Genomic DNA, 60948 nt, shown 5'->3' with positions numbered 1-60948 from the left:
CTATTAGCTATGTATTGACGCAAGAAAGAATAAAACTTATTCATTCCAAGAACTCATGATATAAATTTAGGAGTGAAATATTTTCTTTAACTGCACTATGTAGTTAGATAAAGCTGTCCATTAAGAAGTGTATTAACACAAGTATTTTCATCAATCTATGAAGTTTACCCTGGTTCTTAATTGAGGCCATTCACAACAGTAGGAAACCATTGATTTAACAATAATCTTGGGGTATCTCATGCAGAGAACAATTTTTGAAATGCACCATAATAATTTTGCCAAAAGACAAGTTGTTATCCTCTCCAAAGCTGATCATTTTTTGCATCATTTGCAGAGGCCAGGCAGATTCTCTCCCTGCTTTTTTCCCCTTCAACTTCCTACTCAAAAAAGATTATAATTCTTAACTCCTTCAGCACCAAGTTCCCTACTCCCTACAGCTATTCTAATTCAGATAGTAGCCTTTATATTATTTTTATGAACAATGTCTTTTGCTAAGACCTTTAAAAGTGATTTTCTGTGATTCACATATATTGAATTTTCAGTTCTATGCTTTTCACACCTGAAACTGATCAAAATGTTTCAGAAGATGCATACTCTTCTGCTATTCTAAATCTGGAGATGTCTGTATGTAATGAGACCATGTTTTTCTGTCTAGAGGTTTGTAGTAATGTATACGATTGCAAAATTATTTTGTCTTGAAAAATTTGAACTCTATTATGTTTTAGAAACCTAAAAACCATTTCCCAAAAGATCCAGTCCAGAAACTGCTTGCTGGACAGTCTCATGAGCTGGCAAGAGAGAGTTCAGTCTATGACAAGACACAAGTGCTTCCTTCAGAAACCGTTGCCTGAAAAATTGTGATTACTGGGGTGCATTCACTTGTCACACTACTTAGAGGTTGGAGCTTCCTGGTAGAAGGCATTATACATAGCTTTAAACTCTCTCTAGATCATTTATGCACATCTCATTTAGTGTAGGATTGAAACAAAATAATAATGTCAGCAACACTATGAAGCCTATCCAAAAACTAACACTTTTAGCTGCGTCCTTTGGATATCACTGTGAGCCCCATCTAAGCTACAGTTTTACTGGGAGGCAGTTTACTTGTGATATGAAAGCTGTTGATTTAAGCTTGTTGGAGTTGGAGGGAAAGACATAATGCTCTGCAAGATATTTGTATAGTGAGCTACATTCAAAGAGTAGCATCAGATGTGCCTTAAAAAAGTTGAGCCCTTCTTGATTGTTTATGTGTTTAGCCTAAGGGAAGAATTTAGCACCTGAATCCAAAATGCTTAGTGAAGTCTCTTTAGATTAAAAAAAAAAAAAAAAAAAAAGGGAAAGCTTCATACAAACTCTATTTCCCTCCAGGCCCTCATACTAAGAATGTGGACCCATAAATAGTTAAACCTTGACAAGTTTAGTGACTTTCTGTATCAGCAGTAACGTTGATCTGCATCTTCACCCCTGCAACAACCGGTGATACCTCATACTTGTAACAGCCAGGGAACTCTCTTCAGCTCTAAGGACAGCTGACACAGACTGGCCACTGCCACATCATATTCTTAGCCTTGGGCTGTGCCTGGGACAGCATCCTTGGATCCAAACATATAGTAATGAATTTTCATTTTCTTTATATGTCAGTTATTATGTTTGAAATAATGAAAGAATGTTGAAGCTCAGAATGTTGTTTTCAGAGCTTGTTACTGAGGGCATCTGTTACAGGTTCTGAGGAGTCATAGACTAGACAGGACTTGTGGGTGTATTCAAGGTGGAAGACTTGCTGGAACAGTGCTGGAGGTGATCATAAGTTAGCAGGGGATTGCAGGGTGGAGAGAGCTTGGGGTGGGGGGATGGCCCTTGGTTCTTGCAATGCCAAGCATTTTCCAGAAAGTAGGAAAGTACACGTGAAAACCATGCCAGAGAGTATGTAAATTATTAAGCAGAATGAATGGCTGGGTTCAGGGTTTGAGCTTGCTCTCCATTCCTACTTTATTCAGCAGTGTAGACATAGACAAATGAGATAAGGTTTTACTGCTGGGGTCATTTTCCCCTAATCCAAAAAATGTTCAAACGTGAGTAGGCAAGGAGATAGAAACAGATAACGTCAGGCTGGCTTCAATAACAGGGAGTGGGCAAAGGTTGCACAAAAGGCTTGTTTTTCCCCTTCACAGCTGAAGTAAACTATTCTTTTACCCTCTACTACACATACGTGTTTAGCAGATTTTTTTAAAATTGGAATGCTGCAGGGACACCAGAGGTGAAATGGAAATTAGAAGAGGAAACCAGACAATAGAGGTGCAAAGAAAGAACTATGAATGTTTTATAAACCCAGAACTACAGAAATGAGTAAAGAGAAGATTTAAACAGGACTTTCATAAATACAACAGATTGCAATGACATCTTCATCCTAGGCCCACAATAGATCTTTGGAAGGACTATTGATGTCACTCCTATGGTATCACATTTTTTCAAGGTATTTGTTTTAAATAGCAGTTCCAAGTAATAAATTAGTCTAGAGATATGTCAGTAAAACAGAACAGCTTCTTGAATTTTAAAGAGGAACTGATACAACTTTGGACAACCCTGGTATCCAAATCTGCTTCTCTTAAAAATTATTAAAGTTTCATCTTTTGAAACATTTTGAGACAGAATGTATATAAAATACAATATAATAAGAAATACACAGACACATTCAAAATATAAACATGGAAATATTGCCATTTATTTAATTCTTTAAAGATTTTTTATATTATCACTTAATTCTAAATGATAATTTTGTAGTTTTCAAATTTACTCACATTGCTACATTAGTATCATTTGTGAGTTTTTGGCTGAAAATTACTGTAGTCAATTTTTTAAGAGCAAAAGAAACAACAAGAAATTTTGCAGTTGGCAGGTTTCTGAAACTAATAATATGATACATAAAGAAAAATTCTAATTGTATTAATTTCAATTAATTGTAATTTTATTACAATTTAGTTGTAATAGTGTTTTTAAAATACAGAACAGTGTTGTTGCTTCTTGAAAAAAATCTCTTTAATTGTAATTTTCCTCACAAAACTCCACGCTGATGGTTTTGTGATGCATATATTTAAAGAAATGTTAAACCACTTTTTAAAACATTGTAGGTGGCCATCGCTTTACACACTTACACTATTTATTTCAATAAGACAAATTTAATGCTGTGACTACATCCTCAGCCAAGTGCATGGACTGCAGTAGAAATGTGGATCTGTAAAGGGCTGAACTGGCATTCTCCACACAGTGCTTTTACCTTTCAGTTTCAGTATGATTTTTGAGACTTAGAATGAGAGGTACTTCACAGAATAATGGCCTGAAGTGAAGAAGAGCTGAACAAGCCTTTTGTCATTGAAAAGTAAATCATCAGCCCGCTGGTTTTAGAATCTCATGGACATGGCTTTATAGCGTCTCTCTGAGAAATATTATTTCTAATTTTTCAAGGGGATAAGCAAATCTGTAAGAAATGTTTGCAGAGAAATCAAGATCCCAGGTTGGGAGGGAGGGATAAGCTATAACTGTAACACACTTGATTCCTTTGATGATCCCCCACTATAAGTCTCTCTTACTTCTGGCAGGAGCACTAACCTATTATTTTTTAGTGCATTGACAGCCATATAAAGCTGCAAAGGTACTGAATCAAGTACATTATTTACTAGCAAAGATGACAGTGAGAAAAGCTTGAATGACAGCTCTAAGCTCTGCGTTACCATCTAAAGATGAAGATCTGAGAACAAATCTGTCATAAGGGCTTTGTACCATAAGACTTCTCTTTCAGAACAAACCCCAAAGGGCTGCAATTACATAGTGATGAGAAAGCCACATCTCTTTCCTGACTAGGAGAAAAGATGCTCTAATGCACCTTCCAATGGCCACTTACGAGCACAAATCCCAATAAACTTGACTTAAGTAGACTGTGTATATTCTGTAATAAAAGGTTTTTAAAATGTCTTGCTTAAAAACATCTCTGATCTGCATAGATGATGATGATCAGCCTTAGCCACGCAGTCAAGTAATTTACTAAGAGTATGGATTTTGTCCAGATTCTGCTTGCTACTCTTATGTGAGTTGCTGTCTTGGAGACTCTAAATCCTGAGGAAACTAAATTAATTTTCTCAACTGTCTACAGTCCTCTACCTCATTCAACAGCCACAAATATCGACCCTATGTGCTATAAAACCATCTTTTTTAAATTTTATATTAAAGAAATCCATCGTGGAACTAAAAGCTTGCTGCCAGAGTTGGTTTTATTTTGTTTTTGTTTGGCTTACGTGGTATTTTCAGATAGCAAGAGATGATGCCCTGTACTGTAATCAGGCACTCCCTACAGGTGAGATTATTTGACAGTGAAACTGGGAAAATCTTTCTCTGTCCTTGCATCTTAAAGGCAGGGAACATGTTCAGATGAAGTATACAAATATGATTGTGGATGAAGCAAAATGCACTGATAAGGACTGGAAGGAGTTGCTGTAAGCTTTGGTGATGACATTTGCTTTGCATTAATTCTCTTCACCAAGGAAAGAACGCACCTTGTACAATAGATTGATTCAGGATGTTTGGGAGACTGTGAATCCCTCGTCAAGACAAGTGTGAATCATTTTTGTGAGAGAGGAATAAAAAGGAAAGGAACAGCTCAACATCAGAGAAATGTTTCTCTGAGAAGCAGAGAGCCACATTCAATGTTGTCCTCCTCTGTGTTATTTAGAGCAGAAATTAAAATGCTGGTCTCATTCTGCATTTAAGAGCAGAAATCTCATTTTGAGAAACAACAATGAAGTGAAATTGGCATTATGTATAATTGTGTAAATAAGCCTGGTTATGCAGTAGCTGTATTTTATTTAAGTAACTGCCATATTTCCAAGTTACTGGGAATGAATATCTGAATGCAGATATTTTCCATGATGACATAAATGTTTCATGCCTAATTTTCAAGTAGTTGTGGTAAAATAACTGGCATTTTTCCTGCTGGTGTGGCTGGATTCTTGTAGCATTCTTTTGTTAGCTGGTAAATCAGCTGAACGATCCATCACACATCACAGGTTTTTCCATAGTTTATGGTCATACCCAAGGAAAGCATTTTAATGGATGTCTATCAGTAAAAAAAGGAGTGGTCATTTGACTTCAGAAATGTAAAGCAAATCTTTTGTTTGTTTCTTCAGTAAGATAACTGCATTCTACAAATAGCCTTGATTCTTGTCTCAGAGAGAATAAATTTACCATTATCTTCTAGATCTTTCTTATTTTGTAATTTAAATTTGAATTTCATTTTTAAGGAAAAAGTGTACAGGATCAGTAACAGATGAACCCACATTTTTTGAATAAATTTTGAAAACTATAAAAACAGTAATTTATATCCAAGAAGTGCCTGATTTTTCTGATTAACAAGTAACAATATCAATTCGCAAGGTTGTAATTTTTATAACTATAAACTATATTAATGAAATAATTATATACTGTAAAACTGGTGAAAAAATTATGTAACGTTTCATATTAGGCTCTATATTTTATGGTATAGCTTTTTATCAGTATATTTTGTAATATGGTAATGGAGCTTGGTAATCACAAAAATGGCATTATGCCAGATGGGTAATTAAAGAAACAAACAAAACCAAACAAAAAGAAAAGACAAACCAAACAAACAAACAAAAATCAAACCAAGGGACAGGTGCTTGGATAGAAATATCTATGAAATGAATGTTTACATAGTATTGAATTTGAATAAACAATTCAAAACCATTTTTTAAAATTTTTGTTTGTGAAGTATTTCCACATAATAAAAGCTCACACTTGTAGGTGAATGAATGTTGAAAAACCGCAGATGAAATTCAAGACTGATAATAGCACAGAAATGCAGACAGAAAGAAAACCCAGTCTTAGCTATCAATACAATCGCGTGCATCAGTGTAATTGTTTCCACATGAAAAGAGGTCTAGGGAGGTTTCTGTGGTCAGTTCCTGATCTGAGTTTGGTATAGAGCAAAGCAGGGAACATAAATATACTAATGTGTAAAAGTGGTATGTGCAGATAGCAACTATTTTGTTAATTTCTGAAAATGCAAACACATAAATACAATACAAACACATAAAATCTCCAAAACTGTAAAAAGCGTGGAGAAGGGTGTATGGCATTGTTGCTTAGGACAAGTGGAAAATCAAATGAGAGATTTTTTGTGTTTCAAATTCTGATTGCTTTCCCTTCAGATATGTTATTTCTAGAGCATGTGCTTGTCATGTTTTTATCAAAAGGACAAATAAGTTTTATCAAAGGACAAAGAATTTATATTCTAGGATGCTCTTTAGGATCGTATGCATTTTTTCTAAAAAATTGTTTGAAAACTAGACACTAAATTTAGTCTTAGCTATCCACCTTAGCTATGCCATCTAATCAACAGGGAAAAATAGACGCTACAGAAAAGATTCAGTTCACCTTAACGTGGTGATCCAAAATTGCTCCAGTGAGTTGTCCTTGAGGTGTCTAGTATCATCCATCAGTTCTAAAGATGGTTTAGAGAGTGTCTAACTCAGCCACAGTAACGTGCTACTGGTATTTCTGCCATACCTGTTTCTGCAACCTCTTTGCCCTACAGCACTGTCCTGAAGAAATCCTCTATAATCCACTTCACTTCTGAGATAGCTAACTTGTCACAGTCTGTTGGCCAGTATTTTATCATGCAAGTCTTTAACTGAGGAGTAATCAACTAGTTAGCAGTTTATAAAAGAAAAGCCTGAAAAAGCCACATAACAATCAGCTGGGGCTACCGACTGAAAAAAGTTCTTCTAGTGTGAGCACTAACAAGGAGGGAGGAGAGCTGGCATGCTGTATCACTGCCTGCCTCCGGCAGCATACACTTATTGCAAAGCTCCTGCTGGTCCAAGAGTAGCTAGTAATTACAGAAGAAAACAAATTTTCAGTGGAGTGTGATGATTGAGTGGAATGGGAACACATGAAATACTAATACTATCTAATAGCTAATATCTAATAACAAGTCATGAGTTAGTGAAATAGATTTTAAATTTCCTTGCAGATCATGCTGCTTTTCCTACCCTTGAAAAAATCAGAATGCTTAAATCTGACGACAAGGAATTTTTTGTAAAGATGTAATTAAGGTTCAAAGCCAGTTGTAGCCAAAATATTGCAGTATATATGTTTATAGGAATTTTCTGCATGATTTTATCAGTTAAGGCTTTAGCATTTCCAGTTTTATTGTTACCTGAGAAATCCATTTCCAGTATAGTTTGCTCATGACAGTGCTCACCCATTGTAATCACATAAGATTTGTCCTTCAGACACTGCATAACCTTCCTGTCAGTTTTTGGGATGATTTAATAAAATCATTGCTGACTTTAGCATGCTTAATGGTCTGGAAAATTTTTGTATTAACAATTTGCATATTCCTAATGAAAACACTGTGAGGTATTTCACTGTCAGCTGTTTGCCAGTCAGAAATATCACCTTGCAACATTTGGACAGAAAAGTGTTTTTTTTTTCCATGTGCCCTTATTATATGGGTTTTTTCTTGCTATTTTTTGTTTAGCATTGAGGCTGATGTAAAATGAGGTGCATAAATAAGCCTTTTCTTGTGTGTTTTTGCATAAGGCAGTAAGGTGGCAAACTTGAACCTTCTATGTTTAGTAGTACAAGTCCAACTTAAAAATACAGGAGTTTGATGTGCTTCAGTGAAAGCATACTCATATATTAAAGGAGAAAAATAAATGTATCAGGATTAAGTGCAGATTTAGTTACAGAAGACTATTCAGAAGAGTTAATGAATATTATCCTTTTATTCTTAAGCACTGAATGTAAGAGTGTTTTTATTCCAGGCCATTATTATTGTCTGCGTCCAGCATGAACTGTGGAAAATGTACAGTGATGTGCTTTTTATAAAAGAAAAGTTAAGTTTGTGTTAGAATTAGAAATATGAAATATGTAGTAATTTCACTCTTGGAGTGTCCCTGTTGATATGGTAACTATTATATTTAGTTTTTATTAAGTAGGAAAGATTATCTTTCAACTTAACAAATGTCTTACACTTTACTTTCTAATGAGACAAAATGCCTTCCACAGTAAATTTGGTTGTAAGTTTTGTCAGTAGAATCCTGTCCTATTTAACATTGTTCTTTCTGGAACTTCTCTGTCTTGAGGTTATTACAGAATGCTATAGTTTTGGGCGGGGGGGAGATTTGTGACATTATTAGTACTGTGTCAGTACATATGACATCAACACTGGAGTTAGAGAAAGCAAAAAAAGAAAATAATTCTTTTTCTCTTCCAAGAAGCTAGAGCACTGTCATGAATTCAGAACTAAAATTTGGGCACTCAGCAGAACAGGATCATTCTGAGCAAACAGTTTATTACCAAGTTCAAATCAATCAAAATAATTTGAAATAACAAACAATCTAGATTTTTCCTTATGGAAATGTTTTTCTTTTCAAAGGTGAGACCTTTTCATGCTCTATTTACTAATATTTTTTTAATCTTATTGGCTCTTCTCTCAAATTAATACCCAAAACATGAGAAAACTCTACAAGCAGAAAAGGTCTGTCTTCACATTCCAGTTGCAATTAATTTTCCACATAGATATAGATAATAACTAAAGAAGAGAATTCACCTTCATTGTGGTTCTTCACAGGGGTGAGTTTTAGTTGCAGAGCACTTAATTTCCTTCTCTCTAGCAAGAATTTATATGTCATTTATATGAAGAGAAGCAACTACGTGGAGATATTGGTGTTTTAGACAATCACCCGGCATGTACAAAGGGCAGGTGAGTTCAGAAAAGTCTCCACATTATCAGTAAATATCAGACAGGTTCTTAAATCTAAGGATTCCTTTTCAGGCTGATTATCGAGAACCTCCCAATGTTCAGTATTTTGTCAACAGTCCACCATATGGCTGGGTGGCATAGCTTATGCTGAGTTTCTTCATCTTCTAAGTTCAGGATACTTAAAAATTTCCTGGGATCTTTATTTTCTTAACATTTTTAGGAGTTTTCTCTGGAAACCTGACAGTCCCACTTCTTTTTCAAGCATTTTTTTCAATACCCATATAACCTATGTATGGTCACCACTCTTCAACTTCCTATCATGCAAATGAGCCTAAAATACCCATTGAAAAACCAGACTGATCTAAATCAGTTTTCTCCCAGGTCCTATGTTAAACAAACAATTACCCTTACTTGAATTAAGCTACCATTAATTGAACTCTAATAATTTCCTTCTGTCCTTGACAGATTGCTCCATCTCTGCAGCATACTGAATACACGTGCTTCACAGCATGGCCATGAACAAAAGTTGGTTGGTAGGTGTTTTCTTCTCCTTCCAAGGAAAATGACAGGCAAGGAAGAAGCATAATTTGAAATGCCTTTCTTCAGAAGGAAGTTTCCAGCTCTAGTCTTGAGTTAAAGAGCTTGTTAAAAAGCTGAGACATGGAGTCTGCCAGCTGTCTTGGGGTGTGGGTGTAGGGGGTACGTGTACCTGTTACAAAAGAACAGTGCCTGCTTTGAAAACCTTTCGTTCTGTCACATATTTCCTAAACTGGGCACACAGTTTCAATAAGAAATAATAGCTGTCTTTAAAATATTCAGTTCCCTAGCTTTTGATAAACTACAATATCAATTTTTCCTCTGCTTTTCTGAAAATTATTATTAGCAAAACTGAAAGCGAAAAATGAGTCTGTGACAAATAAGGTCAGACTTGCTCCTAAATATAATTTGCTCTTAGCATGCTGGCATTACTGTTATGTCTATTATGACATTTCTATGAATAAACAGTTCATATTATAAAAAGATCTATTTCCATTCCAAATGATACATTTTCATTTTTTCCCTAGAAATATTCAACCAGAACATGATTTACAGGTATTACCTAGTTTTTATGTTGCAGGGTCTTTTTTTCTGTTATATATTTACATGCACACATTCATACATATATAAGCATACATATATTCATAAATACTTTTCTACAGTTTTGAATCTGCCAATTTGAATTATGAAATCATATGACTGCTGCAAACAGACCAAGCAATTATTGTTGCATCAAAAAAGACTCAATATACAAAGTTATGAAGATTATAAGAACATTTCTTTGCAGTGAAAAATTACTATTTCAAATATTAAGTTGCAGTGACAAGGTTCCCTTTGCAATGTAGCTTTAGGTACTTCTTTAATCTTTCATCATCTCACCATTCTATGAACCTGCTGTCAAAAAAAGAATGCAGTAAATTTTTAGGTAACTCTGGAATCACTATGTGTAGAGCTCAGAAGCAGACCAAAGGAGAGATACAGAAGTAAAAGAGAAAGGAAATCCTTATATTCCTTCCACATATGAGACTCTAGGAAGCATACGCTTGAATGAGTAAGAAAAATCATGCTGCAGTGATTAGACATCAGTGTTATTTTAGAGCAGCTACTGCAGATGAACAGAAGTTCTGTAAACAGCAAGACAGGCAAGCACTTCAAGCAGGCAGGTACAACCACAGAGGAAAAACTGTGCCTCACAGAATATTTAGCCTTTTGCCATCATGAAAGTCATTCTTCTCTTTTCCAGTTCTGGATGGTTAAAGGGCCATATTCTTATAGAGATTACATAGAACTGCAAAATTTCTAAGCAATTGAGTTTTGTGTCTACATGCTCTTATACAGAAATACATCCATTCTTCTAAAAAGGTTTGGTGGCTTTTTCTTTCATAGGAAAATATTGCATTTAACAGGATAAACATTACATGTTTATACAGGTGAATAAATATTTTACAGGGCAAATAATAAATAAGATTTCCATTGAGATGATCTGGAATAGTTGGAAGACATTTACATTTACATAGCATCCTCCCTCTTAGTGAGTGGGAGGGATTGTAATAGTGTCAATTTACTGCTGATAAAGCTGGATTCTTTGACAGAACTCCATATGCTCTATTAAGAGCATAAGTACAGAGAAAAAAGTCACTACAGAGAAACATGTTTTAGCATATGAAATTTTCTTTTGTGTTTTGTTTGTTTGTTTGTTTGGGGGTTTTTGGTGTGGGTTTTTGGTTTTTTGTTTTTTTTTTTTTAGTGGGTTGCTTGTTGGGGGTTTTTCCCTTACAGAAATTTCTTAGCAATAGGAAGAGTAACTCTGATGCTAATGAGGATTTCTATACTGGCAACAGAAAAGATAGTGGAGTCAGTGTCTGTTTCCATCATGAGTTTCCTAGGGGACCAGTATGAAATTAACCTAGTTAGCAGCCACAGCCACTGCATAGGAGGCTCCCCTAAAATTCCCTTTTCAACAAATGCAGCCTCATCTCTTGGCAATATCACCGGGTTCCATAGGAGATATGAAAGCCAAATGCACTGGGGATTTTGTTGTTGAAATAATTTTTATCAAAATATTGTTAGTGTTATTATTATTGTCTCTCATAAGTGAAGACTAGGCCATCTTTCAAGTAGCAAAGTATTGTAAACCATCTCACATTCTATGCATTTTCATGGTATAATTTAAAATTAAGAATTATATCAAGAGTTTCACCTAGAATAAATTTTTTAATTTCTTTTTTTGTTCTTAATTTCTGTCCTCAGGCAAAAGTAAATAATAGAGTTCAACACTGAGTTTCCCACTGGATTATTGCAGTATCCTTTTAAAGTATAAGAAGGATGTTAGAGCTCAGAAAGGCACCACAAATCTTTTCTATGTAGATATCATAGCGTAACATATTTTAATATATCAACTTATTTAAATTCCAGTTTGGGTAACCAGATTCAGAATAACAAATTTCCCTGTGTTTTGATGGAGAATTTCGAGGCTGTCTGTGAGGTGAAGTGTGGGTCTCCTGCTGACAGTACTGGAGACTACCAGGACTTCATTAAATACAGTATCTGTAGAAAAACAGGCACGTTTAGAGATGGTATCTACAAGAATGGCTCAACAGGGAAAGGTTTGAGTTACGCAATGATCAAGGCCATCAGGATTAGCAGGATAACAAGGTGCAAAGAGAAATGTGGTTTGCTGGGTTTTTTGAATTGAAGAATTCTTTCAAGAAACTCAAAGTATTGCAGTAAGTCATTCATAAATCAACATTTACAATCAACTGCCTAATCTGAGACAAAGGAGAAAATCAGAAAACAAGGCTGTCAAAATGTGGGTATCACAGTAATTGAAGGACATGACCAATTTGCTTTTTTGAACATCGTACTTTCAACTGAAATATGCTCCTTGACCCTGGGTAGTAGAACTTTAATTAATTAAAAAATATATTTGACTACTATTAATCCAATAGTAGTGAAATATTGATGGCGTCTGCCATTATAATCCAGCTTTATAAACTGAGGGGAAATGTCATTAAAGTTTTCAACTTGGCAGTTTCTAATTCACAGTTGAATATTCTGCTTGAAAAAATCTGGGGAATAAAAAAAGCTAAACTTGCAAGCTTTTGAAATGCATCTAAACATACACATGTTGCTTGGGGCTTCCATATAGAGATTTCTGTGTTAATCAGGAAAAAATGTGATTAATTTCCAGAAATAGTGTGAAAGTTGTTGCAATGGTCAGTTTGTGTGAACACAGTTTGCATTATTTACAAACTATGGCTTGGTCCAAGTTGAATTTCATCATTATGAAAAATAATGATGGATAAATTTTAGCCCAAGGTTTTGAAAATTCATCTCTTTTTTACTTGATAACACAGTTATTAGTAAAAAGATTAAAAACATCCTCAAAATAGTACAAGAGGCTAAGCTGAGAAGATACGAATGAAAGAGACTGGCCAAAGGTTGCATGTGGATTTGAGTGACAAGAGTAATAGAAGTTTCAGCATTTTGTCAGGTCAGAACCTTTGGCAGCATGAAGGCCACTTATCCCTTCAGTCTTGCACTAGCTGCAGCTTCTTAATCACTTACAGTTCCTGTACATCAGTGCTTTTCATACACCCCTCTGAAAAAAAAACAAAAAACGTGGTGGATAAAGAGAAGCATTATCAATAAAGCAAGGATATTTGACAAGCTTATTTTTATATTTTTCCCTGGGTTCCTTGCATCGTTTCGTGGCTAGAGGAATAATTCATCTGATATTTTATGAGAAATTTAGTATAATAATTTACTCTTTTTTTTTATTTTTCTGTTATTACATCTAAATGTGATTACACATGACTGATGATCTATTTTCTAGGACCATGGGAAATATGCCACAGAGCATCCAGAAAGAGACTTTCTCCCCTGAAGACATTTTGATAGATTCACGTGCCTGATGCAGTATCATGCAGGAATAACCAAGTGTGTTTTGAGAGACCCAGTTTGGTACCTGCTTATCTGAGCATTTTTTAACCCATACTAACATATCTTGTTGCTTAAGACCCTTGGACGTTCTCCTGCTTTGCACATCAAAGTACAAGGTTTCACATGTTATACTCAGTTGTATTTTGACAAAAAAATTCAGGTGGGGGCATTTTAGCACTGAGGTCCACAATTTAGGAAAATACTGTTTTACAAGGGTTTCAGGTAGTAGTTTTCTGACTATTTTTGCGGGTTTCAGTTTATGCAAAAAATGTGCTTGCAGTACTTTAAAAATTAAAAGCTGACCCCTGAAACAAACTGAAAAGAGCTGATTGTGAGACAGATGATCTAGACAAGACTGTAAAATACTTCCAAGGGTACTGCTCTAATGTCTGTATCAGAGACCCCTTGGCTTCAAGAAAAAAGAACATTTCACAAATGGGGTCTTTTCTTTTGGACAAACTGAAATCTCATGGCTTTTCTATCTGATATGCTTAGTACAAAAGATAGGTTACCACTGTCTGGGGATTTGGATAGAGTTTATGTATTATAAATTAATCCTTGTCCATATTTTCCCTGAAACTTTTAATTAACGATTATATAATCTATGACACGGGAATAAAGTTGATTTCTGTCACACATCCCTTCTGGTACTATCCAAATTTCCCATTACTGTACATCTGGATCTTTTAAGCATGCAGATGCAATAATAAGATGAGCATAAATCATTATGAAATTTATCAATAGTAGTATTGGGTAATGACTGAAATCGTCTGCTCATAGGTAAATTTGTGGTGAGATTTCCCAATGGAAAGATTTTTCTGAATGGTGGAAAGAATGCCAGCAGTTACCTAACCACATTCCTGTTGCAGATGGATTTACAGGATGGTGCAACTTTATTAAACAGGTGACAGGTTTGTCTTTTAAAAGGACAGTCAAGTCAACGCAGACATTCGCTGACAAAAGAAAGTTTTTCATTAAATTTGAGTTAAGTGTGCCCATGTATTTGTGCCCTATCTAAGAATTATGGTCAGTGAAATGTAACATTTTAAAATCAGAAAATTCCAAATCGTAGGACATGGAGTTGTTAATCCACCACCTTTGAGCAATGTCTTTAGAAGTGCACAGTAATACAGACTCACATGTAGTCTTAGCTAACAAGGTTGGTTTGAGAACATACAGAATGATATCTAATAATTTTTTTACCTTTTCAGAGGTAAAAGTGTGGCTAAATGAACCACAGTGGGATGAAGCTATCCCCAACAGCTGTATCAGTGGGCTACAACTAGGAAGTAACCCCAAATAAGCAATGCTTTACAATCCCTTTATAGATTTCCAAAAATTAAGTTGATTTTCTGCAGATTTTTTACTCTCACAGCACTGAAAGATCTATATCAAGAGATGGCTTGATTTTTTGCACTGATACTGGATTAAGACACACATACATATCTCTTTCCTTGAAGAAAGGCAGTACAGGCTCAGACCCAGATCTCCTTACACTGCCAAGCTTCTCCAACTAATCCCTTCACCATTCAATATCCCTGCACTTAGCACAGTGAATCCAGCTGAAATTCATGTGGATTTTTGCCAGCAAGGGAGGAAGAATACAGTCAAAATTTCACTCTCATATTTTAGCATTCTGTTTCTAGATATTCACAAATTTAAGTTGCATATGCATCAACTCCTTGTTTCCTGGCTTTCAGATATCTGAAAGTCACTGGATTAAACATTCTGGGAAGGAACACGACTGTATTGGTATTTTAGATCCTGGTAAAAGACATTTTTGTCAGACATTTGTTATGTACCACACGCTTCAGATCCAAACAAACACGATTTTACTGCATGCCAAGGTAAGTTGCCAAGAAATGTTTTACAGAGAGTGTGGAAAATAGGGAGGAGGGATTATGTAGCTGTTAGGAGCTGTTGTAAATTCTTGAGGTCATGAAAAAGTTTGTGGAATACAGCAAAGTAAAAAGAATGCACAGGACTCAGTAAGAAAAATAAGGTAAGGTCAGAAGATATTTTCTTGATTTAAAGCCCTGGAGTTGGGATCTGAAGTAGATAACAGACAAAAAGGGTTTCTCTGTAGTGCTTGCTGCTGGCAGTGATTATAGGTGTCCTGGGACTAAGCAGTAGGAAACAGAGACATTGTGAATACCAGAGGGAACAGGATCAAGAACAGAATCTGCAAGAATTTCAGCAGACAGTTTAGCCCAAAAGTAAAATATAGTTTAATGGATTTCTTTTGAACTGGGGGATGTCTGTGGCATTGTTTTGTATAGGAAAAATAACAGCTTTGTTCTCTGTTTGTCCTAGAAATCTGGGACTTGGATGAGAAAAATACTACCAAACCACCAGTCACCCAGCAAAATATGAAAAGAGACTATGGTAACTCATCAAGGATCCAGTAGGGCCCATGGAAGCAAAACCAGAATAATTGTTAGAGAAAATGCATCATTCATCTCTGGAGCAGCTACACTCATGCAATGACATTGTACAAGAGATGATTACTGATGAGGTGATAAAAGGCAGTAGGAAGCCATGAATAAATATATCCAAGGAAAGTCACAAACACATGATTCATCAAAAAGGAGTATCTTTAGAAACATTTCACTGTTCAAACTGTTATGCAAGGTTTCCTTTAGGAAAAAATTTCTAAGCATGAAATCAAATCAGTTCCTTGTTCCTTTCTCTTAACAAAATAATGCTCTGATTTTTACTTCGGAAGGAGACTCCGTTGTAAAAAACCCAAAAAACAAAAAACCAAAACTAAGCTTTTTTTTTAAAAAAAAAATCCAACTATGAATGTGCTTAAGTTTCAAAACTTTATAACATTATGAAAATGAAATGGCAGATTGCCACATAGTTTGGATCATAAGATACAAGGTAGGTATTTTCATGCTGCAGGATCATTACAAATAAATTTTCAGTTATCTACAGAGACAGCTACTGAAATTACACAACTATAATTAACAATAAGTAATAAATTATAAAGATAAATAGTTGAGAATGGCTCTAGCTGATAAAACTTTTGGCTGTAAGAAAGAGAGAAGAAAGGGAAAATAGAAAACAAAGCCCATAGATGTTTTAACATTAATTTGAGTTCAGACAAAATCTTCAGCGTTCTAGATCTCATCCAATAACCCTCTAAATAACATTTTGTCTCCACAGAGTTTTAGAAGTTCATGGTGGACAATAGTGTGAATCTGAAAAAGTAATAAAATCCACCAATATCAGATGTTTTAATACTGTCTTTTTTACTGTAGCACAGAGACTGCCTGTGAATACAATATTTCTACATCTGTAGTTAGGGGCCGACTGTAGAGCTAGATTGGTGTTGTGGGTGTTTAACTGTGTGATTGGAATAGTGGTGCTACACAGAAAAACTATTACCAACTTCTGGTGCCTGGGGGTACTCAGGATTTCTGGATTGTGACATAATTTCTGATCTGGGTAACGCTGTACTGTGTAACCACAGTATGAAGACCTCTGTCTCAGATGAACTCATGAAGTTTGCATCCTCAACAACTTATGTCTTCAAAATAAAGTTTTCACTACATAGTCTATGTGTTTATCCTTTCTTATGTAAAGTATCCTTCCCATACTATAATTCATTTTAGTAGGCCATTATTATCAGTATTTAAACGACAACTTCCTCACCTCACAAGAAAAGGATGTCAGATTATTCCTGGGATCTTTTATGTCTTAAAGAATGGCTACTCATCAAATGAACTTTACCCAAAATATATTTTAAAAAATCTATTTTTCTTGTTTGTAACATTATCTCTCATTTAAATTCTGAATGAAGCAAAAACACACTCAGAATAGTATGCACCCTCTAAAAACTCATGACTTTACAGTATCCATTGCTAATGTGAATGGATACTTTGTGCTTGTGCTTTGTGTTGCATGTCAAGCTTGAAGTTTTATTTGTTCTTTATTTTTTTTAAATCTGAGATAACTTCTTAATAGCATTTTTCAGTATTGACAATAAAGAAAAATATAGTCTATTTATTTTTAGATAACAGGGACTAGTCTAAAGTTTCCTATAAGAATAAATAATCTTTGAATTCATATTATCTTTAGTTATTGTTCTATTTAGAAAGTTTAGCTACTGCTTAAGCTTCAGTAAGTATTCAACAGATTTGACTTACTATAAAGTCATAAATAAATAATTTTCCTAACCATTAGCAAGTAGGAGCAGAAGGAAGTGGGTTTTGTCATCATACATTTTATGAAATATTTCTGTCATCGGTTCTAAATTATGTAAACAGCTGCTTAAAAATATGCATTTTCCCATTAAGATCTTTGTTTATTCTGTATCTATGTTACAATAGCACCTAAGGAATAAGAACATAATATTAAAACTAGGGAGTATCCTTAAACTCTGAAATAGTACATTTTATTACTTAAAACCAAAACCAAAATCAAAAACAAAAAAACCAAAGAAAACTCTGAACAATTAAACATTTATTGGTTGTAATTTCAAAATCTTTTAACAATGACAAGTATTATTTATTATTCATTTCAAAGAAAGAATCCTAAAGGTCTTAAATCATGGAAGAAAAAGCAGAAACTAAAACCCAGGCACCTACTGATCTTAGATTACTTTTCACAATTACCCACAGAGTACCAGTTTTCAGAATTGAGTGTATCTTCATGGACAATTGGGTGATAACAGCTGCTAAAATAAAATGGATTATGGTTGTATAGGGATTTGTAAATAATCAACAGTACTATAAAGAGAGTTAGTCTCAGCAAACTGAGACTCATTGCTGGCACCTCCAGGGAAAGCGTGAATGCCAAGAGAATGTGCAAGTTGCTCCTTTAAATTAGCTTTTCCCTGTGTAGTGTGGGAGTTATATCTAGAGGTTATCAAAGATTAGGTGATCCATTTGGTCTGGTTGTGCATCATGTGTGATCAGAATCAAATAACCAAAATAAAATGGAACCAGCAGTGCATTAAAGAGGGGAATAGAAAGCCCAGCCTATGTGGTGAATCTCATTTATCTGTTTTGAACAATGAAGGCTTTCTTCTGAAAAGCCCTTTCAGGAAATGAAGGACTTGACAAAGTCAGGGATCTATGTTTTAGCACTTATCTACATTAGAGCAAACTTTTAATCAAGATGTGCTACACCATAATGAAACTGAGCTTTCATACATTGTAGACTGTAGTTAGTCAGCCTCTTCATGCTGAGGAACTCAGCCTGTTCAGGCAACAGATGTATTAAAGGCAAAAGTCTTTTGGAAATATCATCTTGTCAGTAATCACTCATTGTCAGAATATTAACTATAATGAATATGAACTGGTCACACCTGTTTTCAAAGCAATACATAGGTTTTAAAATGTAATATATCTCAGCATCCCCCACTCTTACCCACTCTTTTCTCATATATGACAGCCACTATTTATCCTTTGGACAAGGAGCTGTAAGAAGAGAGAAGCATGGGCTCTACTGACTTTTCTTGCACACTGCTTTTTGTGCCCTGAAAGAAAATAAACCCAACATGTTCTAGATTCTAATTCCTTATCTACATAGCAGTTTGGGCATGTATATTAATTTAGGCAAGTTTTATAGCTGTTTCCAGCTATTCTAGCCTGGTGAGGGGTGCTATGGGTAAGTCATTCATAGAATCATGAAATAGCCATGGAATATCCACTAGTATCATTAAATTTGAACTCCTGGCCCTGCAGAGGACCACCCTAAGATTCACACCATGTGCCTGAGAGTGTTGTCTATCTGTTTCTTGAACTCTGGCAGCCTCAGTACTGTAACCTCTTCCCTGGGGAGCCTGTTTGAGTGCCAAACCACCGTCTGGGCAAAGAGCCTTTTTAAAATGTCTGATCTAACTGCCCCTTCCATCCCCACCCCTCTACCCAGTGCAGCTTCAAGCCATTCCCTTGGGTCCTATCCTGATCAGCAGAGAGAAGATTAGCAGTGTCTAATGCATTAGCAGTGCCTAATCCTCCTTGAGAGGGGTGTTCATGACTACAATGTAAATTAATCTCCAGGGGTCTGCTGAAGCAAATGTGGAATGCCAGAAGTGGAGATGCAAGAGAAGGTGTCAGAAACATAAGTGGAAGTGGAACAAAAACCAATACTTTGGCATGAAAATGAAAATAATTAGATAACTAAGTTTTTTCCAAAATTAACAATTAACATGTAAAGCTTTTTGACTCAATATCTCTGTCCACTCAGGGCAGCTTACTGTGCTTCTTTTCTCTGGAGTGCTCTTCAAGGTAACTTTACTTGAATTTTGACTAAATCAAATAAGTAACAGGCATCTTAAACATCTAAGACAGCCCACAATAATTTTATTTATCTTTTAGTGTTTTAAATATCATTTTTTTTCAAAATTCCTTGAAACATTCCAGCATGTCTACTCATTTATTACAGACTGACAATTACTGAAGAGAATGTTTTAAAGACTGCAAAACTGGCCACTCAAAAATTTGATGAATGTAATTTCTGTTTATCTGTTTAACCTTATTTAGATTACATGTGGATTTTGAGATAGTGTTTATGATAAAATTACTGTCCAGTTTTCTGCCTTTCCAATGAAAACAGCATGCTGTGCAAAGGCTCCAGTACATACTGATAAAGGAATAATAGTGATAAAGTGATAAAGTGATAAATAGTGATAAAACAATAATTTAAATTCCATATTAAGTAAAGGGAGGGAGAAATACATCTGCAGAAAAGGTCTAGTTTACTGAAGGTGGGGTCTAATATTGTAGATAAGCTTATTTAATTCCTGTTTTCTGATCTTAGACTGTATGTCCCATCTGCATCATGGTGCTGGCTTATTGGCTTTTTTGTTTGTTTTATTGATTGTTTTTTAACCTCAACTGTTCAAGGAATTAATGTGTGAGAAAGACTTTTACATTTATATGGGTTACATTACTTTTTTCCTACTATTTTTGTCATTGAATAGGGCCTCAAAAACTGCAGAGTTAGCAGAAGGCATGCAGCAGAACTGGGAGTTACACGCTGGAAGCTATGAAATCAGTTTTCCTTCAGACACACTTTGAATTTTCTTTTCTTTTTTTGTTTTTTTTTCTCTCTCAAACACAGAACATTTAGCCTTCCCAGAGAAGCGTCCAGTCTTAAACTAGGTATCTACATCCAGTTTTCAGGAGTTAAAGAAAAATAGGAAATAGGAGTAGGAAATAATAGGAAGTGTCCAATGTTTTGATTGTCTTGCTATTCAGTCCATCTAAGGAAATAATTATTGATGCCCATGTGAGATGAAGCACGGGATTCATGACCTTCATAACAGATTTAAGATTTCCCAGGTCAATAGCCTCTTCAACCCTTTTCTTAAATTTGAGCCATTCTCACTATTCCTGTGGCCATAAAAGAGAAAATAGAAGAGAAAGTCAGACTGTAGTGGTTTATTTGGATAGTCAGCTGGGAGTGACATGATTCTAATTCTGCCTATTAAGCATGATAGGCTACTGCAGTGCCAGCTGAGATGTACTTAAGTTCTCACAGAATCACAGAATAAAATGAGTTGGAAGGGACCAGCAAGGATCATCGAGTCCACCTTCTGGGCCTGCACAGCACCATCCCCAAGAGTTTAGTGGAACCCCCCACTTACCTACAAGATAGTGAAATGCCCCTCTTCTTCACGAAAGGAGGAGCAGCAGGAGAAAGCAACAATTTTACAGGCAGAGACTACTCAAGAAAGACACATTTCCAAAATTGAACATTACATCTAGCATACATAGATGCTGGAAAGTGACCTGTTGCTCTGTCTGAAGACACAGTAAGTAAGGTGAGGAGTAACCCTGGTCTCAACCAACATGCAAAGATTCAGACTGGCAACCTGGAGCATTGTTCCTACTTTGGGTGATTTTAGCTAGATGTGAAGATAAATCAGATATTGATAAGATTTGATAATTGTTTGGGAACATTAAATACTGATAACAAGGGATCAAGCACGTGTGTTTTGGTTGTGGTTTTAGGTAATTTTTGTGGGGGGTGTGTTTTAGGATTTTGTGTTTCTTTTAAAAAGCTGCTATACTGGAGGACAAAAAAATCCTTAGAGAGACAAAAATATCTTTCCAAGACACCATTAATAGAAGAGGTAATGTATCAGCAGATTATGAAACAGAGGAGAGAATGTAATTTTCCTGGAATACATGTAATAAAAATAGTGCCATGCTCAAAAGAAATCACTCGATAATTTTGGTAGATCTGTGGCATCTAGTATTCTAGGAAGTTCAGTGGCTAGATTTTACTGGGAGGAGATGGTTGCATAGAATTTGTCCAACTATGGTAAAAAATATAACCCTCTAGGCACTGAAGAAGAGATTTTGTGGCAAAGAAATATATGTGCAATATTCTGTATTGATTGAGAATTTTTTTCTCTGAAAAGAAATTTGTTTTGCTTTGAGAACTGTGGCTTTGCTGACTTACATTTGGTTTTAGCTTTGTACTTGAAGTACAGTCCCAAATAATATAGTTGAAGCTGTTCAGATTCTTAAGGTATAACACAGAGGGCAGTATAAGATGAAACAATATGGGAACATAATTAAACACTCTGGTAAATTCTAAAATTACTTAATGTAGCAGATTTAAAACACAACAACAAAAACTAAATAAAGCATATCATTAGGAAGAAGTGTCTGGTGGGATGTGTCAAAAGAGTAGAATTGATTCCTTCTATAGAAAGAAAATTATGTCCAAAAATTTCTGGAAAAATATGTTTTGGGAAAAGTTTTTACCTACTGAGTTGCTTTATTAAGGGCCTTTCTTAATAAGTAAAAGTTCAGAACGGGGAAAAGATTTCATCAAAACAAGGAGCTTGTCGTTCTTACACAATTCCAGCAGAAGACAGCTGTCCTGACATTCAGGCACAGTAAGTGCCAGACAAAGCTGTCACCTGATGCTTGTAAGTGGGGCCTCAGGGCAACTTGCACATGGTTTCCAAACCATGGACTGACTGAGCAGTGGTGTGCCAAAACAGAAAAAGGATTTCTAGTTTTACTGCATGCAAGGAGGGATGTATGTTGCTTCTTTTTCCTGTGGGACACCAGTTTTAATAGAAAAGGTTCGTGAGTTTTGAAAGATGACTGCAAAGAAGAAGTTAAAAAAGGCTTCTGACTTTTAGAAACTTTCAGTTTCAGTGATACGATTTACAAACAGAGATGGAAGAGGAAAAGACTTTGTGGGAAGAGGAAGCTTGTTTAAAGCATGAGATAGAAATGAGGTAAGAAGACATGAAGATGTGATACTGGAGCTGGGTGAGCCTGTTCAGAAAAAAGGTGTGACAAGTCCTCTCTCAGAGGATATGGTGTGTCACTGCAGAAGCCACAACATAAAATCAAGCTGCCGAAGATAGTGATGGTTATTAATATCTTGCCCTTATAACAGCTTTGAAGCAGATATTTCTGACACAGATTATACTGTGTTTAAGAAAAACAGACTTTATTCTGTGTTGATTTCTGGTTGTAATTTTCTACATATGGTAGTGCCAGAAACACAAATGTAAAACACAGACTTGAGTCAGCTAAGTTTGTGGTTAAATTACAGAGTAGTGTCCTTCAATCTGATCCTTTCACCTGTTCCAGTGTTCAAATCAAATCAGAAATCAGATCTTAAACCCTTTAGCCAACAGTAACACTACTATGTGGTGTTGTAAATACTATAGAAGATTGGGTGGGGAATGCTGTATAGATATATAAGCATATATTGGGAAGGGGGATAAAGATAGGCAGAGATAATTAGGCCCAATATATAAATTCTATTAACACCACAGAACTGAGTTTATGTGCATGTTATGGAAATTCAAATAAAACATAAGAATAGGGGCAAAAAAATAGGAAATTTTGAGGAATTTTGCCTTATTCTGGGGAGGTGGTAGATAAGCAACAGCAGCTGTATAAATATTGGAAAATATTTCCAGAGCCTTCATCAAGAGAAGACAGGAAAGAGGTGGACCCTGTATGCCTGTCTTCTAGAAAAGAAAAAGCTAGAGAGTGAGAAGGATCAAAGGATGTGCCAAGGTACAAGACACAGAGCAAATATGTAGTAATGCGCATTGTCTCTTTGTAAAGGGTTGTTGAAGGGCAAGTAATGTGTAACTTAGTGTTGCAAGGCAACACCTCTGGAACATTCTTGTAAAACTGGTTTGGCGTCTGTACACAAGGAGAGCCAATTTGGATACAAGGACAGCTGCAGACCTTTCCTCTTCCTTCTCAGATCTTAGAAAAATATTTGTAGCTTGCTTGATAAATAACAGAGATTTGCCTTAGAAATTAATCCAGAAATTTTGCTACTTACAGAAAAGCTGCACGTTCAGGGCTGGTTCCTGTATCTGTGAAGGTCACCGAAAGCTGTTGTGTTCACTGCAGCTCCTGCCCTGCTGAGGTGGATGGTGCTTCTGTCAGGGGAACCAAGATGTGTCTGCTGTGTGACAAGGTCTTGTCTTGGATATGTACTGGGGGAAATGAGAACTTGGAGTGAGCAATGGGGCACACCATCCCTTCAGGGCCAGTGCTTTGTCAGAGACATTAACAAAGTTAGAGACATTAACACTTAACAGCATTACTTTCCCCTGGAGGCTGCCCAGTTTCTTACTGCTTAGTCTAATCCTTAATTTTTGGTTCAGTTCTAATGAACCTAATCTGACAGCACCTGTATAATTTCTTCTGTTTCATTACCAAATGTACTCTTCTCTGCTTAGCAGCTCTGTTCCCTGAAGCCCTTCTAATTGCCAGTCATTTTTCCTTGTTTTCTTTATCTCACTAGGGATATTTTTCAGTCTCTAAAAGATCTGTACCACAATCTGCTCTATCATTCATTTATTTCTTCCCATTTTTCCTCTATGAGCCTAGACTTGGATCTTGTCTCCTCTTTTAGGTCAATGCTTAGACATTCTCCTCCATATTTCTTGCAGGCTGGAGAAGCAGGGTGTACCACAGCCTCTGAAGAGACAGATTCCCTTTTATTTTTTCTAATTCTAGCATCTGTGCAATCCCACTCCTACTTTCTTGATGGTGAAATTTGCTAAATGGAAAATCTGACTTTTCATTTAGTGATTCCATCACTTTAGTTTACATTTAGGTTATATGAGCCCATTGCTGAGCCCATGACTCACTGCAGAAGCTATGAAAGAACATATGGTCTAGAAGCACTCTGAAGGCATGAAGGGGCTGAGCACAGTAAGCTGCCCCACTGGGATTTTACAGATCTGGGGCCTTCAGAGGCTTGTCTGAAGCTGTGATAAATTCAAATGTGCTAGGAATCTTTGTTTCCTCTGGAAAGTTGTTATTATTAACCCCACTATAGTTTATAGCATTCTATAGGCTCTGTCAAGGCACTGAGAGCACTAAGTTGCCCTGTCCACCCCCAGCTAGGGCCTTTCCCCCACACCCTGCCCAGGACTCCCTATTTCAGCTCAGGCTGGCAGTCCTGATTTAAGGTATGACATAGCTGGACCTGTGTTATGACCATCTTCTGGGTCTTGTCTCCTGGCTGGTTCCCCTATACAGGCTCCAGCCCTAGAGTTTCCTAGCTCATCACTTCTTTGCCTGTGACTGTCTGAAGGCTCTATTAGCAACCCTAACACAGAGCAGAACAACCACTGGGAACGATGTGACTTTTGGCTTCTCAGCCCTGAGGGAGCAGCCATCCCTTGCTGAGCCCTGACACCCATTTGCCTAGTCAGAAGGTCAAAAGGAAAAGTCATATCTCAAATGTCAGTGTTAAAACAGAGCAATGATACTAAAAGTGTACAGAATTATCTCAAGTTATCCTTCCTTCCAGCAGAGCTTCCCAGTGTGCAGCTCCATGGCAGCTTTAACATCATGAGGAAGTTATTTACAGAAGGCACTGTAGGTGGGAAAAAGAAAATTCCATCCGTTCAAAAAGCTGGCGCTTATGCAGCTCCTCTGTGTGCTAGATATCTCTGGTAGGTGTTTGTCTTCATGGCAGGTTTCTGTTTAATGTTGTACTACTTCCTGCAGTGCACTCACTCTTTCAGCCCTGCACTTTACTGACCTTGATTATGCACTCTTTTTGTGGGTGACAAGTGCAGGCTTCAAAAAACCCCACATCATTGTAATTCTTAATTCCCTAGCCAGTTCAAGATCCTTACTCTTGCAGAAAGTGTTTGAGATTAGTATGAGACTTGGATTTGCCTGAAAAACTAATGAAGCATTTGTACCTTTGGCTTGTGGGCCTTTTATTTAATTTCAATCCTCCCTCACAGCTTGGATCATGGAGCTGGAGCCAAGGGAGCAATGGGCATGCCTTCAAATTGTAATTTGCCTTCAGCTGTAGCTTTTCCCAGCTCATGAATGCAGTCCCTGAGTGTCACTGCTGAAGTGCTCCCATTCATGCTGTGTCTAGCAGCACTTATGGCACACTGGTATAGGCACCTCTCTCTGTCTAGGAATGTGTACACTACAGTTTTCTACAAAAGCTTTTACACTGGGTAGCTGTGGATTGTCTGAGGGGCTGGATGATGTCATAGCTAAAGACACTTTTCTTCCTTCCAGTTGCAAAACCTTCATTCAGCACCCTTCTTACTGCTTCTGATTCTTGTCATCTTCCTCTCTTCCTTCATCATTGTTTTGCCTGCTTATTATGGGTCGGAGGCTATTAGTTCATCCCTTATAAATGATGAATTTTCAAAGGAGAGATATTTTGGATTCCATTTCTGCTATGGTTTACCTAATTTGCTATTTGTATCATCTAATCTTTCCAATCATATGATTCTACTGCATGTCTGATCATATGACTGGATTAGTTTACAAAACTGGGATCCTTTTCTCCTTTTTCTCCTTGAACACAAGAATGGTAGTGTGCAACATTTAGTTTTCATCTAGTGAATAAGACTTTTACTTAAAAATTGGTTTGGTTTTCTTTTCCCCTTTGCCTTGCATTTTTCTCCCCAAGCTTTCAAGCAGAAGTCACATCAGCTGTTGAAGCATTACTTCTCTTTTCACACTTTTTTCTCTTTATAATTAAAGTTGGTTTGAACATTCAGTATTTATACCTGAATTTCACTTTCTAATTTGGGATTGCATGTCAGTTGGAATGATCTCAGGGGAATGATTTCACCAATGAAGATCTCACCCAATATAAAACATACCTGATATGTATTAGGAGGGAGTGGTATTAGCAGATGTCTGTGAAATACTTTTGGACAGTAAGATACATCTTTGCTATGACTGCTTATGAATGATCACACTGGATTTCAGGGCAGCAGAAGGCTTATCAATTTGGGGAGGGGGAGCTACAGATATTGTTTAGTGTCTTTGTTTTATTTTGCATTTTATTTTATTGACAATCAGTTTTACCCACAAGAATGATAGAAGAGCCATTAAGCCATTACAGTTAGAAATTCCACCAGTTCATAAAGGATTCTTCCCTTGTGAGTGGAGTCCTACTCAACATTCTTGCTGTGCATAAATTCAGAGTACCTAATTTTTTAGGATAAGGATGTTGAATACATCTGAAGACAAATATAGTTACATGAATATTTGTAATCTGTTGGGCATGAAACTAAAATGTGCTTTCATGACTGTGGTTTATTACAGCATCTTTAGTATGGCAGGTAGCAAAGTGTAAAGCATGTTATTCACCCTCCTTCCCTGTTAATTCCATTCAGCCCACTGCAACAGAACACATAGACTAGGAAATAATGTGGTAGTGGTGCCTCAAAGAACCTCAGCAGATCCTAGGGATGGTAGATTTTAGAGAGATTGGGAACTTCAAACTTCCCTAGATTACTAAGATAAAGCCAGTTACTAGCATTGACATTTGACCCGCTAAAAACATGTCTATCTCAAAACATTTTTCATCATTTCTCACATTTACTTTCTGAATCACTTGGTTTTTCACAGTGCATTTCCAACAGCACCTGTATCGAGTAACTGGGAAGGTTTAACCTATGTACATTAGAGATGGGTGACTCCAGGCTTTTATATTTGCAGAGGAGAGAGGATTTAAAAGCAGTTGCCTGCATTCAGTTTCCTAGTTGTTTTTCCAATATTTATTCTCATAGCATTACCTCCTGCTATTTCAATTTACACTGCCAGTTCTAGCAATTTCTGTTTCCCTGTAAAACTCCTGTAAAGCCCATTTCTTTGCCACATAAATAGAGCATTTATGAAGCTGAATGTCTACTGTGGTAGTAGCTGTTCATATTTGATTTTGCCTGAATATCAGAGCAAGCTCATACTGAGCAAGGTGGGAGGGTGAATCTACCCTGTGTATTTGTAATGGTTTGCAAATACAGGCATATTCTTTTTCATTTACTGAGCAGGCTTTTTTTTTTTTTTTAATGAGATGCAGAAGAGAAGCTGCTGTTCTCATAACACTCTGGAACAGCAACACAAACTCAAAGAACTGATTTATGCCCGATTTCTACTAAGTCACGCAAATTGGAAAGCTTCAAAAGCCTTAGCAATCTGATGCAAATAGTAAGATTATTATTGGAAACTGATTTCCATGTGTGTATGTTGTATGCATGCCTTCAGACAATGCACGGATCTCTACAAGCAAACAGAAGTTGCATGCATTTACTAATGACTAAGGACAGCCTTGTTTTCAAAGAGAAAGTAAAGAAATATTTTTGCCACAAATTGGCAAGAGTGGAGGTAAAAAGAAGACTAATTGATCATTTACTGTATGATGTATTCATGAATTTTCAGAAAAGAATCAAAAGAACATATCTAACAAGCCCTGAATACAAAATAGGATTCAAACTGACTGTTGTGATTTTACCCCAGCCAGCAACCAAGCACGGACAGTTGCTCAGAAGGGAGAGAGAATTAGAGCAGTAAAAGTGAGAAAACTCGTGGGTTGAGATAAAGGCAATTTAATAGGTAAAGCAAAAGACATGAGCACAAGCAGAGCAAAATAAGGAATTTTTCCACCACTTCCCACGAGCAGGCAAGTGTTCATCAGGAAAGCAGGGGTCATCATGTGTACAAGTTAGTTGGATAAACAAAGGCCAACACTCTGAACATTGCCCCCTTCTTCCTTCTTTCGCCAGCTTCATATGCTGAGCATGAAACTACATGTTGTGGGATATCCCTGGGGTCAGCTGGCATCAGCTGTCCTGTCTGTGTCAGCTTCTCAGGACTCCCAGCCCACCCTGTGGTGGAGTGGAGTGAGAAACAGGAAAGGCCTTGACTCTGCATAAGCACTGCTCAGCAATGCAAAGGCATCTGTGTTATCCACATTTTCCAGCACCAATCCAAGACAGCCCCATATCCAGCTACTGTTGAAAAAAAGTACTTCTATCACAGCTAAAACCAGCTCAATGGCCTAGAAATTAGTGTTCAAAGTACATTTTATGTTGCTGAGGTAACCAGGGTTCTTCATTCTGGAGAAGTCTCAGAGCAGACCTTACTGCTCTCTATGGTGATTGATGCTGTCAGAGCAGACCTTACTGCTCTCTATGGTGATTGATGCAGGTATCTCAGGGTGCAGCTCCATTGTGAGCTGCAGGTTGAGCTCTAGGGGCCTGAGACAAGAGGCCATGAACACCTGAGCCTCTGCATAAAAAAGGGACCTGTGGCCTGTGGCCTGAGCAGGTGACCAGGCAACAGCAGGAGCTGTATAAAAACCCAGAGATTCCTTTGTTTGATTGATCCTGATCTTGCTTCTTGCTCTAGCAGACCCCACACTGTCATTCTTTCCCCTGGCCCATGTAATGTCTTGCCTATAACAGTTTAAAACTCCGGCTATCCACATACACTACATACAGTGCAATCCTTACTTTGTTGTAAGAATATTGTAAAATTAGCATAAAAATATAACTACACTGCATCACTACTCATACTGCAACTATATTTTTATTCTGGGTTTATAGTCAAGACTAAAGTGCACCTAGAAAAAATATTGCATTCTAAGAAGGGTCATCTGTAGAATCAAGGAAAGAGGAAAGGAGAAGTGTGTTTTGGAAAGCTACTCACTGATCCACAAAGAAATGGGATAAGCTCTTCTAAGGGACATGTAGATGCAAATCAGAAAAGGTAAGTAGTCAAGACTTCAAGAGGAAATCTTCACTGTGCTTAGAGGCTTTGCTCACACTGCTAAATAAAACAGTATAACCTTGTGAAATCAAGCACTAGTGTGTGGCTTCATGTACAATTTCTTTGTTAGCACAGTGACTAAATGGCAAGATTTTGAATGAAATAGAAACATTTCAGAAACTTGGTAGCTTTGCTTCTCCCTCCTTTTGAAAGGAGAGTGTTTAAGCAGGTGAATATTAACTAGAGCATAATGGCATATGTTGACTTCAGGGTTAGAAATTTGTCCCATCCTCTTTTCCTTTGTTTTGTAGATGTAATCGCAGGCCTCAGAAAGGGAACAGAGCATGGATAATCCCATGACAGCATTGTTATATTGAGAAATGGAAAGTAAAGTGTAGTCATTCACAGTAAAGTGTTGATTAAAAATCTGATTCCAAGCTTATTCTGCATTTTAGCACTCCCTTGAAATTCCATGAGGGCTTTAGAGGTGCCTTCTCTGCAGTCCCTAAAGGGAACAAACAGCTGCTTTCCCTTATAGTGCATGACTCCTGAAGACTAATGGGATTTGCTAACAGGAGAAAAATAATTTGCACCTGTCTATGCCATCTTCAGAGCATCTGGTCAATTTAAACCAATTTACATCGATATTCAAAAAGGGTGAATATTGATGTAATATTACACTTTGAAATTGGTCTATTCATTATTTATAATGGATGTTGCTATGAGTCTGTTTCTTTATGGACTAGCTAGAAGGAGGTTTACTTGTTTCTGTGGACCAACAGTAGTGTGAGAATTCTGGATTTTGCTACAGATGCTCATGAAGAACACACTTTCCCACTGTAAAAAAAGCTGCTGATAAATGAATGAAATGCAAATCCTGGTTCTAAATCATTTTCGTGCATACAATTTTTAATTGGGACACAAAATAGTCCTGAAATATTTTATGAAGTTAAGTTTCAAACAACATACAAACACAACATTTCAATAGTTTGTCTTCGATTTCTCACAACTTTGCCAGTTTCTAAGCATTTGGAATGAAACTTTTCATCTGAGAGCTTTGTCTTAGCCTAAATTTCACTGGAAATCATCAGTAAACAGCCCATGGCCATTTTCTAGTACAAGGCTGAAAAAAATTCATTTTCTTTTTAAGTTAAAAACAAGTAAAAGAATTACAGTGGTGTTGCTGTCAAGCTTTAGTAACTCAATGTGGAAAAAGTGACTTGACATTTGGCACCAGAGCAGGGCTGCATTTTGAGTGTACCATTTACCAGCAAGTATCTGTGAAACCTACTGGCATAAATTGAATCTGTAGGGCAGATCAATATGCTGGATGAAAAGTCAGTGATATGTTCTATGAAGTGTGTATTATGTCCAAGAGCAGAGGCTGTGTCATGGATGAGTTGCCAATCATTTCTTCAATGCTCTTGAACATGAGGACTGTGTCTAATGATTATTTGATTTTTGTTTGGTCTACTTTTTTACATCAGAAGACACATCCATCACGAGATAGAAAAGTCAAGTGCAGAAAAGTTAGGAAATAATAGGTTTTATGTTTATTTACAGCCTTAACAAAATACATATATATTAGGTGTGTATTTTGTTTTGTGTGCTTACAGTGTTTTGTTTTTGTGGGATATTTCTTTCATTCAGTGCTCCTGGTAAGCCTGGTGAATCATCAGGATGATTCAGAACCCTAACGCACAGAGTCACTACTAAACTTAGAAGATATATAGTGGCAAGACAGGGCACAGGAAAAGTATTTCATGGTGATTGCCTTGGAACTATAGTGTGATTTTAGGCAAGTCATTGAAACCATGTTTTTTTAGTTGTGATCCTTGCAAGTATCTAGACTTAATCAAGACCAAGTCTGGACTTCCACTGAGGCTCACAGAGATCCATGAGATCTTCTTCAAAGCACCCTTCTGACTTCCTAACAATTTCACAGACAAAACTGCAAACAATGAACCTGACATTAAGTCTTGACTTACTCATTAGCTCTTTGTCTAGTTGCTTGTTCACTTTGAGCCAAGAGTAGGAAACAATACACTGAAAAATGGAATCCCACAGAGGTGTCTTGTCTTGAGCAGGATCATTACATAGATAAGTTTATTGAATGTACTTCCAGTAGGAGACTCTGGAATTTCCCAACTCACCAGGCCTTAATTTTACAACTCTGGAATTTTATGAGCATTGTGAAACTCAGAAGTAGCGAGGAGCTTTATAATCCAAAGGTAAAATATACTCAAGAGAATAATTTTATAATAGATTACATTTTATAGAACAACACTATTTTCCTAGGTTTTTTGGAAGTTTTGTTGGGTTTTTTCTTTTCAAAAGTAGGAGAATTATCACCTTCTTTTTTTCACCCTATACTTGTTTTCTCATTTAAGTCTGGACACCATGTGGGATCTCCTTTTTTCATTTGTTTGGTGCCATTCACAGTTGGTCGTTCTGATCCTTTCTCCTTCCAAAAACTTTCAACTACCCAACAGTTGTAGTATTCATTTTCCAATTGAAAGGTCACAGCTTCTGCTCTGCAGTGCTAAACAATGTCATTGTAGAAGAATGTCAAGAGAAGGCCAGTGAAGAGAAGGTGAAAATAGTGGAGACAGGAAGATGAGGAAACTGGTGTCTGCCACAGACTGGGGCCTTCTCAGTGTGCCTGGAAACGAATGGAACAGTGACAGGCAGTGAAGAACTGCAGTCTTGGGCAGTCCCCCCATTTCCCTAAAGATTGCTGATTCTGTCAAAAGACTTAGCTTAAAGTGCACTGGCCTTCCTACCTGCTGACCTTGTCTCCCTTTGTGTAAACAGCTGTTTTGTTGCTTGTTATTTATCTGCATTTCAACTGATTCTAACTTGCTTTGAATTTTTCCATTACTAGTTAGAAAGTGTACGCACTGAAGCATAAGGTGAAATCTCATTTTTGGCAGTTACTTGGACACATTCAATAGTTCTCCTTAGTTGTTCACTATATAAGCATGATCATCCCATTATGAAGAGCCCTGGCAGGTTACAATAGGTACTGACTCTTATTCATGCCTGCCAAACCTGTTCACTCAGCAGCAGGTGACATTTCCAAGAGAGTCTGAACAAGTCTCACCGTTAGGCAGCATCTTGCTGGTTCTCTCATTATAGCAAGACCTGATTTCCTTCATTCAAATATGCAAGTACTGGCAATAACTTCAGACTTTCTAAACTGGCTTTCAAGCCCAAGTAGAATTGGTTAGATTGCTTAAATAAAAAACAATTTTTAAAATTCCCCAAACAAACAAACAACCCTCCCCCCAAAAAAAAACCCCCACCAAAATACCACCAAAAATCCCCCCTCCAAACAAACAAAATCCCCCTTCAACTAATTCAGATACAGGACTTACTTTTTCATTTGTGGGTTTTCATGCTGGGCTCAGGAGTTTGGATACTCTTGTGAACACACTCCTGTGAAATACTGTATCCCACTTTTTTCATAGTCTTGAGACTGACTGTGTGGCATTAGCCTTTTTTCACTTTTTAGTGTTCTATTCAAATTCTATTCAAATATCTATTTGCAAATAGCTAGATGCTAAAGTAACTGGAAATACATAAGCTTCTCATAATATTCAATCCACAAACTTTTTGCAAAGAATAAAAAAAACAGTAGCAGACCATTTATCTGAAGGCTGTCCAAAATTTTTAATTTATTTTCTTGATTTTTTGCATGTGTATTTAGAAATTAGTGACCAATTGTTTATAAAAAAACATAGCTTTTTGAAGACATTCAATTTTTAAACTTAATTTTCTTTTTTGTGACCAGGCTATGGTTATGCAGATATTCATAAACATGTATGGAAATAAAATTCAATGCTTTTCTTTTCCAGAATATTTCAGAATTCATTCATTTCTACTTCTCCTTTTGCTTACACCATAATGGTCCTCTGTTTACTATTAGGTCATAGAAATTGTTTAAAAGGAATTAACTGGCCAATATATCTACAGCCAGAATATTCGGCTTTCTTTTTGTCATACCCACTTATATTCCCAGTAACCTGAGAAGGATGACATTTTCAGCCGTATTGCTAATAAAGGTTATATCTTTGCTTGGTCTTCTTTGATTTATGTAGTTCCTTGCTTTGCTTTCTGAACAGAGAAAAGAATACCGAACTTTAAATTAATGGTTTGAGTTTTAATTTGAATTACTTTCTGATATGATACATTAATTCTCATCACCAACTGCGGTGTCATAAGTCTTCAGAACTGATTCAGGTGAAGCTAGAGAGTCTTATACCTTGCTGAGGTCTGGTGCTATAGCATTAAATAATTGTTTTCACCTGCTTTGCAATCTGAAGACACTTTAATTTTTCTGCTGGCAGGAAATGATGAAGGCAGGAATGCACTCAAAACTTTTAGTTCCTTGTAATTAAGATGTATTGGTACTGCTGAGCAAATCTCTCTATACACTATCGGTTTTGGACGTATTTCTATTACACTGCTATTCACTTGTCCCCTGCAACACTGTGGCTGATGACGGTACAATGATTCCTTGCAGATTTTTATTTGGTATAGCTGAAACCTATGTGGCCTACATTTGCTCTTAAGACAGATTTCTATACAAAGCTGGTAGAGAATAGTCTGAAAATGGAATAGTAAGGTTCTGTTTTGTATCACACACAATATTATATTTTTCAGAACAAATTACTTCTACTTCACCATCTTGGCATACCTTTCAGTAGAAACTTTGGAAGAACTGTAATGTGCAGGTATGAAACAATGCATGAGACTCAATTACACTCAGTATAAACTAAAACACTGATACTTACCATCTTCTGAGTCACATTTGCTCAAAAAAATATATTAAAATGAGCAAAAACTTAACATGGCAAGGTTATTTCTTTATGAATATCTTATTGGCACTCAGAAATCTGATCTAAAATATCTCATTATCTCTATTCATAGAATAGTTTATGAACTTGTTTACCACAGAGAATGAAGAGGTTTCTTGTAAAGTTTGTCCTAATTTAAGTGAATGCTAGTGATGAAAAATTAAATTATATTTACTACAAAATACTCCTTCTTTCCTCACAGGTTTACAAAAATGAAAGCAGCTGGGAAAAGAAAATAAATTGACACACAGCATGCAAAAAACTGCAATATAAACAAATTTCTGGAACACAACAAGTTTTCCCAGATATTTACAGTTTAAACTTCATTGTAAGGTACTCCCTGGAATGTCAATGGTCCCACAATCTCAAAAGGAGCTCCTGCTTTATGTTGGGTTTTGCCAAGACACAAGTACTATGATTCACTTGTTCTTATTTCCAGGGAGCTGTTTAAATTCTCAACAGTCCTCCAACGATTTAAAAGCACTTAATATCTTTAATAAGAAAATTCAATATGTGACTCAGCTTTTAAATTGTGAGCATACCATTTACTTCAGGGAAACTTGAATTTTGCTAAAAGAAAATAGAAGATTTAGATAAATGTTAAATACTTTCAGTGCCACCTATTGGCTGATAATTTTTTCAAATGAGTATCAGCTTCATAATTGTGGACAAAATGAGGTAGGGCTACTTATAGCACTATTTCTCATTTGTACTGAAGATAAAACCAGCATCAGAATCTATAATCATATTTGAAGACATTATTGCATCTCAAAGAATTTAGTCTTACAATTTTTTTTTTCTTTTTAGAAAACAACAAATCTTGTGAGATGCTTCAGACATATTATGATGTCATCAAACTTCTAAGGCATTTAGAGAATAAGTATGGTGGTGGGAGACATAAGAGGTCAGGAGTAGATTAAAACTTGCATTTTCAGCCTGAAAATGGAGCTTTATTTGTCTGAACATATCATCTAATCAGTATGGCCAAAATGAACTTTTCTGTAACACTTCAAGCCAAGATACTCAACTTCAAGCCAAAGATACTCTTCACTAGATCTCAGATTCCATTTCAGGAATATGCTGAGTTCTGTGGCATCTCTCAGCATTTAGGCATGTCCTTAACTTGCCTAAATGCATTAACATTCATAATTTCATCAGGAACATGAGGAATACCATTCAATTGGAATTACACCCATGGTTAAAAGTAACCTCATTATTGTTATCTGGAGCAATTTTTGCCATTTTGCATGACTGAGGTTTACATATTTAATAATTTTTAAAATGTGTATGTTTCTTGTCTCTCCTAATGACTTGAGTTTAGAATTCAGGTAAGATATCCAAAGGCTGTGTTCATACAAGGGAGGTTTATTTGTTACATACATAGTTATGAAGCTTGATATTGCTTTGAAAAAGTGATAATTGAAGATTGTAATTATTTCTTGGTTCTAGGAATTCCACCTTTAAGTATGATTCATACAATTTCCTCAGTATTCTGAGGGGTTTTGTCTGCCTCTTGGATAAATTATGTCAGAGTAAAGTGATGAAATTTTGGCTCATAATTTCAAATAACTGAACTGCTTTGAAAATTGGTCTTGATCATGGTGCCCTGTCTCAGACTTAGTATTCCACACAGCTCTTTGTTCATATTTGCTGAAGCTTTTTTAAGAAGAGTCAGCTTATCTCTTTGATAACCTAGATATTTTAGATCAGCTGCTTGGGAAAAGAGCAGAGCTACACCTGTGGCCAGAGGGTCCAACCACTGCAAGCTGACAATGGCCAGTTCTTCCTGGGAGAGGGAATTTATCTAACTACCTGAGAGTTTGCAGCCTACTTAAGGTGACCCTTTAAGTTCCTTCTGTAGCCTAAGACAATGCCTCCAGGTTGGCAACTTGGAGAGAAATCCTTGTTATAGGACAATGAACCCAAACAGTAAAGTATTTTTACAAGGTGCCTGTCCTGTATCAGGGGCTATACAGGGAATGCAGGTGACCATAAATTTAACGCTAAAACGTTTTTAGGAGGCTGACATTTTGAAATTAATCTTACTCTTTCTGTCAAACTTTTTAACTTTGAACAGGTCCTTTGTGAGCATTTTGAATTGTCTCAGTTTTTTAGAAAAAAAACCCCCACAAATTGTCAGGTCTAGGTTACAAAAATAATCTTGGGATAATGTCCCCAGCTGGGGGCAGGCAGGGCAGGACCTTTCTGGCTGGGGTCCCACAGATCATGGAACTGGCCCTGGCTGTTGAGTTCACCCTGTCTGGCTCACGGGCAGTCTCCACCATTCCTGTCCTCATAGTGCACTGACACTGTCAACATTTTGGCGTTGATTTAATCTGTCCTTTCAGGTCTTTGCTACTCCTGGCTTTAATTTTTTGCTTCTCCTTATGCCCTCTCTGAATCAGACTGCCCTTTTTTGGCACTGAAATGCAGCTAAGCAGCCTGAAGGCTATGAACTTTTGGCCACAGACTCAGAAGCCATGACAGAGGCTGAGTCAACAAAATGACTCAAGGCCTGAAATACATTTGAAAAAAGAAAAAATAATCTTTCCCATAGGATTTTAAATAAATTAGGTTTTAACGAATGACAACAAATCCTCAGCAAAAGCAGAAAAACCCCAGCATAGGAGCAGATGTTTTTTTCAGGCTAATATGGTGAAAATAACATAAACTCCAGTGCTGAACTATATCCATTGGTGAGGGAAGAATAGAAAAGTGCAATAATTATTTAATGACAGCAAAAATGTCTGACTCAGTGTTCCTCTGAATCCCAGCTTACTACACTGGTAATTTAATTCCCATTTCCAAACCTGATACTATATAGGCTGAACCAGGAATGACCCTTAGCTGTAGAAGATTATCTCCTGGCTAGGGGCAAAATCATGTGAGAGCATCTAATCTTGCCAAATGTGAGGACTAGGAAAATAAGTATGGAAGCTGATTTTCAATACTTCTGGTGTTAGAAGCTTTACATGAGTCACAAGATTTTGGTACTGTCATATGCAAACAAAATTTACATTTTAACTAGTCCTCTGGATAAAACTAAATGTGGACTTGGAATGCTATTTTTTTAACAGAAAAAAATCCACTCAACATAGCTTTTTTTTGATTAATGTTTTGATTCTTAGTAGATTAATCTATTTAACTTAATCGGTCTCTAATTCCCAAAACAGTACAATTTTTCACATTAAATTTTCAAGCACGTATATATCTGTGAATAAATCTTTTTTGAGAGTAGCCTCTGGCATCATTCTCACTTTGGTACTTCCCTTTTCCAAATGAATAGACATCATGTAAAACTTACCTTTCAGGTGGGTTCTTTATAATTTTTGAATGTTTATATCGTTTGACTTAGAAAATCGTTCCTCCTGTCCCATATTCAAATAATTTTTAATAATTTTCTAAGTGAAAAACTTGTCATTACTATGATTAATCTCAACTGATGACAGTTGAGACTGCACAATTAAATACACTGCACAATTTAATACACTACACAATTTAATTGTCACTCTAAAAAAACCCTTTTAACAGGGGTCATGACACTTGGGATACAGGGGTCATGATATTTCTTGGGTCATGACACTTGTTCAAGCATTATGGAGTTCAAAATAAATTATCTCCATATGTTATTAACTATGTTCATGTCAAAGACATAGGTCTCAACTGTGTTGATTTAAAATTTCTATTAAAAATGTCTAGTAGAGTCAGTCCCTTGAGAGCACAGTAGCAGTATAACTTCAGCACTAATTTTCTGTCACCAAGACTGTCTAAACAAAGTGGTTCTGGGTTTTGTCTCACTACCAAGTATGTAGGTACAGTTCCCTCTTTGTTAAAGATCTCTCAAACAACCAGTGTGCTGCTTGGATATAAAGTAATGAAAATTGAGTCTGACTCTTTTATGCACACCAAACTGTTAATTCTTTGTTCTCCCTGCAGTTATTCAAAAAGATTATTGCTAAAAAATTAGGCTCAACTGCAATGGAATGTCATGAGGGAAAAAAAGAAAATGGTGAGTTTATAATGTTGAAGATTCATATCTATGGAATAACCTTGTATGAGCCTTATGATTCCATGCATTTTAGGTCTCAGTTGTGTCTCCTTTACAAAAACTATGATTTTGCATCAGGTACTTGTTCTGTATCCAGAACAATGTCATAGAATCATAGAATGTCACTGAATGGCCTGGGTTGGAAAGGACTTTAAAGATTATTCAGTTACAGCCCCCTTGCCATGGATGCCATTAATAAACAGCCTATCACTATTTATTAATTAGAGAAAATTATTTTTGTATTGGCTCCTGAATGTTTTATAAGAGATTAGTTGGAATTCCAAGTCTCCAGAAATTGGAAAGTGCATAAAAAGCGGACTAGACCTATCTTGAGAGGGTTATTTTAGTTTTTTTCATTTTTAAAAATAACTAGATTATGGGGTTTAGGTGAAAATGTTGAAACGCTATTTCTGTTTTAAGCCAGCTGAAAGCAAACTCTTTGTTGACAAGTCAAATAATTTATTTGTTTTAGCTTAAGACATTGTAGTCCAGAATTATATTCCCTGGATACCCTTAATGGGACGTTGTTGTTTCGTTAATTGCATCCTGAAAAGAGATGAGAAAAAGAAGAATCCCAGTTATCTTTCATAGGACAGCTAATAACAAAGTTTCATGGTATCTAAAAATGTTTACTACAATTTTAAAATTATGTTAGGAAAAAATTCAAATGCACAACTGTTTCTGGACAGCTTGATTTTTATGTTCCACAGCTGTGTCGCTTCTATTTTTGTTGACAGATTTATGTTGTAGAATTTCAAAATACACAAGATTCCAGGCTGAGTGGATTCAATCTGATGATGCATTCTGAGAATGGTACAGTTCTCCTAATTCTTGTCTAAAAGCCTTCTCAGTCATCTTCTGAATACCATCAGAGTGACTAGATTCCTGTTACTGCCAAAGCTTCAGGTTGCTTAGTGTTTGTACCTCATAATGTCACTAGGATAATGTACCATTAGGATAATGTACCATTTCATGTAGCCACCAGTCTTTAAAGTATTAATTTTTTGGTTATTTTAATAGTAGCATGTTTTCTGTGAAAGATTAGTAATACTTACTGTTCTAAAGTCTAAACCCTTAGAGCAACTTAGACTGGCAACTGGTTTAGTCAATTAATTTCCAGGATTATTTCCACTGTGATGGTATTCTTATGGGACTTGACTTTCTTTAAGCCTGATTCTGGACAGAAAAAGGATAATTTATTTTATTAATTTGTATGACACAGATTACCCCTGAAAATTCTCACAAGCAGTGCTTTGTTGATGGAAATATACTCTTCTTGGGACTTTTTTTGAAATATATCTTGATGTATTGATTTAGCAGCTGAAAAGGGCACAAAAAGTTAGTGAAAGGAAAAGAAATAAATATGTATTAAGCACAAATATGGTTTCTACCTGAATACAGGCATCATATTTTCAATGTTTTTCAGTGTTTTCCATATAACCCTCTAACATTGTCCTGTCATTAATTCAAAGAAACCTAGAGCCAACAGCTTCAAGACAAATAGCAGTATCATTGCATAAGACCAACCACATATAACGAAATTTTTGCTGCCTTAAAAGTCAAATATCTCATCTAAACTTCTCAATGGTTCTCACCATTCTGTGCTCATGTGGAGAGCAGTACAGCCAGAGTTTGAGTGAACTGACTGGAAATACCTGTTTGCCAATCTCTATTTGTGTTTGCCTGTCATTTGGGGTTAGGTGACACGGGGTGCCTTTCCCTCACCTTCTCTACTGTCCCTTCAAGGTTATTTAAATGCAGTGAGTATAGGAGAAATGCATGTGCCCACCTTTTTTAATCACATATTTTGTGAGTAAATATTTCACAGTTCTATCTTTTTCTGATATTAGTCATTATTTCCATTTTTTCTTTACTATCCTAAAAATCACTAATATTTTTAATGTTTTCAATTGAAAAAACTCCTTCTAATATTGTAAATCAGAACCTTATTTCACTGTAAAGGTGAAAGAAATGTGCACACTGCTACAAATTCACATTTTTATCAAATAATTGAAAATAAAATATATTTTCTTAATATAATTATAGCAAAAAGATAGTTACTGTTCTTTTTTAATTGATAATTCAATCCCTTGTAGACTAATTCCTCTACCTAAATAGATGCACAATGACATGTTTGGGAATAAGTCTTTTATACTGGAGCCAGTGATGGAGCTTTTACAATGAAAGCTGTGATGATTAGCTGTGATGAAAGAATCAAGTACAGCTTGATTCTTTCCAAATTTTGCAATGTCTTGTAAAATAAAGGAAGATTTATTTTATATTTACACATATGCTTTGTAATTATTTAATCAACCAAGTCAAAATTTTACAAATAAAAAACATTTGTCATTTCATTATGCATTGTTTGAGGCTGAAAAGACATTTGATTACCATAAATGAGTAATGGATATTAGCTACAGTGATAATCAAAATTAACACAGAGCAATAATACAGGATCTTTTCATAGTCCTTTTCCAAATGATATAATCCATGTACAAGCTGCACATGAATAATAGGCTAAGGTTAAACAAAGAAGCCTTTAATGTTCAGCAATGGTGAAGTCAAGAGCTTTCTTCCAGATATATGTCACAAAGAGAAATAGACCTCTTTTACTTAGAGGCTAAATATTAGGTTAAGTGAATATTAAATATTTCTTGTCTCAGTCCTCTGCAGTCCCTAAAAAAATATTTTTTTAAAAGGTTTATAAGCGTAACTTGTCCACTACCATTCCACATGGCGTTCTACAGAATCGTTTCACATACTCAAGAGATGCTTTCCAGAGGTGTGATTAGTGTTGAAGTGTGCCAGGCCTTGTACAGAAATGTGAAAGATACAGTTATGCCAATCTGCCACTTTGCATTAGAAAAAGATGACTTACCTATAATGGTGTTTGTTGCTCTATTTTCAGATGTTCATTTTTTTTCTCTTTTTATTTCTGATTAAATTGTAGTATCAAAGTGCCCCATTAAGGAATTCCATTGAAATGAACCAATATAAATTTTTCTCTTTCCAAGATCTTTTTGTAAGAATATTGTATATTTAATGCATTTTTAAATAATGAGTAAAAGTGTAGCAATGACATTAATAATTTTTATTATCCAGAAACACATTTTCTGATAATGCTCTGTCCCTTCCAGTACTGTTTGAAACAGATAAAATGTTTCTTCCATTATAGATGAGATCATGAATCCACTGCAGAAAGTGGGAATGTTGTGACCTTCACTGAGGCAGGCATTTCAAAAGGAGGTTGTTGAATTTCTGTCTCCAATGCAGACATCAGATACCAAGTAACTATGCTATAGAAATAAAATTTTATGCAGGCTGAGTCTTAATTGAGGGAGCTGAGTGAGGTTTAATTCCAGAAATCTGGATAATGCATAGGGAATAATTTTAATATTCAAAGTTCCAATACCAATGATTTGAATATTTGTGGTGTTTGAAGGATATAATTAAATTGTACTCCTATTGTTTGTTTTATACCACATGGCTATGACTATGGAGAAATACTTATCATTAAGTCTTGTTTTCATGTTAGCAGTATCTCTTTCCTTATTAAGTTTAGTGAAGAAATATAACATGCATAACCATTTTTCATATATAAAGCTGGAGCACTTATTTCACTGTATTAGATAGTCTGTGGTACAAATAAGCCATATTAGAGCAGTCTAGGTAATTGTAATCTTTTGCTGAATTTATGCAAACACCCTACACAATGAGAAGAGAGAAGGCCATTTATTGTCTCCAATACTTCTTTTGACCCTTTTCCATTTCAGAAATGGCATAATCTTGGACTTAATCTCACTGACCAAGGTATTTAAATCCATTGGACTTCAGGGCTGACAAAAATCCTAGGGAGACGCAGTATCTTCAAAATACCAATGTAAAACAAAAGACAAGATTTCAGGGTTTTCCACTGTGAAACTGAATCAGCCATTAAAGAAAAAGAATACATCTATGTCCTCTGAGCTAGGTACATTCAAATATTGCTATTTTCACTAGTCTAGTTTTTGGGAAGCAGGTAAAAAGGTAGATGTCAATTTATTTCCTCCAAATGATTTAAGTAATAACCTACTTGTTTTAATGTATCCAAACACCTCCAGACAATAGATAGTAATACATTATTGATACTTGGTAATGTTCCAGAACACCTTAAAATGCATCAACTATTTCAATTTGTGAAAACATTTTCTGCCTATTTGGCCACCTTGGTGTAAATTTAATTGTGAAAACCATTAATTCCTATATGGGGTTGCTCTTGATATGTATTTTCACTTTAATTTCAGAAAGGCAGAAAAAAAAGGCTTTAGTTTTTTTAAGAACTTAGAGCAGTGGCAGATAATCTGTAATTTGAAAGAAGAATATTTGGATGGAAAAAAGTGGTAAAATGTTGCCCTTACTTTTCTGATTCCAGTTTAGGATTTGGGGTATTTTTGGTGGTATTCAGAATGAAAATACGCACTTTCTGGCAGGAGGTGTTATGCTATACTGAACTCCTTGTAAAAGTGTAATTAAGGAGGAATTTGAAGAAGAAGAAGCTTCTCAAGCTGATTCTCAATGCTAATAATTAGAAGAAGATAATGAAAAGTTTCCAAGAGTGTAGGTATATGTTTGTGCTCTTAATAATTCTAGGTGTACTTGCTCATATTGTTGTATTTGAGGAAATATTTGTCAGAAGTCACTTACACTATGCTAGGTTTAACATCAGGACATTTTGCAGTTTTGTCACTGAATCTTAAATAAGTTTAAAAAATAAAATGTTGGCTTGCTCTGTATCTTGCCTATTGCACACTATTGTTGCATACATATTGAGGAATGTAGCTTCATAATTGACAGAGCTTTCCTGACTGCTTAATGAAATATTTCTCTCAAATTCCCAAAGTAAATAATGATTCTTTTGATGCACACACACACGTGAACTTTTGTCATGGATATTAGAAGGTAGTACAGAATTTATGGTTTATCTGTCACAGTCCTTTCAATACAGCACTTCTTCCATGAAGGATCTTTTAATCAGACTAATTCAGCTCTGCTCATACCTGCTGTCCAATACCTTAAAACTCCCCTTGACAGAGGTGTGTGTTCTAATGCCAAAACTTGGTCATCTTCCTTTTCTGTTCAGTAATTGAAACCTGACACGCTTTACATGCCTTCAATGCCCTTAACTGTTGTTTTAATTCTAAGCAGTGATTGGGTCATTCAAGATATATCTTTTTACAAGGCTGATTATTTTAAAATAAATTTAAATATCTTACAATACACAGTATCTTTCCAAAACACTTGAGATTAATGAAGGATCTTAGCCTGACAGTTTTGGTTATTTGATCTCTATATGAGGTATCAGAAATTTCTGTGTGCACCAAGGTACTGACAGTGTCCTGGCAAGTCTCCCCTGTGGCCTTTACCCATTGAGCCTCTTCTCTGACTTGAGGGCTGCATCAGTCTCAGGCTCTTGCCCTTCTTGGTCCTTCCTGAGTTACGTGGTAGGTTTGCTGCCCCTGGCCCTGCCATTCAGGCAGAGATTTGTCAATACATCTCTTCTGCATGGTAGCTCTGACCTCTGAGGTGCTGGATGGAGACTTTCCTTTCCAACCCAAAGAAAGATGGGTGTATGCCCTGAAGAGGGCTTACAATTCAGAGCCCTGCAAGGGGGATCCACTTCTGAGGGGTAGTTATTAAGACTCAAGTCTCTTCTGAAGTTGTTTTTTTTCATTCTAGTATATATTGTGACTGTTCAGCAACTAATATTTTAGCTTGTTCTATTTCACTAGGACTCTCTTTCTGAACAATTCAGTATTCAGTGTGCTCTTCCAGTGAGTAAGGAGTGGAAATTGATTTCTATCCTGACTAAGAGTATTTCATCTCCTCACCACTACGTGCCCTAAAAGCTGCCAGCAGAAGTGGGTGGAGACGTATCTTTTTCTTGTGTAGCATTAAGCAAAAGAAGAAAAAATAGAACCTGTTTCATATGCAACACTAAAATTATTTTATGTGGGAAATTAACCTGAATATTAAATACTGGAATATACAGTTTTCCATTGAGAAGGTCTGTGAATTAGTTGTATAATTTCCAAGCTTAAGCTCTTCTCATTGTCCTTCAGCTTCTCTTTTCTCTGCAATATTATTTCACACTAAGCCATGAAAATGTTAAGAATCATGCATTGTTCTTACAGAAATTTTTCCCAAAGCCTACCAGTACTAGAGGAATATGAGAACTGTACATGCCTATTTCTCGCCTATAAAAATGAAATAATTGGGGCCATTATTCAGGTTTCTCTTCTCTTCCTGTGAACACTGGTAATTTGGCAGTGTTTACACACATCATGACTTGAGTGCCAAAAAAGAATCTGTAGCTGTCACTGAATTCAACTGCTTTCACTGTGCTTCTACTTATAATGGATCACATGCAGAAAAGTAGAGGCAATGAGTTATGCTATTCATAGAGGGAATTAAAATACAAATATATTTGGCTACTTGCTGACCCTCCTTAGAACACTGTAATCATGAAGAAGAATTAAGAGAGGAACATCCCTCAGCAAAGTGAAAGATAGGAATGAGTGCTTTTCTATCACCAAGAGCCATACTCTTGGTGATAGAAAAGTCCAGGAAGTTAGCTTATAAAATGGTTCCTTGAATAAAATAAGTACTTTTATCACCAATAATGCCTATGGATATTTTTTTTCACTGTTTTCTTAGTTGCAAGGGAAAATCCTACATCAGTATTTGCCACCCAAATTTGTCCTAGTGTGAAGTAACTTCATACTGCTGGTCTAATAGCAGCCCCCCAAAGAAATTTTTTTTCAAAATGCTACATAAGTTTTCAAAGATATCTTTTTTCTAGTGGCCACAAAGATGAAAGATAACCATGACCAGGCTACAAAATATTTAGGAATTTGTAGACCTGGAACTGAATGTCAGGAGAATACTATGAATTCAAATATAGGTATCATTAACCTAATTTCTATAATGCTGATATCTTTAGCCTTAAAAACCAAAGAACAGTTGTTTTTATATTTACGGTATTTTGATCCTGGATTACAGTGGGGGAAAAAAGAAAGAAAGAATTGTTTCCCAATATAAGAATATCACAAAATCTCTTTTAAAATAAGCTCTAGTTCTTAATACTCTGGAATAGGCATCACTGTCCTGTACAAAGTTAGCATTAGTTCTGAAGTTTGTTTTTTTAATGTGTCTATAAAATCAGCTAGAAATTTGACAGCTGTATGCACGCAAAATTATGTGAAATTTGATTATATAGGGGAATTGCTTCAAGCATGCTTTGACATATTTTTTCCTATGCCAAGCAGCATGTCATCAAAATTATATGTTATGATATAATTGTATCTATTTATGTTATATATCTATGAAATTTTCATATTGTAAAAGGTTTTTTTTAGTGCATAAAATCAAAGTCAATAAATAGTTACTTCCCAAGAAATGAAAAGGGGTTCCTGGGGATTCAGAACTGCCTGAATTTTGGAAAGTTATTATTATCATAGCCTTTTCTCCAAAGTGGAACACTATTCATACAAATTATTTAGGTATGCTCATCTGAATGTGCCTTACTAAGAAAAAAGTATGGCTTATTATCATGTGTTCTGGTCTCCAGCAAAATATGAGATCATACAACCAGAATTAAGGATCACACAAGTTTCTTAATTTTCCTCTTTCTCATAAAAGACACAGGGTGAAATAAGGTCTTATGCAAGGTAGAATAAATTTACCGTTATATGAGTCGTGTTATGTGGATGATATTTTGCAGATGGCCACAGAGTACACCTGTATCCATTAGAAAAATGCTGTGAAAAAAGCTTATTAAGGGACAATATAACACTTATACCACATAGGAAGTCATATTGGTTTCATGTGATATATTGCAGGTATATATTGTTTACTTCAAGACACAAGCAAGGACTCCATTGTCCCTTGGTGCCACAGGGAGCACCCATTTAGGCAGGATTTGTGGCAATCTTCTACAGTAATCTGTTCCCAAGCAGGATTTTACGTGGCTGTGTTGCCACAGCCCCAGTTTGAACATGGCTGGAACATTTCCCAGATGAGAGGAAAAGAATGTCATAGCCAGAATTACGATCTGCCTAGCAGACACAAAAATAATTGTACACAAGTGTATACATGTGAGGCCTTTACTAGGTCCAGATTTTGTCTCAGTTATTTATATAAATGCCAGATCTATGGCCAGGCAGTGTTGGTGTCTGCTGGGTATTCCCCCCAACCCACTTAAAGTGCCATCTGCTGTTTCAGATACCTGCCAAGTATATGGATTAAGTCTTCTGTTTCCCATTTATGTCACGTTATTAATAATGGTAATGAATGTTTGCTAAAAGATAGTTGCACAGACTGTAGTTCTAAAATTCATGGTCACACATTCTTGTCCTTTGTCTTATTTGTCTTATGAGTGCCAGAACTCTGGACATACTTTTCAATTCTCAAATATTTATTTCTCCTAATGATCCCTTCTAATGTCCCAACATATCATAGTGCTTTACAAAATATTACTCCCTGACTCTGTGAACTGACTGCATGTACATACCCATGCATTTTCAACTAATGCAAGCAGTGAGTACAGAAATATAACAGGCTCCCCTGCAGGGTTCCCCTGTTTCACATATAATTTGAAGAAGCCATCTTTTCACAATCCCAATGGTAAAGATAGTAAGAAAAGAGACCTTCTCCATAACTGCCCTGATGTCAAATTTTTTAAGCCATTGTGATAAACAGTGTGCAGCATGTTTTGGTATTTCAAAACATGATAAAATGCAATTAATTTAATTTTTAAAAGCCTCACACGAGGGTATTTTCCCCCCTTTCAGTAGATCTTCCTTTTAAATTCCTGAGCTCTGAAGACTCTTACATCTATAACATAAATGAAGGAAGTTTCAAAGGGACATTCCATGTGTAATTTTTTTTATATGCAATTCAGTTTCATTGTAACTTTGGATACTTATGACAGTTGCATGATATACACTTCACATATTTATGGTGATTATTTTTCCACTGAAATCTGGTATCAGACTTCTGTAATGGGACAGTGCAGAGTAATCAGAAGTAATCACATCTTTCCCATCAGAACTGTCTCTCCCAGTGTTCCCAAGTGTGTATAAAGAGCCATTTAATCACTAACTCTAATATGTTTTTTGGCAATTTCATTTTTTGTTTCACCTTGAGAGCTACAGTGAGGTCAACCTGCTTGAGTACAGCTTTATACTCTGCTATAATAACTTGAATATTTTTAAACCTACATACATATGAGGTCAGTGCAAACTGTAAATATGTCTGTTGTTGGACCAATACTCTTGATTTTGTCCTTGTTTTCTGACAGTTCTAGTAGCTTGTAATAAACTTTTGGATAGGATTTAGTAGCTAAAGCAGACTTAACTAAGACCAGGTCCCTAAAATAAAAACTACAGAAATGAAAAATGGTGGTCAACTTCTGCTTAGCCTTGGAGGTGTCACAGGTCCATGAAAGATTTTCTTTTCACATGCAGGACTTTGAAGTATTCAGGAAATTATCAGCAAGTTATCCAGCCATTTAGGGTTTTCCACAGTTTTACCTAGTGGGCTTTAAACTAGTAGCTCTTCCCATAGCATGTGTTATGCACGTCAAGATGGAATCATGGAATCATCTGGGTTGAAGAGGACCTTAAATATCATCCTCGACTTCTATGTTTAACCTCTTCCATTGCCTCCCCACCCTTACAGTAAAGATTTTTTTCCTAATATTTAATCCAAATCTCTCCTCTTTTAGCTTAAAATTATTTCCTCTTTTCCTATCACAATCTGCCCTTGTAAAGTGGCATGAGAGGACACTGCACAGATGGAGGGATATGCATTTGGCCAGACTATCTGAATTCACATTCCTTTTTTGACCTCATTCTGAATTGCCCTGTTTCACAGGAAACTACCTGTGAAAGAGGGGCTTTCGTTGAAAGCAAAATACTGAAAATATCACCATATCCCAGAAGAGGAAACACGAGCTTAAAAATCATGATCTTCTTCCTTTTGCTCTTTTCCCTATGTTCCTGTTTTTCCAAGGCAGCACACCCTGGCAGAAGGTGGAGGAGGGAATGAACACCACAAAACAACCATGAGACGACGAGCGTTGGTGCAAAAGCCACGGAAGGCAGAAATCTAACTCTCTCTCACCAACTAAAAACCAGGCTGCAGGTGTGAGACCCCCACTGCCCTTGATGAAAGGCTGTGCTTTTACCCCCGGGATAATGAGAATTTTTCCATGTATTCGAGGGGGAGAATGAGGGTCAATGATTTGTCTTTGGCTTTCTTGTTGAGCAGCGCTCAGTGACAGCTGCTGGTGATTGTATGCTGCTGGGTCCCCTCTCACTGCATGTCTGTTTTAAAATTTTTCCTAAGGCACCAGGAGTCCCTTCGGGATCTGCTGGGGGGAATAAATGCCTAATGTGAGACTCCAAATCACACCTTCAATCTGGCATTTTTCCTTTGAGTATTTTTCTCGTACGGGATGTTTACAAACTGGCACAATGTCCTGACTTTCCTTTTCTCTTTTCTTTTAAACAAATAGAAACAATGTATGTGACTTATTAAAATTACAATAAAGTAAAATAATAAAGGTGGTCTAGCTTTTGTCTGTCTGTTTCTCTACACACAAATATTTTTGGGTGCTGTTTTTCAGTGTATGACTTCTTTCAGACAGCTAAAGAATAATATAAAATAACTTAGTCTCCAAAGGGAAAAAAATACATATATTGTACTTAATCCTGAACCTTTAAGATAGCTAAAAAATATATAAAATTGATTAGTGTCCAAATAAAAAATTATACACATATCATACTTCATTTTGAATCATTAAAAAGTATTAAAAATTCAGATTTAGAATATGGGTCTTGTTTTCTAATTTTGGATAATGACAATTCTAACTTTCTAAGTGTGGTTCTCTGTGTAATATACGTATATATACATATGTCAAGTCACAGAATGTTGATTTCTGAAATAAATGGCAACACATTCTACTTTTTATTTCTCTCCACTTGAAACCTCTATTGTCTTGCTGAGTGTCTTCAGTGTAAGACTTTATAATTGGAAGCAAGCTCCAACATTTGAAACTGCTCAGACTTGGATCTTAACTCAGGTGTATTTCATATAGTTTATTTGGAAATTAATACTTTGTTACAAATATGTTTTTCACATCCCAGTGTGGGATGTTCATACTCTCAATTATTCCAACTGTTCAAATTAAGTTATTTATTATTAGTATGTCTACAGTGAGGACATTGAATAAAGCATAAAGACATTTTTACTTTTGCATGCGAATATAGATCTTGTTTCTATTAAAGTATAATTCTACATATTATACTTAATTTGCAAGATATAGCAGGAAGGATAACTTGATTGGCTCATTTGTCACCATTATAGTCATCCTAAGCAATAGTTAACTTATTCTAAGTATTTCTTGCATTAAAAAGAGATAAACTATGAAAGATAACTGTATATTCAATATTAAGGATATTGGTAATGTAAATACTTCAGAATGAAAGTCCTAATTACCTTTCAAACAGGCATACACAGAGGGGATGGTGAAGACATTTGTAACCAGTTGGCAAAACAGAGAAAACAAAAAGAGAGAAAACCATCTTATTTAGTCTGAAAAGGGAACAGAATTTTTTCATTTTATCATTGTGTCCACAGAGAGCTATTTCACAGCATAGTTACAGAATTATATGCACTCAGACTTTTTAGATCCATCAGAGCCTGTGTTCCTTTATTCATTTTTGATAGCTAGGGTCTGTCAGGAATATTCTCCATACTGACAGAGACCCTTCCTTTGACTGCAGCTTTTCTTAATCTCCTTGTATGATCTTTGATGTAGTCCCAATGCATGTAAAAATGTAATCCACATGTTTTTAAGTTCTCCTCACAAAATTAGTACTACAAAACCAACTAATTCTATTTAATAAATTCTGAGAAATATAAACTTTACTTTTACAAAGGCATCATCATCCTTCAAACGAGTTTGTGAGAGCATTTCTCATAGAGAAAGAAAGTGGTAAATGTGGCAGGTACTGTATGGGTGGTGAAGCAAAAGTTATAGGCTTTCCTGCTGTCTTCATCTGGTCAGTTTTAAAATGGCAAATACTATCAAACACTTTTTCCATCAAACTTTAGCAGCTGTGCAACAATGAATACAGAAAGGCACACCTGCCATGTTTTTCATCAGCTGGCTTGGCTCCTGGCTCCCACCTGGAAATATGGCACAAATTCTTGCCCTTGAAAACAAGTCACACTTGGTGCTATTGTGGGCCCTATCCACCAGACAAGTCCATCCATGCATATGGCGCTAACAAGCTGGTACCTAAAAGCAGCAACCCAGAAAGAAAATCACAGAAAATCATTTAACTCATCAGATATAGCTTTCACTGTCACATGTATTAAGGTAGAATATTTCCAAATTATTTCAGTGTCTCTACCAGTGTATCCCTTCTGCTCGCCTTTCTCTTTTAATTTCCTCTTCTCAGCATCAGTTTGACAAATGTTTGGTGGGTCCCTTCTGTGCCAATGAGTCATTCACTGCAGAATTACTCTGCTTCTGTTTGCTTTCAACTGGGCTCCACTCCAGATACATGGAAATATGTTCCTTTGATGCAATTATAATTTGATTTTCTGGATACCTTATTTGAACTATTGGCCATTTGTTTTCTCCTGATTTTGGGATAAATCCACCTCATAGCTAAGGTAACCAACAAGAATTTCTCAAGCCTAATGGTGAGACAATAAGGTTCAGCATAATAAAAGAGAAGCAGATGCTACTTCTGCAATGCTCATACTTTGTGGGCGCACTGGCTAAATATGATCAGACTCAGTCTTCTTCCAGCTTCCCACTGCCAGCCCAGAAAGTACCAAGTGTGTTTCACCCCCTTATCAGTTGCAGAATAGATGAAATACAGTCTGTATGTCTAGATTTGTGAATGAATCTTTTTCACAGGTTCAGGGATAAAGTTCACATAAGACCTTTAGAAGTTTTAGGGTAAGCCACATTACCAGTCAGTGTAAGCCCTTCTTTGATGAGTTCTCCTTAATGTGGAAAATTAATACCAGGGTTCATAATTTATTAAACAGGAAATTATTTTTAAAAATTGCCAGTTTTTGAAGGTTTTCAAATAGGCCACAAAGATCAATTTTATTTATTAGTCATGGTCATTGTTTTAAAATCCTAGTTTCCTTTTTCTAGGCCTTTTCCAGTCTTCAGAATTTTGAAATTAAATGTTACTAATCAGTTTAAAGCTCATCTTGTTGCCTTACCCTGAAAAATTATAATTTTAATTTTTTTTGCTTTAATTGTTAGCACAACATAGAGTATGTTCCACTTGCTTTTGGAAAGGTGATAGCAGGAGTCCATTGTTGGATGTCCAGTAAAATTTTGTTTGAGAATACCAGTGCACCTTTCAAATTAATCTCCAAATTCTGTATTTATCTATTTACCATGTGTTGCCTTAATTTACAAGCTGGTTTTAGTTGGAAAAACCTAGTTTTTTTTTCTGGAGAAAATTAAGCTAGAATATATTCTTACATTGTAATTTACTATCCTTCCTTTTTTTTCTTGCATAATACATTTGAATGATGTAGACAACTCAAGGAAATAAATAAGAAGCCCAAGAGTGTGATTTATGTTGACAATTTTCTTCCTGAAAAAGACAGAAGAAAGGACAATGCTAGGCAACCTGTTTCATTCTCCTCTTCAATTCTTTGGGTTTTTTGTACCATCCTTTGGCTCTCCCTCAACAGCTCCAGCTCTCAGGCAACTTTTGCAATTGCATATGGCTCTGGTGTTTGTGTAGTTCTTTCTATATGCATAACAGATAGAGAAACAGATAAAATGCAGCAAGGGTTAGTCCCTTTTCCCTCTGTTCTATCATGATACAAAGCTAGCTGAATCACAGGAAATGGTGCTGGGTTTATAAAATCAGAAGTATATTTTCTACGTGAATTCATGCAAATGATTCACAACAGAAAGTGAAAAAAAGTAGTTTGACTTTCCCTTCTCAGAATGGCTTTTTTTTCCTTTCCATAAAATGCTCTAGCATCTTTTACCTTAATTTTAGATCTAGCAAGATCTTACCATCAGATACAAAAATATACCTAAATTGTGGCTCCAGGACTGAACGTGACCTTCACAATTGCTCCCCACTCTTGCCTTTCTTCCTCACACTCTGCTTGGGAAAGAATTCTAGATAGATGGGCTGGAAGACAGTTTCTGTGCCTGCCAAAATATTCCCTGACTGGAGTGATCAGAAGACCAGGACAGGGCAATGTACTGTGAGGCACTGCTGCCTGTGCGGGTGTTGCCACCACCTTTCTTTAATCAGATGTATTCAGTACACCCTTTGCCCCTGCTCACTGTCTGTTCTCCATACTGTACACACATTGTGATTTCTTTCCTGTGGTGCAGAACCCATGTGAAAATAGGCATGGAAATGGTCATGACATCCATTCCTTCATCGGCCTAATAACGATTTGGATGATCAGGTTGTTGTACCTGGACCAGATCATTCTTGATTTTGAACAGTATGGAAATAGAAATGTTCTTGAACTTTTCTCTTAAATTAGTATTTTTTAAAGCAAGGACTTATTTGGTCTTTTTTACTGTGATCATCCATTGGTAAATGGCCTGACTGTTCAATTCATGCAGTGTTTGATTCACTGAGTCTCAATCAATGCAAGAAAAGTTTGTCAATTCAATGAATTAAGTGGACTAGTTCTTAGTCAGCTATATTCAGTGATACTTTAAAAGTTAATATATTGGGCAGATCTACTATTGAACTTTAAATATTATTTTTTAGTGTAACTTCATATCTCACATGATTCCCTTCTATAAGAGGATAATGATTGTGTGTTGTGTCACAGTTTTTTTATGTAAACTGTAACATTCATTTAAAAACAATAAAAGGTAATCACCAATAAGTCCTCTGCTGTGATCTGCCTTGAACACTTGTTTGGAAATCATTTTCTAATAAAATACACAGAATTTTTTTGCCTTAATCAGATTTTTCTCAATGTAAAAAATGATCCTTAAAATTCTATCTCTGAAAAGTGTATATGAATGGCTCTTAATCTTTTTGCCCCCCTGCATACCATAGTGAAATTAGGAAAAAAAGTGAAAAAATACTCAGCCAGTTTGTTTTTCTTTTTATAAAGCTGATGAGAGATGCTGACTTCTAAAGGATGTGTTCCAGGAGTTGTGCCAGGGAAGCAGCTAGATGATGTGAGTGATAATGATACAAAGACATGGAAGGAAGTACAGATAATGGAAAAAAATGAAAACAATCAAGGGAAAGAATTTGATTATGGCGCTGCTTGTGTCAGCTGTACAAAAGGAAATAACTGGTCTAAGAAGAAACACTTATGAGCTGAAATGAAATGTGGATTTGAAGGCCAAGATACCCTGTTTATTATTAGTTTTACTGTTTCAAAGTGACTGCAGCTGTTCTAAGTTAGCAGCATTTGTTACTACAGAGCTACAGTATTGTTGTTTTACAGCTTCTGGTTCCCTTCAACACAGACCATTTTCCTAGCTGTGTAAATATTCATTAGCAAAACTCAGCCCTCTCCATTTTCCTTCTTACCCTAAAAAGACTCAAAAGGAAACCAAAGACTATAACTACTTCAGCCCTTAGGATGAAAATTAGTTTGGTTTTCATTCAATTAAGCAGTTTAAATGATAGCTACTATGAACAGTTCTCTTCTCCAGCAACAAACGACAGCACATAAACAAACAATGCATTTACTGCAGAGACAGATGAAAGGTCACAACACCTTTTAAACAGAAGTATTGGATACAAATTGTGCAGTCAATTAATGGGTTGATTTTCTCTTAGTAATTCTGAAGCAATAATCAGAATAAAAATGGCAATAACATTATGGCAAATGCAGCCTCTACAAGAAAAAAAACCTATAAAATTTTTCTACTTAACATTCTTGAAGTATTTAATATCTGCTTATGAAGAAACATGTGTCTTACAGAATTAAGATACTCCAGGGAAACATTTTTCACCAGTAAAGAATCAATGTTATCCCTCATTACTGTACAATAAAATCAGCTCACAGCATCACTCTACAGTAAGAAAGTACTGTTGTCTTGTTTTATAGGGAAAAAATTTAAACTATTTGGCCAAGATCACACAGACAGTCTCCAGCAGTACCCAGAATTCTTGGATCCTGATGTAATATGTTGCTCTGACTTTTCCCAAGTCAAAAAAAGAAAAAAACAAAAATCAAAGCAATGCCAAAGAATCCTAAAGCTTATGCAGTGGGGGTAGGACCACTAGTAGCTAGTTGATTTTTCAATTCCATTTGAATCAAGATTACAAATAAATTTGCCTCTAAAATCTATAAACAACTTAAAGGCTGGTTTATAGTTTCTCTTCTGCCATTCTGTTGTATATCAAGGGACATTACAGATACTCATTGCCTGAACATTTTAACTGTTTAGTACCGTGCACAATTTAATTCTGTATGCAATTTTTAGAGTTAGAAGCCTAAAGACTCATCAAACTCCCGACCATATGTTCCCTTAATCTTCAACTTTTAGTACAAAATTCAAAGTATGCATTTTAAAAATATCTATAGACTCCTAAACAAATGTTGTTGCTAAGTTATGAACAGGCCATGAAAACATTGTTAAAACTGTCTAACATTTTCATTGCAATAGAGAAAGAGCAGTAAAAGAGCAGAAGTGAAGAAAAGAGAAATCTACTTTCCTTCACTTATGCACCACTAATTTTCCCCTTTTCGCACCATTAGGTGCTAGGATTATATAATATTTCATAAAATAAATAGCCTAAAACTTAATCAGGTCAACTGATTAAGTTGATTAACTTAATTGATTCCCTTAACTGATTAAGGGAATCAACTACTAAAATCTAAAAGCAGTAAGAGGTTTGATAATTATTGAAGCTTTCTTACTTTTCTTCTTTATTGATCCATTCCCTGGTACAACGTTCTATGCCACTGACACGTTCATTTCGTAAATTCAATGTCCAAAGCACTTAAAGCTTTGAAAGATAATGCAGTTTTATACATATATATATATATATATATATATATAACGAAAGAATTGTTCAGAACATATTCTAGCTTACATCATCTGTATTTTCTGAGATTCTGTTTATTTTCTATGTATATTTTTCTCAAAGTAACCCACGTAGCAATGAGGTATGGTGTTGGAAAGTCTTTCATACTAAGTTGACTGAGACAACCCCCATCCCCTTCTCTCTGTGTCTCTGGGAGGAGGAGGTACAGCCTGGGAAGGACAGAGGGGTGTGGGAAGTTGTTTTTAATAATTATACGATATTTCTAAGATAAATTACAGCAAACTGGATGATCCCAGAAGGAGTGTTATGATAAAGCAGAAGGACGAAAAGGCAACATTTTCAACAAATAACAATGTCACAGACACATTTTATGAAAAACTCTTTTCATTAGGATTTTTTCTCCTGAGAAGCTGAGAGGCCTCAGGAACAAAATGTAAACAATGGTTACCTGCTGCTGTGGAATGCAACAGGTGGATCTTTGATTGGTCCATGTGGGTTGTTTTTAATTAATGGTGAATCACAGCCCAGCTGTCTCAGACTCTCTGAGAGTCACGAGCTTTTGTTATCATTCTTTTCCTTTCCATTCAAGCCTTCTCACGAAATCCTTTCTTCTATTCTTTTAGTATAGTTTTAATATATCATTTTCTTTTAATATAATATATATCATAAAATAATAAACCAGCTTTCTGAAACGTGGAGTCAACATTCTTGTCTCTTCCTTCATCCTGGGACCCCTGTGAACACCACCACATGACAATACCTTCTTTTTACTGTTGTTCTTTCGCTGTTTCACTGTTCTATTTTTTCTCAATAATCTTAGGTTTCTGTGGTGCTTCTAAACATTTATATGCAAAGGTAATGTGGTTTTAAATGACCATAATTTATAACTGTGTCCTGGTTTAGGGCAAAGTTTGGGAGGAAACCTCTGAAGGGGTCTCTCTAGAAATGAAATTTCAGCATAAAGGCATGAAGTTTTAATATTAGACTTCTATCTGCAGGACTATTTTTAACTGCAATCCATACTAATCTTTTAATTTTGGCTGTTTTCAATGGCTGAATCTTTTCTAGAAATTATATCTTTTGTAGGGATTCCAGCTTGTATTTTTCTTCAAAACATGGGAAAGATGTTCTAAAGAAATAAAAGATCAACTAAGAAATTAATGCCTGCTAAAAATCAAATCTCTCCAAGAATAAACAAATGAAGAATATTTACTTAGAAAAACTAATTAGAAACTTTTGATATTTAGGTATTCCCAGAGTGTGTTTGAAATTAACTACAGAATGACAACATGGCCAATGATTTCCTTAAACATAAGCATGGTTAAAATGAGCTCCAATATGCTTTTTATCACAGAGTGATATCTTTATATTTCTGTGGTACCTTTGCTTTCTGAGTAAACAGGATAAAATCTGCTCAGCTCCACTGAGTAATGAACATTTTAACTTCATTGAAAGCATTTCAAATATGCATTGATGGTCACCAAAAACCACCTAAATATTCACTGTGTTGAATAATCAGTATGAAATATAGCTGAGGTTCTTGAAATCTCCTGATATATTCTCAAACCCCCTTTTCCTTCATGCACAGCTTCTGGCTGACAGCTGCTACTACTATCAATCAAAAACCTCAGAGAAACACCCACACAAGTGTAGCCCATGGGAGAGACAACAAAGACGAACTTTACAGTCTGTTTGCTTTTTTGTTGTCTCTTTCCCAATGACAATTTTTAAGAGGGTTCATGCCAGACTGAACTTTTGGGCTTATCTGTAAGTAACCCAGCCACATGAAGTCTTCTTTTTGGAGCAAAATGCACTATTTTTCTGTATTCCATTGAAATTATAAGTAACCTGACTCAGATCGCAAAACTAAGCACCTCATTTCCTGTCTTTTTTTTTTTTTCTTGAGCAAATGATGCAAAAACCATGTTGGTGGTCTTTTTAATTTTTTTCCTTTGCTCTTTAAATACCAGTTGGGGTACTCATTACAATTTCCCAGTTACTGTGCTAATTAATAGGAAAAACTGTGACAAGTCTATGTCAAAGACTGACCGCAACTGAAATTGTACTGCAGTTTATTTCTGTCGTAAAAATTAGAGGAGAAAGAGTTATATTTTTCTTCTTTTAGTGCAGAAATCTATTTGAACATCACTTATAGTTAAAATAACATTTTATCATGGCCATATAAAGGTTCATAAGCTTTTCAACCATCTCAGATACTGCTGTAGAAATCAAACCTAGTAGAAATGTCTGTGAAAAAAACTCAAACTGTTGTGAATATACTTCTTTTATTTAAGAAGCAAGAAAGTGTGACTGCATTTTTGCCCCCTCCATATAGCTGCCAGAGACTAATTAATGGCTGGTGAGAGAGCTTAATGAAATGTAGCCACACTACTGTTTCTCCTCAGAACAGCATTTTTCTTTTCATAACCACATTAAATTTACTCTTGTTCACTACAAACATAGGTCTGTGTTTGTAGTGAACAAGAGTAAATTTAATGTGGTTTTTTTAAAGTTATGACTTTAAAGTGTTTTTTTTAAAGTTATGACTCCCTTGTGATCCCAGAAAAAATACCTAATGGTAACCTAATAAAAAGACAAGAAGGTAAAAAATTTTAGAGTATTTTAGATTTTTTTGTGTTCCTGAAATTATCATTGTAGCAAAGATGCTTTGAGTGACTGTTTAACATAGCACTGTGGGTAGTATGAAAGCAGTCAAGGAGAAAATTCTCAACTTCAAAATTCTCTTGTACAATTATTTTGCTGGGTGACAGAATTAAACTAGAATATTAGAAGAGGTTTGCAGGGACACACATCTTAACTTCAGGATTGTGGCAACTTAACTTCAGGATAATGCATCTTTGTGGTTACCTTTGACATTCGGTGTGGTGCATTGGCTCTATTTTCTCTATTGTCTGAGATGTGAAATATGGATTTTGTAATATCTAAGCTCTGGTCATTGCTCATGTCTTGCTGTTCACTAGTTTGTTCAGACTACTTCATAGTCTGAGCCTAACATCCCTAATATCCCTAACATCCCTAATATCCCTAACATTCCTTACTACTGTTTCATTTCTAGCATTGTCAGGAAATTTTGATTATGGTTAAAATTCTGTCAATGAGAAAGATTATTTTTCAGCAGATTTCAGACTTTATAGCCATCCAAATAACCAAATAACCTGCGCTGACAGCAGGTTTTAAGGGTAGGGAGGTGCCAGGCATTGGGCCAATGGGGGTGTAGTGGGGAGGGGGGTCCAAGGGATTGACACGTGGGTAACACCAACGGGAAACATTCTGGGGAGGGGCCCTGGTTCCTCAGCCAACCATCGAACTCCCCTGCTGGAACATTCCAGCAGTAAGGGTGGGGAGTGAGAGTGATTGGCGGGGTACCGGGGAGGGATCAGAAGAAAAAATACAGGGGTTTCCAGGGAAACCAGGGCGGAGTTTAGGGGATACATTGTTGGCTGGGGTGGAGCCAGGAAGACAGACAGCTCCAAAGGCGGGAAGGGAGAACTGGGGCAGAACCATTTTCAGACAGGAGGGGATTGGAACAAACCAAGCTAATAACTTAACAAAACACACTGCAACAAGGTAGTAACTGCAAACAGAGACAATCCAGCTCTGTCACTGACTGGTGACCTCTGTGTTCAACAGTGCAGACATGACGTAGTGCCTGGAAAGAGGTGTTCCCAGGCCAAATCCAAATTTGGGAATCAGCTAGCAGCATCTGCTCAAACACAGCCCCTCACACTGCTTTGGTTTTGCAGTGTCTCTTACTGAATTCTCTTTCCCTGAGCCTATTCCAGCTCCTGGATGTTATAACTGGAAATGAGTCACTTCAATTACTTCCCTGTCCTTAGAAGAGAAAACCATGGGGGCAAATTGACTAAGATAATACATCTGGAGGGGCACAATGTCAATTTATATTTTTATTCAAGATTCAGTATTACAGTTGAAGTTAAAACCTCTAAGTAAATCAAATAATTTGGATTTCTGCAATATATTTGATGACTTATACATAGCCCAGTATCAATCTCAGATAAGGACAGATTTTTTTTTACTTTTTGAAGTCTGTATGAACCGAAAGCTTGTGAGAGAACAAGAGGGGAAAAACTTCATGACACTTATCAGATGACAGACTGTCCATTTGGCATTCTGCCTGGAAACTTGCAAACTCAATTAAATGCACATATGGTCCATAGCAGGTAAAATCAGTCTTTGCCAACACACATTCCTCTTACAGGACTTCCAAAATGTACCCACGCTAGATAGCTTTTTCCACATAGATGATTTTTTCCACTTCTCCAGCAGCATCAGCTCAGCATATTGTCTTCTCTGCCCTGGAAGGATACAGGGAAGAATGCCAAGATGAACATCAGTTTGAACTCCACAGGGGTGATTTTTCTATTGAGGAGTTTTGTTGAGGAAGACAGGTATGTAGATACCTAGATTTAATGAGCAGTGCCAGTAGAATTAATAAATCTTCTCAATACTCCCTGAAGCAGCTGCTCTATTTTGAAATAATGAGCATATGGTTTCATCATATTTCATTGGTTTGATCCCCTTCAGCTAAAGAAATATTCCAGGGGAATGCAAACAACTTACAGAATTTCTGCATATTTCTCACTCTTTTTATTTTTCCTGGCTAAATGGAAAGCTGACTAGCATGTAAAAGGAAGAGCCAGAGGCAGGATTCAAATTCCTTAATAGGGGTTGTGTGAGGGGTGATGGGGCCTCCAACAATAACGAGGATTTGTGTGTGCCTTGAAGCTGCAGTGCTGGGAGGTTTCCTCAGAGGTTTTGTTTCTGAGAAAGAAACTGAGAGAAACAAGCTCAAGCTGGACTAACACAACCTATAAGCTGTATTCTATATTTAAAATTTCTCTTTAGAGACAGAGAATGGGCAAGGAGGAGGCTGAGAAAACATCAAAGCAGCTTGTTGATCTAAAATATTCAAATATATAGAAAGAAAGGAAGCTATGGGTTAATTTTCAACTGTTTACAAGAAAAAAACTTTCAAAGTACAGCAAAACCTGTTTTACTTTCTTAATTGCTAGAGACATTTCCTTGCCCAGCTGTTTAGAGGGGAAACTGTTCAATATTTTGTCCACTGTTCATCCTGCTGCCAACATTAGAAAACCAGGATATGAAGTGAGAGTCATTTGCAATTTTTTTAATAAGATCCTCCTAGAAACTGATTTCGAGCAGCTACAAGGTCATAGACTACCTTTTTAAAGGAGTCAGAATAAATCAGTAAAATTTACATATGTTTTCCTTAGGTAACCAGATAGTCTTGTCACCTCTGGTGTCTGGAGGGCAGGAGCCATTCCTGGAAAGTTTGGTGACTGAGAAGGAGGTACCATGTTCTTTATATCAGCTGTGGGGAAGATGTACATTCTGCTTCTGGTTTCATCCTTATTAATTTCCATTATATTATTCTGCAATAAACAGATTAGTATGTTCTACTATTTAGCCTCTCTTATATACATGTACATATACATATATATATATATATATATGCATAGTTATACTGTATACATTACAGTTTATGTGAACAGCAAATCATGTAGTAACAGTCAATGAGATTCTGTTTCTTTACCTGAAATAGTGATATAATATTGCTGAAAGTACTTCAGTTTTCCATTTTTATTTAAATAAAATCTGGTTTTAAGAATCCCTTTGAGACTTAAAGTCATTTTCCCATTTTGGCATC

At 36.1% G+C, this 60948-nt stretch overlaps 1 long non-coding RNA gene across 1 annotated transcript; it reads left to right on the top strand.

Moving 5' to 3' along the window:
• The first annotated feature begins 2973 nt into the window (after nt 1–2973).
• Nucleotides 2974–48767, top strand: LOC118698233 (uncharacterized). Its single transcript, XR_004981860.2, has 2 exons — nt 2974–9312; nt 48211–48767. It is a non-coding gene; the product is annotated as an uncharacterized LOC118698233 (long non-coding RNA).
• The last annotated feature ends 12181 nt before the right edge of the window (nt 48768–60948 follow it).

This window comes from Molothrus ater, chromosome 5 (genome assembly GCF_012460135.2).
Source record: "Molothrus ater isolate BHLD 08-10-18 breed brown headed cowbird chromosome 5, BPBGC_Mater_1.1, whole genome shotgun sequence".
Classification (NCBI taxonomy): Eukaryota; Metazoa; Chordata; class Aves; order Passeriformes; family Icteridae; genus Molothrus; species Molothrus ater.
The sequence above is the reverse complement of the archived record's forward strand: the minus strand, read 5'-3'. Positions and strand labels throughout refer to the sequence as shown.